The sequence below is a fragment of the Amblyraja radiata genome, chromosome 5, assembly GCF_010909765.2.
Source record: "Amblyraja radiata isolate CabotCenter1 chromosome 5, sAmbRad1.1.pri, whole genome shotgun sequence".
Classification (NCBI taxonomy): domain Eukaryota; kingdom Metazoa; phylum Chordata; class Chondrichthyes; order Rajiformes; family Rajidae; genus Amblyraja; species Amblyraja radiata.
The window spans coordinates 97,288,163-97,360,251 of NC_045960.1; the positions used below are offsets into that span (position 1 = coordinate 97,288,163).

The window sequence follows — 72,089 nt, forward strand, 5'->3', positions numbered from 1 at the left end:
TGTGACCTGGGTTCACAGTGATTACACAGTTTGAAGGCAAATTCAGCCATTGTGCATATTCATTAATAGGAAATGTGTTAACAGCTACATTTAACCATGCAGCTTGAAAGCATTCCAGTACCTTTGACTGTTCATAGAGAACCACATCATTTATTGAGTTTTACATTTTTTCAGTGTCTATCATGTAAATTGCTGATGGCTCTCAGCATAGTGACATTTGCTAACACAGTCTTAGCTCTGTGCGTTGGATGCCTAATTTCACAAATGGATTTACTGACTGTGACCACTGGTGACCCAAATCATCTTTTTGAACACTCACAATGAATGTCGACAATTGTCTTTATCTGACAAGAAGGCCACCAAGGAAGAAGAAGCTCTGGTGTTAATGATGAGAATAAGTGGGTCTGAGAAATAAGGCTATTGACCCGTCCGTGTCTGGTCAACTTTGTAGTTGTAGGACAGACAACAGGCCCTTCAGCTCATCGTGTCTACGCTAACCATGGTGTCACTCTAAGCCATCAGTCTGAAGAAGGGTCTCGGCCCGAAACGTCCCCCATTACTTCTCTCCAGAGATGCTGCCTGTCCCACTGAGTTACTCCAGCATTTTGTGTCTACCTTCAATTTAAACCAGCATCTGCAGTTCTTTCTTACACACTACACTCTAAGCTAATTTCATTTGTCTGCACATGGCCTGTATCCCTCCATTCACTGTCTCTTCGTGTGCCTGTCTTCAACATTACTGTCATAGCTGCTTCCACAGCCTCCCCTGGCAGCACATTCCAAGCATCTGCCACTCTCTGTGTAAAAAAAAACATGTCTTGTCAATTTTATTAAACATTCCCCCTTTCACCTTAAATCTGCGCTATCGAGTATGTAACATTTCCATCCTAGCAATGATGTATATAGAACATAGAACAGTACTGGACAGGAACAAGCCCTTCAGCCCACAATATCTACTCAAAACATGATGCCAGGTTAAACTAGTGCCCTCTGCCTGCACATGATCCATATCCCTCAATTCCTTGCATATCAGTGTGCCTATCCAAGTCTCTGAAATGCTACAGTCTTATCTGCCTCCACCCCTGGCAGCAAATTTCAAGCACCCATCACTTTCCATTTTTTTACATTTGCACCACAAATATCCTTTAAACTTTGCCACCCTCTACTATGCCCTCCAGTCTTTGATGTTTACCCTGGGAAAAAGGTTCTGACTATCTATCCTATCTATGCGTCGCATAATGTTATAATCATATATCCTCAGCCTCCGAAGTTCCAGATAAATCAATCCAAGTTTGTCCAACCTCTCCTTATAGTCGATACCTTCTAATCCAGGGAGCAATCTGGTAAAAATCCTCTGTACTCTTCAAAGCCTTTGAAGCTTAAAAAATCACTAATGTAGTAATGAGAAAACTTTGAGGAAATATGTCGGGAAACAGATAGATCAAGGCAACCCTTTTACTATCCTTCTCTACGATACCAGTTGGTGATTAACAAAAAAGCTATTTTATTGAACAAAATTAAACTTCCAATGAAGGACAGTATTGTTGCTCTTGTTTACTTCCAAAGCGATCAATCAGTTGCACTTAGTCCTGGACTATACATCTCTGCAAAGTCCTCCTAATTCACTGGAAGGATAAACAGAACAATGGCAGTATCCTCCCCCAGCCATTGAGGGCTTAGCATGGCTCAGTCAGTTCGACCAGTAAACCATGTGGTCCTCACGCCCAACTTCAGATTCCTCAAACAGATGGGAGGAGATTACTGGGCAGAAAGATAAAAAGACTCAGGAATCTGATTACTTTTACAGTGGCACAGTGGCACAGTTGGCTGAGCTACTGCCTCACATTGCCAGACACCCAGGCTCGATCCTGACCCCGGATGCTACATGTATGGAATCTGCATGTTCTCCCTGACATCATGCTAGTTTCCTCCAGGTGCTCCAGTTTCCCCACATATCCCAAAAAACACAGGTTTGCAGGTTAATTGGCCTCTGCAAATTTCCCCTAGTGTGTAGGGAGTGAATGAGTAAATGGCATAACATGGAACTAGTGTGTAGGAAAGAACTGCAGATGCTGGTTTAAATCAATGGTAGACACAAAATGCAGGAGTAACTCAGCAGAACAGGCAGCATCTCTGGAGAGAAGGAATGGAGAGAAGGAATGTGTCACCCATTCCCTCTCTCCATAGAACTAGTGTGTTAAATGGCGATCGATGGCCGGCATGGACTCAGTGAGTTGAAGGGCCTGTTTTCATGCTGGTCCTCTAAACCAAACTAAAATTCCCAATGATTCCAGAGAATCTCTGACCCATGACCAGTGAAAGTGAAGAAGCAGCATTCAGGATAGTCTTCAGAACCTCGCCTCCATACATTGGGAGTCTGGCACAAATGACAGAAGGCACAGCTGCCTCCCAAACTATTGGGCACCTCCGACATCATCTGTGGAAGAGCCTGCCCTTACCACATGAGCCTCAAAGTCACCTCAGAACCCTTAAAGTAAGCCGTCAGCATTAACTTCGAGAGACTGCCTAACAAATGGGGCAATGAATGTGAACTTAAACTTGAACTTGAATAACACACCATTCCTAGAGTAGTCTGCGACATGATGGTATCGTTAGAGTGACTCAGCCTTAAAATATAATTGGCGGTTAACAACCAATATTACCTATGACATTTATATGACAACAACTTTCTCTTCTGGTAAGTCCTCTTCCTATTAATAATCCATTCACCCCTACCCCTGTTACGCCCTTCTGAAGGTTTTTCCCCATTTCCCCTCTATTTCTGACCTTAAGCTTTGTCCATTTTTTCTACATTCCCAGCTCTGTAATTCCAACACCATCACTCTCTGTCTTTCTACCTCTTTCCCGCCTATAATGTGTTAATTAAATCCTTTGATCAAGTTTTATGTCATCTGCTTTGGTCTGTGGCTCAATGCCAAGCTTGTTCATGTGAAACAACTTGATGTTTTTACTGCATTAAAACACCTATATAAATGCAATGAGAGAGGGATAATTAATAATCCTGAAATTAAGGAGCCTTCAGGGAAGACTGATCATAACACGATGGAATATTGCATTAAAATTAAAAGTGATGTAATTCAATACAAAACCAGGGTCATGGATTTAAGCAAAGGAATTTCAAAATGGATTATAAATTGGCTATAAATTGGCTAAATGACTACACATTCAAAGGCATTGCTGAAAGCAAGCGATAACTAACATGTTATACCACAGATACATGGTCTTTCAATGCGCAAAGCTCCAGCTGGAATAGTGGCTAACAGGGTAAATTACAGATAGTATTAGATAAAAGGTAAAAGCTGCAATGTTACCAGAAGGTACACAAAATTGCTGGAGGAACTCAGCGGGTGCAGCAGCATCTATGGAGCGAAGGAAATAGGCGACGTTTCGGGCCGAAACCCTTCTTCAGTCTGAAGAAGGGTTTCGGCCCGAAACGTCGCCTATTTCCTTCGCTCCATAGATGCTGCTGCACCCGCTGAGTTCCTCCAGCAATTTTGTGTACCTTCGATATTCCAGCATCTGCAGTTCCCTTTTGAACATGTTGCCAGAAGGAGCAGGCAGCTTGAGGATTGGGAAAAGTTCAAAATTGAGCGGAGGAGAAGCAAGGTTTTGATAAGTAAAGGGAAAGTAGAACATGAAAGTAATCTGGCAAGACATATAAAAGCAGAGTACAAAACCTCCAATAGATCTGTAGAAGGGAAGTGATTATCTAAAGCTAATGTTTGTCACTGAGAGACTGAGGAAGGAGAAATTATACTGGGAAATAAAGAAATGGTGGGGAAATTAAATATATATTTTGTGTCTGTCTACACAGAAGAAGACGCAGAAAACCTCCTAGAAATAGTGGAGGTCTACAGGTCTAAATTGAAGGTCGGAGTAATAAAAAAAATATTTTAGAAAGTGAGAGGAATCAAAAGAGCAGGTATTAAGGATGCGGTCCACATCTGCCTGGCGGAGGAGAGTGTTAGTAAAGGCAAATTGATTGGACCTGACCAGAAATGTTACCTATTCATGCTATCCAGGGATGCTGCTTTGACCACTGAGTTACTATGGCACTTTGTGCCCTTTTAGGTCGAAAGTAAATTGAAGAAACATAGCAGTAGGAACCAATATTCAGACACAAAGTCATACACCACAGAAAGAGGCCCTTCTGCCCATTCATCCGACTAAGATGAGTCATCCAAACTAATTAAATTTCTTCACATTTGGGAGTAGTTCTCTAAATATGTCCTCCCGACGTACCTGTCCAAATGTCCATTCAATGTAACAATTATACCTGCCTCAACTACTTACTCTGGTGTAAAAAAGCTAGCCTCTCAGGTTCCAAGTAAATCTCTCCCTCACCTTAAACCTATACCCTCTAGTTCTTGATTCCCCTACCCTGGGGAAAGTCTCTGTGCATTCACCACATTTATTCTCCTTGTGATTTTACGCAGCACTATAAGATCATCGGAGAGGTGTTTATAGAGTAATTAATCTCAGAAACAAGCCCTACGGCCCACTGATTCCATGTTGATCATCAACCACCCAATCATAGCAATTTTACATTAATCCAATTTTATTCTACCAAATTCAGTAATAAAAGCATATACACATAACAATCTATCTATATATAACAAAAACTGCCATCTTGTTATCTGCAGGTTCCTTCTTACACATTTCGACTATTTTATGATGTTTAGCAATTGAATTCAATACAATTGAAGTAAATACTATAATAGTGGAAAATATCGCACTCGGCTTGTACTCGCTAGAATTTAGAAGATTGAGGGGGGATCTTATAGAAACTTACAAAATTCTTAAGGGGTTGGACAGGCTAGATGCAGGAAGATTGTTCCCGATGTTGGGGAAGTCCAGAACAAGGGGTCACAGTTTAAGGATAAGGGGGAAATCTTTTAGGACTGAGATGAGGAAAACATTTTTCACACAGAGGGTGTTGAATCTCTGGAATTCTCTGCCACAGAAGGTAGTTGAGGCCAGTTCATCGGCTATATTTAAGAGGGAGTTAGATGTGGCCCTTGTGGCTAAAGGGATCAGGGGGTATGGAGAGAAGGCAGGTACAGGATACTGAGTTGGATGATCAGCCACGATCATATTGAATGGCGGTGCAGGCTCGAAGGGCCGAATGGCCTACTCCTGCACCTAATTTCTATGTTTCTATGTTTCCATAGTGACTAATCCTCAGGAAACTAGATTTGGGAGATTAATGTCAGATTTGCTGCATTAATTTAAGGAAGCGGACAGACAACAAATGACAATCTGCTTCCCAAAGTATGGTAAGAGGTGGTAATGGAGATGGTGAATGCTATCATCTTCCAAAATGTCACAGCTTTTGGAACAGTTCCCACACATTGGTAGATAGCAAATGTAACCCTACTATTTAAAAAAGGCAGGCAAGAGAAAAAGTAGAACTAGTGTCTTATCAGTAGAACTGATCTTATAGAGGTGTATAAAATAGTAAGATTAAACGAGAATTTACCAGTTTGAAGTGTGATCAGTATTTTATGAGGAGTTACGATGAGGGATTACGTGAAGAACCCGCTCAGCACGCAGGCGCGGCATACTTCAAAGCAGCGGTGTGGAATCACAGATAGACACAGTTATTGAAGTAAACATAGTAAAGACAAAGAGATATCAGTTTATCAGTTTGACCCATATTATTGAGGGTGGGAGCGGAGGGCACATAATCCCACATCGTAACTCCTCATAAAATACAGATCAAACTTCAAACTGGTAAATTCTCGTTTAATCTTACTATTTTACATCGGAGTCACGCGAGTGACTACGTGAAGATTTTAAAGCTCTGTGATTTCAAACCGTGTAACAGTTCATACTTCACTCGCTGCCGAAGACATTCGAGGGAGGAAGTATGTTATCGTAATCAACCATGAATCTGTTTGTAAAAACAATAATGGTGTTATTAACAACAACAAGACCAAATGACGCGCATGCGTGCTGAGCGGGTTCTTCACGGAATCACTCACGTGACTCCGAAGTAAAATCATGAGCGAAATGGATCCAGTGGATGCACAGAATCTCTTGCCCAGAGTGGGGGAATCGAGAACCAGAGGGCATCGGTTTAAGGTAAAGAGTGAAAGATTTTATAGGAATCTAAGGTGGTCATTTTTTCACGCAGTGGGTGTATGGAACAAGCTGCTGAGGATGTGCGGTGGGTGTATGGAACAAGCTGCTGAGGAGGTAGTAGAGGCAGGGACTATGGCAATATTTAAGAAGCAATTAGACAGGTAAATGGATAGGACAGGTTTAGAGGGATATGGGTCAAACACAGGCAAGTGGGACTAGTGTAGATGGATTCCTTCCCCTTCTCTGCTTCGGGTTCTTATTAATTTACAACCACAGCTGGTGTGCCAGATTGATTCAGTGTTACTACAGGACCTTTTAATCCAATATCAGGAAGTCTGGTCTATCTGTTTATAATGGTAATAAACTCTGTACAGTCATCAGGCTTTACAAATTCTGCCATATATGTATTGATTTTGATTGATGTAAAATTCATCAGCAGACCTTGTTCAAAACTACATATGTGCGATACACGTGTAAGCATTCCCGATTGGGGTCGATTTTAACCCCAAGCAGATTTTTACCAAGGGCTGAGACCTTTTACAATAGATCAATAAACTGTAAATTGCATTTCTGTAACACCTTTCATGACCTCAGAACATCTAAAAGGATTTTACATTTTGAAATGTTTTTGGAAGCGTAAGTCACTGCTTGTCATATCGTCCAAGCTGTAAACAGCAAGCTCCCTCATGCTGCAGTGTGACAATGACCAAACCATAAGTGTGCCTTTAGTCTGAGGAAGGGCGTCGACCCGAAACGGCTCGAAGGGCCGAATGGCCTACTCCTGCACCTATTGTCTATTGTCTATTGCCACTGATCCACGTTCTCCAGAGATGCTGCCAGACACGCTGAGTAACTGCAGCTTTGTTTTGTCTTTCTTTGAAACTTTTTGATGTGTGAACAGTAAATATTGGTCAGGGGGATTTCTAGATTCAGATTCAGATTAGTTTATGGAGACACAAGAAACTGGAAATGCTGGAATCTTGAGCAAAGCACAAAGTGCTGGACGAATTTAGCGGGTTAGTCGGGATCCTCCATGTTTACTCTGTGTGAGTTTTCTCCGGGTGCTCCAGTTTCCTCCCACATTCCAAAAACATGCAGGTTTGGAGGCTAATTGGCTTCTGTAAATTGTCGCTAGAGTGTAGGATAGAACAGGGGCAAAGGTGACCGCTGGTCGGCGCTAGCTGAATGGGCCGAAAGCCCTGTTTCCACGTCAAGTCAAGTCAAGTTTATTCGTCACATACACATACGAGATGTGCAGTGAAATGAAAAGTGGCAATGCTCGCGGACTTTGTGCAAAAAAACAAACAAACAAACAAACTACAAACAGAATGGAACAGTCACATATTCTTTTACATATTACATATTGTGGGAGGAAGGAAAAAGAAAAAAAACAGCAATTTTTATAAAACAGTAGAATGGTACAGTGAAGTTAGTCCCTGGTGAGGTATCACTCTAAACTCTAAATAAGAAAATCTGACCTATCATCTACCACCTCCAAGTCTCTCACTATCTCCACACCTCACTTCCCCTCTAGACTCTGTCTGCCCATCAACCCTACCTACCATGATCCACCTATCATTGTCTCTGTCTTGACCCTCCACCCCCATATCTTTACACCGGCTATCTTCCCTCTACACTTTTAGTCATGATGCAGGGTCTCGCCCTGGAATATCGACTATTCCTCTGCCCCCACAGATTCTGCTTCACCTACAGAGTTCCTCCGAGAAGAGAATCGCTTCTCTTTTACTCCAGATTCCAGCGTTTGCAGTCTTGTGTGTTCATGTTGTGATGCTTGATTGAAACGTGCATCCGGGGCTTTACAAAGGTTGGCTGTAATTGGGATCATAAATGAACATTGCTGAAGTTTCAAAGCTTTGATATTAAAGTCACTGAACTTCTGTTGCCATGATTGAAATACTACAAAGTGCATAGCAACTAGGATATCTGGTGGATGAGTTGAGGATTGGTGTGATTGAATGACTATTGCAGTGTGTGAAAACACAGTGCTGGCTCTATTGAAAGTGAAATTTGAAAGCAGCAGAGTTGTCAGATATGGTTATGAAGATAGCTGGTGTGTTTGGAACGCACTGCACGTTGGTAGAGTACAAAATAAGGAAGCGTGTTACAAGCTGTTACCTCACACCAGTCTGAAGAAGGAGCTAGATCCAAAATGTCTCTTCTATCTATGTCCTCCAGGGATATTGCCTTAAATAGTCCAGCACTTTGTTTTATTTTTAATACTTGAAAAGGAACTAGTTGTCGAGCTATGGAGAAAGACTGGGTTTATGAAACATATTAAAAGAGTTGGCACAACTGGGCTCCCACTGCATTAGAAAATGCCTTGTAATGTAGGACAACATGAGGCAAAAAAACCTGGTTACTATTTGCACTGAGTCAGGTCAGCAAATCAGGTTGCCCCAATTAATGCTGGCGTGAGGGAAAATCAAGCAGTCAATATTAAAACTGAAAATGCTGGAAACACTCTGCAGGTCAGGCAGCATCTGTGGGTAATGAATAAGAGTCAACGCTTATGATCAATGGCCTTTCATCAATCTCCTCAGATGAAATATTGTCGTTTGCAGGGACTGCTACAAATTAGCCAGAAAAAGCAGCATACCGGAGGACTGGGAGAAATTCAGAGACCAGCAGAGGAGGACACAGGGCTTAATTAGGAAAGGAAAAATAGATTATGAAAGAAAACTGGCAGGGAACATAAAAACTGACTGCAAAAGTTTTTATAGATATGTGAAAAGAAAGAGATTAGTTAAAACAAATGTAGGTCCCTTGCAGTCAGAAACAGGTGAGTTGATCATGGGGAACAAGGATATGGCGGACCAATTGAATAACTACTTTGGTTCCGTCTTCACTAAGGAAGACATAAATAATCTGCCGGAAATAGCAGGGGACCGCGGGTCAAAGGAGTTGGAGGAATTGAGTGAAATCCAGGTTAGCCGGGAAGTGGTGTTGGGTAAATTGAATGGATTAAAGGCCGATAAATCCCCAGGGCCAGATAGGCTGCATCCCAGAGTACTTAAGGAAGTAGCTCCAGAAATAGTGGATGCATTAGTAATAATCTTTCAAAACTCTTTAGATTCTGGAGTAGTTCCTGAGGATTGGCGGGTAGCAAACGTAACCCCACTTTTTAAGAAGGGAGGGAGAGAGAAAACGGGGAATTACAGACCAGTTAGTCTAACATCGGTAGTGGGGAAACTGCTAGAGTCAGTTATTAAAGATGGGATAGCAGCACATTTGGAAAGTGGTGAAATCATTGGACAAAGTCAGCATGGATTTACAAAAGGTAAATCATGTCTGACGAATCTTATAGAATTTTTCGAGGATGTAACTAGTGGCGTGGATAGGGGAGAACCAGTGGATGTGGTGTATCTGGACTTCCAGAAGGCTTTCGACAAGGTCCCACATAAGAGATTAGTATACAAACTTAAAGCACACGGCATTGGGGGTTCAGTATTGACGTGGATAGAGAACTGGCTGGCAAACAGGAAGCAAAGAGTAGGAGTAAACGGGTCCTTTTCACAATGGCAGGCAGTGACTAGTGGGGTACCGCAAGGCTCAGTGCTGGGACCCCAGCTATTTACAATATATATTAATGATCTGGATGAGGGAATTGAAGGCAATATCTCCAAGTTTGCGGATGACACTAAGCTGGGGGGCAGTGTTAGCTGTGAGGAGGATGCTAGGAGACTGCAAGGTGACTTGGATAGGCTGGGTGAGTGGGCAAATGTTTGGCAGATGCAGTATAATGTGGATAAATGTGAGGTTATCCATTTTGGTGGCAAAAACAGGAAAGCAGACTATTATCTAAATGGTGGCCGACTAGGAAAAGGGGAGATGCAGCGAGACCTGGGTGTCATGGTACACCAGCCATTGAAATTGGGCATGCAGGTGCAGCAGGCAGTGAAGAAAGCGAATGGTATGTTAGCTTTCATAACAAAAGGATTTGAGTATAGGAGCAGGGAGGTTCTACTGCAGTTGTACAGGGTCTTGGTGAGACCACACCTGGAGTATTGCGTACAGTTTTGGTCTCCAAATCTGAGGAAGGACATTATTGCCATAGAGGGAGTGCAGAGAAGGTTCACCAGACTGATTCCTGGGATGTCAGGACTGTCTTATGAAGAAAGACTGGATAGACTTGGTTTATACTCTCTAAAATTTAGGAGATTGAGAGGGGATCTTATAGAAACTTACAAAATTCTTAAGGGGTTGGACAGGCTAGATGCAGGAAGATTGCTCCCGATGTTGGGGAAGTCCAGGACAAGGGGTCACAGCTTAAGGATAAGGGGGAAATCCTTTAAAATCGAGATGAGAAGAACTTTTTTCACACAGAGAGTGGGGAATCTCTGGAACTCTCTGCCACTGAGGGTTGTCGAGGCCAGTTCATTGGCTATATTTAAGAGGGAGTTAGATGTGGCCCTTGTGGCTAAGGGGATCAGAGGGTATGGAGAGAAGGCAGGTACGGGATACTGAGTTGGATGATCAGCCATGATCATATTGAATGGCGGTGCAGGCTCGAAGGGTCGAATGGCCTACTCCTGCACCTAATTTCTATGTTTCTAGACTGCCCCAGAGTTCCAGGGTCAACCTTGACCTCAAGTGAGACAAAGATGGACACAAAATGCTGCAGTGACTCAGTGGGACAGGCAGCATCTCTGGAGAAGAAATGGGTGATGTTTCGGATCGAGACCCTTCTTCAAATGCTTGACCTCAAGTGACGTCTGTATGAGGTTTGCAAATTCCCCTGGTGACCAAGTAGGCTTAGTTTAAGAAAGAACTGCAGATGCTGGAAAAATCGAAGGTGGACAAAAAAGCTGGAGAAACTCAGCACGTGAGGAGGCATCTATGGAGAGAAGGAATAGGTGACGTTTTGGGTCGAGACCCTCCTTCAGACTAAGTAGGCTTAGTTCATAAGTTTGTAACTCATAGCAGCAAAATTAGGCAATTCAGCCCATCAAGTCTACTCCGCCATTCAATCATGCCTGATTTATCTTTCCCTCTCCTGATCTATCTTTCTCCTGCCTTCTTCCCATACCCCTGACACCCGCACTAATAAAGAACCTGTCAATCTCCCTTTTAAAATACCTAATGACTTGGCCTCCACAGCCGTCTGTGGCAAAGAATTCCAAAGATTCACCACCCTCTTACTAAGGAAATGCCTCGTCATCTAATTTCTAAAGACACATCCTTTTATTGTGAGGCTGTGTTTTATTGTGAGGTCCTAGATTCTCCCGCTAGTGGAAACATTCTCACCACATCCAATCTATCCAGGCATTTCACTATTTGGTAAGTTTTAATGAGGTCCCCACCCCCCACTACTGCCCCCAGGTGCTTCAATCTCCTTCCATATATCAAAGATGGGTATAGAAGCTGGGATGTAATGTTAAAATTGCTGGCATTGGTGAGACCAAATCTGGAGTATGGTGTACAATTTTGGTCGCCCAATTATAGGAAGGATGTCAACAAAATAGAGAGAGTACAGAGGAGATTTACTAGAATGTTGCCTGGGTTTCAACAACTAAGTTACAGAGATAGGTTGAATAAGTTAGGTCTTTATTCTCTGGAGCGCAGAAGGTTAAGGGGGGACTTGATAGAGGTCTTTAAAATGATGAGAGGGATAGACAGAGTTGGTGTGATCAAGCTTTTCCCTTTGAGAACAGGGAAGATTCAAACAAGAGGAAATGACTTCAGAATTAAGGGACAGAAGTTTAGGGGTAACATGAGGGGGAACTTCTTTACTCAGAGAGTGGTAGCGGTGTGGAATGAGCTTCCAGTGGAAGTGGTGGCGGCAGGTTCGTTGGTATCATTTAAAAATAAATTGGATAGGCATATGGATGAGAAGGGAATGGAGGGTTATGGTATGAGTGCAGGCAGGTGGGACTAAGGGAAAAAAGTTGCTCGGCACGGACTTGTAGGGCCGAGATGGCCTGTTTCCGTGCTGTAATTGTTATATGGTTATATGGTTATATGGGCTACAGGTTAATTGCCCTTTCGTGTAGATGAATAGGGAAAAGAAGCAAAGGAGAGTTGATGGACATTTGTGAAAGTAACAAGGAGGGATAAGGAGAGGAGGAATGGGACTGATGGGATCATTCTGCTGGGAGCTAGCATGGACACAAAGGGCCAAGTGGCTTCCTCCTGTGTTGTGACAAATGTAAAGTAAGGTGCTGCCTGACCTGCTGAGTGTTTTGAGCATTTTCTGTTTTTCTCCCTTCTCTGAAAGGCAGCTATTCATGATACGGTTTGATACATTTATGGCAAATCCTGTAGAGATAATGCTGCATAAATCCAAATGCATTTTGTGTTGAAATCTCAGAACCAACGGAAAACATCTCATTCTATTCAACCTAGATTCGAACCCAGAGCTCAGAATTGTACTATAGTCATCTCCCTGGTCTTCTGGAACAATATGTCCATGACTTACTTTGCCATGTTTAAAGCTTCCAAGAAACTGACAGAAGGTGCTAACCCAATGAGAACTGTGCCCTCTTGGAGTTGAACTCAGTCCAAAATTATTTCTTAATACATCTCTCCTGTGTCATTAGAGTGGGCTGCATTCAAAGCTTGGTCCCAGAGGTTAACAATGCTAATATAATAATTATATTTTTTGCAAACAATTGCCAAATTTCAATCATATTATGAGCTGGCACCAGTATGATCTGGCCTCCTTTGATTCTAATTATTAGATAATTTTACACTCCTATGGTTATGTCTTTGCTCCACTCTGACCTCTTTTATTAACTTAATAATATTTGATTTGCCAGGATTCTGGAGAGAACTTCCTTGCTTTTCAAAAGGCAGAATTTTGCTTTTAAGGTTCAATTTTTGAATAGAACCCTCCAACACATACTGTGATTTGAAAGTGAGTGATGCCATTGTGTTTATTAATTTGGGGCCAGTGAGATTGCATTAAGAATTACTCCTGAATGCACACCCCAAAGTTTTCCAGCTGACTTTGTGGGGAAGGAGTGAGCAAGTGCAGCAACATGCTTGTGTTGCCTGCTTTTCAATGTTGGCCATTAGACATGCCCTCTTGCAGCCAGCACCCTACAAGTGTCGGGGATTGTGTGAGCAGTTGTGTATGCAAAGATTCTGTCCCTATTGATCCATAATCATGATGAGATCTGACTGCCTATACAATATCTGCATCAGTGTCTTTAAGCAGACTTCCTGCAAAGTTGGTCGATGTGACGGCATCCGTAGGAACTGGAAAGGTAGACAGAGAGCAGAAGGCGAGAGTCTATGAGGAAGAGGAGTGTTGGAGCTGGGACAAAGGATCATCAGTGAGGGGAGCATGGGATCTTAGTCGTTGATGCATCGTACTTGGGCAACACGGTGGTGCAGTGGTAGACCTGCTTCCTTACAGTGCCAGAGACCCGGGTTCGATCCTGACTACAGGTGCTTTCTGCATGGCTTTTTGTACGTTCTCCACGAGACCTGCATGGGTTTTCTATGGGTGTTCCTGTTTCCTCCCACACTCCAAAGACATACAGGTTTGTAAGTTAATTGGCTTGGTACAATTGTAAATTGTCCCTTGTGTGTAGGATAGTGTTGGTGTGTGGGGATCGCTGGTTTCCTGTTTCCACCCAGTATCTCTAACCAAAATTAAATATAGGCAGAGGTGACAGAAGAGCTTGACATCACGGCAGACTCGCTATTTGAATAATATTTGTGAAACAGGTTTGGAACTAGATAGTATCCAGGTTTGGTTATAACATGCGTCCAAACCTCTGTAGTAAGGTAAGGGTCTGTGCTCTGTAGTGCTCTGCACTGCACTGCAAGCTCAGTCTAAAGCATGCCATTCTCTCCCTAACACAAATTACATGCCTATCACAGCCTGACTGTAGCCCAATCACGCACAGTACAATAAATGGTTCAATGGTACGTTATTGTCACATGTATTGAGCTACAGTGAAATATATTTTTGTATTCGGGTCAGTACAAGTATTACTATACATAAGGACTTAGATACATGCTAGATAAGCATCTCAGACATTATACGGAGTCGCCAGTTTTTGGTGCCATTTTCAAGTCCCAGTTGTGAGTGCAAGGCTGACCTGACCATGAAGGCCCATGTCCTGGCGGCGTTGCAAGGTTGGCCTGGTCAAGCATGGCCGTTGGTGTCCTTCACTGCTGTAGTCCACATGTGCTCAGCCTCTTGTAGCTGCATCCAATCCAGGTGAGCCCCAGGCTGTTACAGGTCTTCCAGCGCCCCATTCCACCGTCAAGGCACTGCACTGCCTCCCGCAGCTGATCTACTACCAGCCCTCCATCTGACTCCCTCCTCTCTGGAGGGGAGAGAGCCGGGCCTGGTGTCAGACATAGCCCGGGGCACACCGGGAGCAACCTTCTGCCGTGAAGAGGTGATCGGCCTTCCTCCTCTCGACCACCGTCTCCGACTCCCTCCTCTTTGCTATTCCGACCTTCAGAGGACAAGCAGGGCAGGGCTCCGAACCCAGATGCTAAAATACGATACCATCCATCCTCACAGATGGGACACACCAGTTCATTACTCAGAGTGAAACCCTCCTTTGTGACCTGGTCAACAATTATGATAGTTGAGAATTATCATTGCTATATGTTGGGCCATGCTCTCTGAAAACTGATTGCAACTTTTTCCTCTTAGATCAGTGAATAAACTTCAAACATACAGTACCTCATAGGATGAAAACTGCTCACAGGCAGCCTCACCTTGTGAAAAGCACAACATTTCTTTTATTCTGAACATCAAATAGTCCCTTTACACTTATCCATATTATCCTTGCTGCAAACATACTCCATTCTATTCAGCTCTTTAATTATTCATTGAACTGCTCTGAAAACTTTCAGATTCTGTCACACATTATTCTGGCTTAACGAGCTATCTTAAATTTATTTAAAAAAGCAACATTTCTAAGACAATGTTACGAAAAATCCCGTGCTACCAATACACTGGTTGCACCGTGGTTCTTTCATTTCAGTGAGACTTTTGCAAATTGTTTCGAATCATATCGAGTAAAAACTTGGAAGAAACGTAAACTTTATTTTTCAATGTTACTGGAACAACAGGTATTACTCCTCCGAATGCTCATCCATGTCACTATGGAAATAACTAATTTTGGACCAGATTCTTATGAAATCCCATTTTAGTTGGAAGCTTTGGATAGTGGTCTGAGTTTAAATCAAGAGGCAACAAGGTTGAGAAGTGTTTCTTCAAAGAGGATAATCTTGGTATTTAAAAATATAATTTTCGAAAGAGGTTTGGAGGATTGGGTCTATATTGCAATGTGCAGGACTGGTGAACCATTGCTAATTCATCCTAGATACCAATCCAACTGCAAGACAAATGAGGCAGAGGCAAGAGAGGAGATAATTGAGAAAATAACAAACTGCTGCTTTAAATCAGCGGATCACACAAATGTGGAGCCAAAGGCAACGTTTTAGGTCGAGATCCTGAGAATGTTAGAGAAGATAGCTGATATTAAAGAGGTGAGGGAGAGGGGGCAGGAGCTGGCAAGTAAGTGGTGGATTCAGGTGAGGAAGGAACTGGTATGTGCTTAGTGGAGTTAACAAAGGGCTGCAGATTATGGAATCTTAACTGGATACGAAAAGGACGGTGGGCAGATGGGAACAGTGGACGGTGCCTGGAACGTGTTGCCAGAGGAGATAGTGGAAGCAGATATGATGCCAACATTTAAGCAACATTTAGACACTCACATGAACAAGCAGATGGAAGGATATAGACAATGTGCAGGCAGATGTGCTGCTTAAATTGGCCTTGTCCTCAGCTCAGACATCATGGGCTGAAGGGCCTGTTCTTTTGCTGTGCTGCTGTATTTTCCCCATATACACATCCCTGGTCACATTTTAAAGCTGGTTCATTGGCTGTAATGGACTCGAGTCTGTCAGCGGACTTGAGGGACATTGTAGTTGCAATTCCAGGTCTGTCCATACTTCACTTCCCTTCTTTAGAAAATTCCACAAACCTGCTTAATCGATCAAACTATTAAATACATTTAGTTTAGATTAAACCAAAGATAGACACAAAAAGCCAGAGTAACTCAGTTTAGTTTAGTTTAGTTTACAGTTACAGCGTGGAAACAGGCCCCTTGGCCAATGATTCCCCGTACACTAGTTCTATCCTACACACCAGGGACAATTTACAGAAGCCACTTAACCTACAAGCCTGCGTGCCTTTAGAATGTGGGAGAAACCTGGAACACTCAGAGAAAACCCACAGTCAGAGGGAGAATGTGCAAACTTTGTAAAGACGGCACCTATGGTCAGGATCGTACCTTGGTCTGTGGCAATGAACTTATATCTCAGTGCTATGGTGTCACATTTTGCCAGACCAGACTCGCATGTAGCGCACTAGGAAGCCTTACTTCAGTGAAGGGTGCTACATATATGTATGGCATTGTAGTGATATTTCCTTTCAGTGTGGGAGTTTACCTGGCCTAATTAAAGCAGTTCCATTTATTTACTTTCAAATTAAAAATCTCCTATTTCCAACACACCTTTCCCAATTGTGAAAGCAGTTCATACTGTGTTGCCAAACCACGCACAAACTGTCTACGAGACCTCATTTATAATGCAAAGCAACCAGTTCCTCTTGTCGATGTATTGGTCACCTATAGGTAAGAATTATGGAGGCAGATAAGAAGTGATTGAACTGCAGCCAGAGGAACACAAAGTCACAGAATTGATGCTTAAGCTAAGTGGATAGATAGTGAATGGAAAGCGCTGTGATATAGGAGACCCAAACACAAGCAGAAGCAATTCAATGGAGGCAAGGAGAGTGGGAGAGAGAATGACACAATGTTATATGGCACAGAAATCACTGAGTGATAAGCAAGGGATTCCAGAAAGACACATCAAAAAGATGACAACAATGAAAATATTTGAATAACTTACTTATTAACGGAAAGGGCTAATAGGCAAGATCCAGAGGTCATCGACATAAAAGATATTCAAGGGGCTGCAAAAGCTGTGGTTGAATGGCAGCATTCAATGAGAAAGCACAGGTTCTAATCCCATGCGGGTGGACTTGGTTCACGAGAGCAAGGCTGGTACTTTGCTGCAATTTCAAGAGAGTGTTGTACCACCAAAGGTTCTGTGGCCTGCGTGAAGAGCACAACCAGGAACCTATTTCTGTTGATTGCAGATGCTTTAATCAAGAGCAAAACACAAACTACTGGAGGATCTCTGCAGGTCAGGCAACATCTGAGGAAGGAAACGGATAGACCCGTCTTCAGACGTGACCTGAAACATTGTCTGTCTATTCCCTTCTGACCCGCTAAATTTAGATTTTTTAGGCTTAATTAGAGATGCAGCACTGAAACAGGCCCTTCGGCCCACCAAGGCCCTGCTGCCCAGCGATGCCCGTACACCAGCACTATAGAAACATAGAAACATAGAAATTAGGTGCAGGAGTAGGCCATTCGGCCCTTCGAGCCTGCACCGCCATTCAATATGATCATGGCTGATCATTCAACTCAGTATCCCGTACCTGCCTTCTCTCCATACCCTCTGATCCCCTTAGCCACAAGGGCCACATCTAACTCCCTCTTAAATATAGCCAATTAACTGGCCTCGACTACCCTCTGTGGCAGGGAGTTCCAGAGATTCACCACTCTGTGTGTGAAAAAAGTTCTTCTCATCTCGGTTTTAAAGGATTTCCCCCTTATCCTTAAGCTGTGACCCCTTGTCCTGGACTTCCCCAACATCGAGAGCAATCTTCCTGCATCTAGCCTGTCCAACCCCTTAAGAATCTTGTAAGTTTCTATAAGATCCCCTCTCAATCTCCTAAATTCTAGAGAGTATAAACCAAGTCTATCCAGTCTTTCTTCATAAGACAGTCCTGACATCCCAGGAATCAGTCTGGTGAACCTTCTCTGCACTCCCTCTATGGCAATAATGTCCTTCCTCAGATTTGGAGACCAAAACTGTACGCAATACTCCAGGTGTGGTCTCACCAAGACCCTGTACAACTGCAGTAGAACCTCCCTGCTCCTATACTCAAATCCTTTTGCTATGAAAGCTAACATACCATTTGCTTTCTTCACTTCCTGCTGCACCTGCATGCCCACTTTCAATGACTGGTGTACCATGACACCCAGGTCTCGCTGCATCTCCCCTTTTCCTAGTCGGCCACCATTTAGATAATATCCTACACACTAAGTACAATTTACAAATTTACTGAAGCAAATTATCCTACAAACCTGTAAACTCTCTTTGGAGTGTGGGAGGAAACCAGAGCACGCAGGGAAAACCCACGCGGTCATGGGGAAAACGTACAAACTCCTTACAGACAACACCCGTAGTCAGGATCGAACCCAGGTCTCTGGCACTTTTTTCCAGTAATTTGTTTTTTTGAACCCTTGTGTATGTTCAGGTGGGATGTGAAACATTCAATGTAACTACTTCGAAGAGCATGATATCTTGGCCAATCAACCAACATCACCATAATAAATGAGATGGACATTATTCCCTGGCAGATTGTCCTTACTTGAATGAATGAATCTCGTTATTGTCATTGCACATGGTACAACGAAATTTAAAAGTCAATCCCACGGTGCGATTCACAAGAGCAATTTTAAATATATAAGAAAAGGTGAAAATATATACATATAAAAACAAATTACAGATAAATAACAATAGCAGCTGAGGTAGAACCATTCAGTTGAATGTGAGTGTTATTTCTTATTTTGCATTGTTAAGTTCACGTATGGCTATGGGGTAGAAGCTGTCTGTGCGAGTTTTGAAAGACCTGTACCGCCTGCCAGAGGGCAGCGGGTGGAACAGGTTGTTACCAGGGTGGGAAGGGTCCTTCAGGATGTTGGCTGCCCTGCCAAGGCAGCGAGAGCTGAAGATGTCCTTCAGGGAGGGCAGTGGACAGCCAGTGATTTTTTGTGCGGTGTTGATGACCCTTTGAAGACTTCCTGCAGTATAGCAGGAATTACATTTTTTTAATAACTTCATTCGCACCTAGCCATCTTGAACTCATTGGGTGAAGTTCTGGTTACCACACTACAAGAGGGAACGGTCCAGAAGAGGTTCGCCAGAATTGGAGTGCATTAGCTCTAAGGAAAGTATTGTTGTCTCACATGTGTCAGCAATTGAGGAACAGCATGACATAAGCATATAAAATTAAGGGAGGCAATGATAGGGTAAATAGAGTATTTTTTCCCAGGTAGAATAGTCCAATATTAAAAGGAATAGGTTTAAGGTCAGAGGGGGAAGGTTTAAAGATGGGCTACGAGGCATATGTTTAAAAGACAGACAGTAGGAGCTGCCAGACAGTGGCGGACTGGGTCTAAAAATATTGGTTGCCAGGAGACAAAGGGGGCCCACCCACAACTACAATGCTATCATTTAACAGGGGCCCAGCTTACCATCACTTGCTATCACTTCATCAGGGGCCCACTTGCCATCGGGCAAGCTGACACCCTGGCCAGTCCGCCAATGCTGCCAGGAGAGGTGTTAGGAACAGATACAAAAGCAACATGTTAAGAGGCATTTGGACAGACATATGAACAAGTAGAGAATACAAACAATGTGTGGACAGATGGGATTAGTTTAGATTGGCCTCATGGTTGGCGTAAACATGGTGGGCTGAATGGCCTGTTCCGGCACAGTGCTGTTCTATGTTTGTTCTAAAGGCTTAATTTAAGGTTTTTGCAGTCTTTTTTTTAAACTTTACATTCCCACATCCTTGATATTTCATGACAAACACAAGAAATGTCTACAAACACAAGAATTCTGTATCCATCAAGAAGGGATGCCACGAGTTCACACTCTCCATAAAGGCACATCTATCTGAGATTTCAGAGTGTGGGGAAAATGAGCTCCGTGCTAATTTCCAATTTCTTTCCAATTATTTATTATTTAAGTAGCCACAGTTTGCCATTCTACATTCTCCTTAACTCTCTTTCCTTTCACAAACATTAATGCCTGACCAACTCCATCAAAGTGAGTTGCTGATGTCAGAGCAACATCAGCAACATCTAGCTTTGCTGCTTGCCCGGTTTTGCAAACAATAAGTGGAAGATGATCAACACGAGCAAGAAACAATCTGCTGGAGGAATGCAACAGGTTAAGTAGCATCCGTGGGGTTTAATTGTCAACATCTCAGGTCAAGACCCTGCCTTGGGACTGAGAGCAAAGCAGAAGAGAGGATGTGAGATATGGCATGGACCAGTAGATGATAGGTCGACTGAGAAGGGTTAATAGATGACGGGCAAATGGAGTCAGGTGAGGAGGTCAGGGGTGGAGTTGGAATACAGAGGTGGATGGTAGGTGGAGCTAGAAGGGGTCAATCGATCAGATTCTAGGAGAGATATAGTTATGAGATGAAAAGGATATAAAACCACCCTATAACATTATTTTATGGAAGTTCAAAGAATTTCTCCATCATTGCCAAATCCATTATTTATCCCGTAATCAACACAGGGCAGTGGTACACTTATGCCCCTGTCCCACTTAGGAAACCTGAACGGAAACCTCTGGAGACTTTGCGCCCCACCCAAGGTTTCCGTGCAGTTCCCGGAGGTTTTTGTCAGTCTCCCTACCTGCGTCCACTACCTGCAACCTCCGGCAACCACCTGCAACCTCCGGGAACCGCACGGAAACATTGGGTGGGGATCAAAGTCTCCAGAGGTTTCTGTTCAGGTTTCCTAAGTGGGACAGGGGCATTTCTAACAGCTCCAGTGGCCTGGGCTTGACACTGACCTCCATCAATGCCCGTGTGCAACTTGCACATTCTCCCTATGACCACATAGGTTTCCTCTGGGAGCCCTGGTTACCTCCCTCATTGCAAGGAGATGTACATTGGTCGGCTAACAGGCCAAATAAATTGCTCCCACTATTTCCATAAGTGGTAGGATGTGGGGGGTGGAGGAGATGTTGAAGGGGACGCAGATAGAATAGGTTGCAGATAAATAAGTAGCAAGTGGAATAGCTTTGTGAGTTAGCAGAAATATGATGGGCACAATGGTAATGCTTGCATGCCATAATTAAATATGGAAAACATGTAATCATGAGGTAAACACATAGTGGTTAAGCTGTTGGCAAGCAATGGTCTAGACTATTGATTCCGATGCATTAATTTGAATTGCCCCCATGCAGCTTGGGCATCAAGTAATTAAATAAAACATTTAGAATAAAAAGCTGATACCAGTATTGGCTGGTACCAGTTTGCAAAATCCTTCTGACCAGGATTCTTCTGGTCTGTGACTTGAGATCCATCAAACTCCAGAATACTCCCTTCCCATCCCTCCCACCTTCTTTGCAATTTAAACTTATTGGAGATATTAGAGGAATAGATCAGGTAGATGCACAGAGTCTCTTACCCAGAGTAGGGGAATCGAGAACCAGAGGACAAAGGCTTAAGGTGAGGGGGAAAGATTTAATAGGAACCTGAGAGGTATCTTTTTCACACAAAGGGTGATGGGTGTGTGGAACGAACTGCCGGAGGAGGTCATTGAGGCAGGTACTATCGCGACATTTAAGAAACATTTAGACAGGTTCATGGATAGGACAGATGTAGAGGGGTATGGGAGAAACATAGGCAAGTGGAACTAGTGTAGATGGGACATGCTGGTTGGCGAGGGCAAGTTGGGCCGAATGGACCGTAAGACTCTATGACTCTAGATGTCCAGTGCAAAAACAGCATTGTATAAGTGGGTATGAAATACACAAGCAGGTATATGGAAATGGAGAACTATGTTACAAAATGAAGAACTAACTGGATGTGAGCTACCATGGGAGTGACTACATTCATCCAGCAGGGCCTCTGACATTAGACTGCACCAGCTGAGATCAGGAGGATATGGAATACTGGCCATTGTTCAGGCTCAAGGACATAATGTAAACATCATGGGATGACCCAGTCAATAAGAAGGTTAAACCATCTGCTAATATTTTATTCAACTCTTGGCTGGGCATGCATGTAGTGTATGTATTCAATTGTACTATAGGTCTGGTGCCAGGCAGAGATGAACTAAAAATAAAGTGTAACAATGCATCTTTACCTTTGTTCTGCAGAGAAGCTGTCTGAAACACTTAGCTGCCTTCTCTCCAATGATATAATAATATCAAACCTTTAATATTGGTGACGAACTTGGGTCACGTGACGCTTTAATAATTCGGTCCCCCCCCCCCCCCCCCCCCCCCCCCACCACCCCCCACCACCAACAAAACTAACTTGCCTTTCTCTCTTCCTAGTTCATAAGATCTATGAGCAGAATTAGGCTATTTGGTCCATCAAGTCTACTGCGTCATTTACCACCGGCTGATCTATCTTTCCCTCTCAATCCAATTTTGTCTGAAGAAGGGTCTCGACCCGAAACCTCACCTATTCCTTCTCACCAGAGATGCTGCCTGTCACGCTGAGTTACCCCAGGTCTTTGTGTCTATCTTCAGGTTTAAACCAGCATCTGCAGATACGTTCTACACGCCTATTCTCCTGCCTTCTTCTGATGGCCTTCGACCTGAACTAGCAGCTCTGATTCCCTCACCACAGATGCCATCAGACCTGCTGAGCATTTCCAGCCTTTTTCTGATTTTTATTTCAGGTACAGAATTAGGCCAGGATGCTTGCAGCTGAATCCACAGCACTCCTCCATTGGTTAACTGCAATGAAAATGACAGCAGTTGTTCATGTAATGATAAAAATAATATACTGCAGGCCTCATTCTTAGTTTAAAAAAAAGCCTTGTAATGGAAATTCATTCCCCCACCGGGTTAAAAGGAATGCAGAGTGAAATAGCTTCAATTAAATTGGGAGAACATCAATTGCTCTGGCTCTGGAGAAAACGTAACTGTTTCCTGTCCATTATACATCATCGGAGAGAGAGAGTGTAAGGTACTCACACTGAGATCACTCAAAGATTAATGAAATCCATAATAACTGGGATTTTTGTTCCCCTCCAGGAAGTTCTGAATTGTTAGTGATACAGTGCTGAATAAATTCTGTTCCACAACGAGTGCTGACCAAGGTATGCAGATTGGGGCAGAGAAAATATTTCTTGACACTACCATTTTCCATTGCATTCTCAGATTTATTTCACAGTGTTTCTGGAGAACTTTGGACCGAAAAGCTGGAGAAAAATATAAGCAATTAATCCACTGACTTTGTACAATTTTTTGGCTGTTTACCAGGAACAGACCAAACGAAGGTCAGGAAATTATAGTTTTACGTGTGACATTGGGTGGTAATTAAAAGTAACTTGTGCGTAATGTTTTCAGTCATTTGTCATGAGAAGAACTGTCCAAGTACAAGATGAAATCAATGTTATGAAAATGAAAAATGCATGAGGAAATTATCATTTTAATTTTACCATTATTTCCCTGGTAAATTATTCAACTGTTTGACAAACACCATTTGTATATGTAACAAATGCAAAACATGGATTAGCATGTAAAGGTTGTCGTTTTCGCTTGGGAAACGCTTTGCTCTCTGTGTTTCACCTTGGAAAAGTGTTATTATTGCTTTAAGTAGGTTATTGTGTGTTTATTAGCACCTTGCATTATTATAGCACCTTTAATGAAGCTAATCTTCCCAAGGCATTACACACCAATGTCACCAAGTGTATACTGACACCGAGTTACCAAAGAAGATATTAGGACAGAGGAAAATAGACTTGTGAAAAGAGAAATGTTTTAGGGAGAAAGGTGGGGGGGGGGGGGGGGGGGGGGGGGTTCAGCTCAGAATCAGGTAGGAAATGGTTGTACACAGTCTAGTTTTAAATCAACATACTGTGATTTACGATACTGTGCACAACAGCATCTTTCTTTTAGCAAGGACATGTTTTATTTATGCCCATGTATTTCTTTATAGTCCCAATCACAGCATGAAAATCTTTCTTGTTGGCCTGGATTATGCCAAGTGCTGCCATCTCTCACTGCTCAAAGGCTGAGTTCTGACACTGACCACCTCTCTGGGCCTTTTGTAGCAGTTCTATTCAATCCAAGGCTGACTGTGAAATATACATGAGATCGGATCTATAATTTCAGCTTTGATGTAAAAGTGGGAAAATTAAAAGCCTTGCGGTGACTCTTCCTGGTTGTTATTAAGATTGGAAAGGTGGAACCTGCAATTTAACTGGATTGAAGCAAGTCTAACACTGACACCTAGTGGTCAAACCTGGAATGAAGCGACTTTACCTTAAAATTAAATTAAATCAATTTAGTAAGAGTCTGAAGAAGGGTTTCGGCCCGAAACGTCACCTATTTCTTTTGCTCCATAGATGCTGCTGCACCTGCTGAGTTTCTCCAGCATTTTTGTGCACCTTCGATCTTCCAGCATCTGCAGTTCCTTCTTTAACACATAGTAAGAAAATCTACCAGATACAAGATGTAAAACAAACTCAGCCAGGCAGTTTTGTGAGTATTTAAGAAATATATTGTCAGAATTTTTCTTTATTTCAATAGTATTATATTATTGTATGGATTTAAGAGAGAGTTAGATGGAGCTCTAGGGGCTAGTGGATTCAAGTGATTTGGGGAGAAGGCAGGCGCGGGTTATTGATAGGGGACGATCAGCCATGATCACAATGAATGGCGGTGCTGGCTCGAAGGGCCGAATGGCCTCCTTCTGCACCTATTTTCTATGTTTCTATGTATATGAGAGTCATTGAGACATACAGCATGGAAATAAGCCCTTCAACTTGCCCACATTGACCAAGATGCCTTACCTAGTCCCACCGGCCTGCGTTTGGCCCATATCCCTCTAAACTTTCCTATCCATATATCTTTTATGTGTTGCTAGAGTACTTGCCACATACGTTTGATTGAAAGATATAGCATGGAAACAGGCCCTTTAGCCAACCGAATCCATGCCGATCAATCATTCGTTCACGCCAGTTCTAAGTTATCCCACTTTTACATTCACTCGCTGCACACTAAGGGCAATTTACAGAGACAAATTAATCTACAACCCCACACGTCCTAAAGAGGCGAGAGGAAACCAGAGCACTGAGAGGAAATCCACGCAGTTCACCAAAAAAACATGCAAACTCCACATAGAGAGCACCTGAGGCCAGGATCGAACCTGGGTCTCTGGTGCTGTGAGGCAGCAGCTCTACCAGTTGCGCCGTCATACTGTTGGTTAATTGGCCTCTGTAAAATTTCCCCTAATGTGAAGGGAGTTGATATGAAAGTGGGTAACTTACAGTAGAACTCGTGTGAAAGGGTGATCGATAGCCGATGTGGACTCGGTGGATCGAAGGACTTATTTCTTGCTGTGTTGCTAAACTAAACGGTGTAGGAAGCCATGTAATATTCAAACAGCAGGTAGAACAAATCTATAAATGTTCTAATACTTTCAGAACAAGTAACCACTGGGGTTCAGTGAGCAACACTTTGCCTCTGAGATCAGCTTCTGATCCCCATCTCCTGGTCTGAGTCACCAGCTTGATTTAATTCCCACTGCAGTACTGAGGGAAAGCTGTACTGACAAGAGGTATTTAGTTCTGGATTTTTATTTTTTTTAATATTTTATTTTATTAGAAGTAAGTACAATCATATGGCACCAAAGTGCCTAATATATATTTTCATAATACATTTTATGTACAGCTTCTTATTTTTTTTTGTTATTTAAAAAAAGATTAGAATAAGAAAAAGAAATTAGATAGTAAAGGATAGAAAGACGTGAGATATATATAGTGGGTGAAGAAAAAGAAGAAAGACAAATGAGTGAAGAAAGTTGAGAAAAAGAAAATAGAAAAAAGAGAATAAGACATAAAAACATTTTTTTTTAAATTAAATAGGGTAAGGAGATCATTGTTTATAATCTTGACCAACCCTCGTCCAGTCCTGAAACAGTTAGTTTTTACAATTGTGTTGCACCATATGATTCCAAAAAGACGACAAATGGAGACCAACTCGTTATGAATTGATCTGATTTATTCATTAGGAGGAATCGCATTTCCTCAAAATGTGCGGTGTCCAACATACTTGCAATCCACATTTTAAGCGTTGGTATTGATGTATTTTTCCAAAATTTATGTATTAATTTTTTTGCTATCATTAAACCATAGTTAAAAAATAAATTTTGAGATGTGTTCAATTTATTCCCATCTTCCATTACTCCAAATATAATCATTTCAGTATTAGGTTCCATTCTTATCTTGAATAATTTTGTAAATATTTCGAAAATATCACTCCAAAATCTATAAGGTTTTATGCAGGAAACTAACGAGTGTGTTATAGTTGCGTTTTGGGATAGACATTTATCACAAATGGGGGATATATTTGGATAAAATTTGTTCAATCTTGTTTTTGAATAATATAATCTATGTAAAATTTTAAATTGAATTAGATTATGTCTTACATTAATCGAACATTTGTGAATATATATCAAATACTTTTCCCATGTAACCTTCGTAATTTTTATCATTAGTTCCCGTTCCCACTCTTCTCTAAGTACCTCTGTCGATGGCAGGTCTATATTTAGAATATTATTATATAAATATGATATTAATTTTTGTGAGTCAGCTTCAATATTCATTACTTCTTCCAATAATTCAGGAGTTATTTTTTGATATCCTTGTATATATTTTTTCATGAAATCGCAAATCTGAAGATATTTAAAATATTGGTTGTTTTTCAGTTTAAATTTTAATTGTAATTGTTGGAATGATAGTAGGTTTCCCATTTCGTACATATCCCCGATCCTTCTAATTCCGAGACTGTCCCATTGGTTATATGTTTTATCAATAAGAGATGGTTTAAATAAAGGGTTATTCGCTATTGGCATTAACAATGATACATTTCTTAATTTTAAAGATAATTTTATTTGTTTCCAAATTCTTATTGTTCTGGATTTTTAAACTTTGTTTCCCCTCTGAGTTTGATATAAGAAATCCCAAGGCACTGTTACTAATAAATGTAAGGGAGTTCTTCCAGATAACCCCTTGATAACTCCACTTATTGACCGACATGCAGTAGGTGGAGATCTGGCCATTATAACTCTGCCGTACGCAAGATATTCCTGTGCGAATGCTGACTGGTGCATTTCCTACACTAAATCATTCAGTGTGCTTCAAGGAAGTACTTAATTAGTTATAAAATGATTCATTACATCCTGAGAATGTGAAAGATCAGTTCTTTTTCTGCAATGGTTCAATTGCAAACTGATCGGCACCCAGTTGTAAGTTCACAAGCTAGGCAAAACTCTTCTGCTGCCACAACCAAAGGCTTGCCTTATTACTGCTAGCAGAACAGGCAGGGCGAGGAATCCGGAATACTAAGCTGACTTAATGCACTTACAAGTTAACATGCTCATCACAATATGTTCATTTGAAAGAAAATGATGTCTCCCTCCATGCTAACATTTTTTCACGTCAGGTTGAGTTTATTACCATATGCACATGTACGGTAAGGTACAGGTACAATGAAAATCTTGCTTGCAGCATCATTACAGGCATACAGACCCAGACACAAAATGCTTCCTTTTCAGACAATCCCTTGGGATCAAGGATGCTTTGCATCCTTTCTGGTTTTGCAGGTTCTGAGGTCACTAAAGTGGAACTCACTAAATCTTCCATACACTGCCCTCCATAATGTTTGGGACAAAAACCCATTGTTTTTTTATTTGCCTCAGTATTCAACAATTTCAGTTTTGGGATAGAAAAGATCACATGTGGTTAAAGTGCACATTGTCAGATTTTAATAAAGGTCATTTTTATACATTTTGGTTTCACCATGTAGGAATTACAGCAGTATTTATACATAGTCCCCCCATTTCGTGGCACCATAATGTTTGGGACACAGCAATGTAATGTAAATGAAAGTAGTCACGTTTAGTATTTTGTTGCATATCCTTTGCATGCAATTACTGCTTGAAGTCTGCGATTGATGGACATCAGCAGTTGCTGGGTGTCTTCTATGGCGATGCTCTGCCAGGCCTGTATTGCAGCCATCTTTAGCTTATGCTTGTTTTGGGGGCCGGTCCCCATTCAGTTTTCTCTTCAGCACATAAAAGGCATGCTCAATTGGGTTCAGATCGGGTGATTGACTTGGCCACTCACGAGTTGACCATTTTTTAGCTTTGAAAAACTCCTTTGTTGCTTTCGCAGTATGTTTAGGATCATTGTCTTGCTGTAGAATAAACTCCCGGCCAATGAGTTTTGAAGCATTTATTTGAACTTGAGCAGATAGGATGTGTCTATACACTTCAAAATTCACTATGCTACTACCATCAGCAGTTGTATCATCAATGAAGATAAGTGAGCCAGTAACTTCAGCAGCCATACATGCCCAGGCTATAACACCCCCACCACTGTGTTTCACAGATGAGGTGGTATGCTTTGGATCTTGGGCAGTTCCTTCTCTCCTCCATACTTTGCTCTTGCCATCACTCTGATATAAGTTAATCTTCATCTCATCTGTCCACAAGACCTTTTCCCAGAACTGTGGTTGCTCTTTTATGTACTTCTTGGCAAACTGTAACTGTAACTGATACAAATAATGTCATACACAAGTAAGGGTAGATGCTGGTTGACAAAAAGTGAACACACAGTGCTGGAGTAACACAAAGACGCAACAGAATTTTGGAAACGTCATCCCGTCACCCATTCCTTCTCTCCAGAGATGTTGCCTGTCCCGCTGAGTTAAAGAGTGCCCACGGTAGACTCACGTCACTCCGCCAAACTCACGGGCTACTATGTTCTTACAACGAGTTTAAAAGTTAAAACATTTTACTTCAAGAGTAAATTTGACTCGTGGAAATCTTTCATCATGTTGAAAGATTTTCACGAGTTAACAAGTTTCCCGAGTATCTGCCGTTAGCGTTACGAGTTCAGACGTTCCCGCTACATTAATTCTACGTGATTACCACTAGTTTGATTTGTTTTAAACTCGGGATCACTCGTGGGTGGACTCGCACCGTGAGACAGGGCCATTACAGTTTTATTCTTGTACAGGATTTAGTTACTATGCAACAAATAGCTGGAATAAACTTCCTGAAGATTTAAGACTTGCCTCAACTTTGACCACTTTTAAAACAAGACTGAAAACTTTTATGTTTACTTTAGCTTTCAGCTAAATCTTAACTACATTGCACTTTTAACTTTTGCACTTTTTATAATGCATTTTTAATTTTGTTTTTCTTTTCTTTTAGTTCTTCTATTTTATTTCATTTTATTATTTCATTTATTGTATGACATGTTTTTATGTGAAGCACTTTGAGTCTGCCTCGTGTATGAAATGTGCTATATAAATAAAGTTGCCTTGCCTTGCCTTGCCTTGTTTCTCAGTCTCATAATGGCTTCTTTGACTTTCATTGGCACAACTTTGGTCCTCGTGTTGATAAACAGCAATAAAAGTTTCCAAAGGTGATGGAAAGACTGGAGGAAAGCCTAGATGCTGAGAGCTTTCTTATACCTGCATTAAGGCGGCAATTAAACACAATTGAGCAATTACAAACGCCTGTGAAGTCATATGTCCCAAACAATGCCCTGAAATTGGGGGACTATGTATAAACACAGCTGTAATTTCTACATAGTGAAACCAAAATGTATAAAAATGGCCTTTAGTAAAATTTGACAATGTGCACTTCAACCACATGTGATTTTCTCTATTACAAATCTCTAATTGTGGAGTACAGAGGCAAATAAATAAATGATGGGTCTTTATCCCAAACATTATGGAGGGCATTGTAGATGGAGGCAAGAGGTAGCTGATGGGGTGTGGATGTGAGTTGGCAGTTTGTGCAATGGCCCATGACTATCGCTTACACGGGACTTTGATACATGTCCTCAAAAATTATCAATACCATTCCAAATGGTCCTTTCACACATGTAGCAGCAATGAACCAGGCATTCTCAGTAATCCATACATGGATGCATTTCTTCATGAGGACTTTGTGCACATCCATGAATGTCTGAAGAAAGGTCCTAACCCGAAACGTCACCAAGCCTTTTACTCCAGAGATACTGAGTTACTCCAGCAGTTTGTGTCTATCTCCCATTCTGTGAGTCTTACATTCAAAGGTACCGTGCAAACAGCAGAGTTTTTTTTTTAAATCTCTGCTTATTGACGAAAGATAATTAAAAAATGATCTTACAACGTATAAGGAAGATAAGATTATGGGTGTCATTGGCAGAATTATTGGATGACATTGATAAATTCAAGTTTTAGAGTTTAATTCTGTCCAGGCCTTTTCCTGTGAGGCAGAGTCAGCTGGAGATCAAGATTTAATCAAATCCAGGTCAAGTACAAACAGGGAGAGGAAAGCTTCAAAGAACACAAATTCTCCTTAATTTGGCCTGAGCCTGATCCCAAGTCAGAGGCTATTTCAAATGATGGTCTGGTTGAAAGGCATTGCAGGATCTTAATTACCATTGAGGGAGTGCTAAAGCTGTTTCTTTCAACTTGTTGCAAACACTGAATCTTTTGCACTCTTCAAAGGCTGTATCAATGCAAATACTATAATTCCTGCTCCTTTTAGTGTTCGTGTTCTTTTTCCACTGCAAGACAATAATTCTGGACCGTCTGAAGAAGGATCCCGACCCGAAGCGTCACCTGTCCATGTTCTCCAGAAAGACATTGCTTGGCCAGCTGAGTTATTCCAGCACTTTGTGTCTTTTGTAAACCAGCATCTGCAGTTCCTTGTTTCTACTCCCTAACAATTCTGGACATTTTTGCAATACAGGAAGCCCCCAGCTTAGGAGAGGGTTCCATTTCTGAGAACTATTCGTAACCCGAACTGTTAGTAAGTCGTACATATGTAAAAACAGTGCGTGGGTCGGGATTAGAACATCAGATAGGAGAGCGAGTAGGTGCAGGTGGTGTGGTAGCCAGCCAGCCTCACTGACTTATTGAGTGAGCAAGTCTGTGCAGCACTCCAGCTCTGCTCAACTAGACCCAGCCCCTGGATGTTGCAGCTCAGTGGGGCAGGAGGAGGAGTAGGTGCGTAGAAATGCCCCATTCACACGTGGCAGAGGATGCCTGCAGCAACCACCAAATCCATCTCGATCCATCCCGCTGGTCTGCTAAGCACTTATTCTGTATGTACTGTCTATCGTAAAGGACTTGCAACTGATTTTGGACTTTCCAATGTCATAGTAAAAGCAATGTTCAGGTTGATGAGTGTATGAGGGGTTGCAATGTAGATTAGAAAAAAATCTCTTCTTTCTCTTTTCTTTTTTTCTATTATAGGTTAAAGTTTTTAAAAGAAAAAAAAAGATAAGTTGTACACAAAATGTATTATGTTGCATATCATGATTAAGATGTATGTTCAATGCTTCTAATAATTTTTTTTTAAAGTAAATAAATAAGTAAATTTTTAAAAAATGATTTAAAAAAGTGGTGACCTAGTGGTGTTCAATTAAGAGGCGTTAAAGTAGGCCCATGGATATGCAGAGAATGGAGGAAAATTGATCATGTGAAGGCAGATGAGATTAGTTCAATTTGGCATCAAGTTTGGCACAGACATTGTGGATCAAAGGGGTTGTTACTGTCCTACACTTTTCCATGTTCTATGTTGAAGTGGTATGAGTTAGGCTGTTAGAATCAAGGTTATCAGGGAATCTGAGGAGAGGATTTAGCTTCATCCATGATCCTGTCACTGGTCAGCGGATATCCATGGAGCTCTGCCTTCCCAGCCACATTAGTCCCACATAAGCCCCGGATAATGATGTGTTACAGTTGATCAATGCCTAATTCTCCAGGAGAATCTAGCTCAAGATTCCCTTGATTGGCAACAATGCATACAGCAAACAGTCAATAATCCAAAGAATAGTTAAAGGAGGCATTGGGATCCAGTAGGTTAACACTTTATTTACTTGTTGAGTTAGAATCCACTTCAACCATTGACCACACTTGCAAGATTCAATCCCACAAAGCAATGAGGAGGCAAGGGGATAGGCCACCTAAAAATCATTTGGTTTCTCATTTCACCAATTCTGATGAAGGATCATCGATTTGTAATATAGACTCTGCTCCTCTTTCCACAGGTGCTATCTGACCTGCTGATTCCAACATTTTCTGTTTTCAGTATAATTTAACTGGGCAGTTGGTTGTCTAGTTTAGATGCAAGGTCTCAGCCTACCTGTTGCAAACATGAAATCCACATCTCCACTAACTACATGTGAGATCTTGATACGTCAACTTCCAAGAGGACCTATTTGACTGAGCTTGTTAATTTGTGTCATTTGGGGCTGACAACTAGTCTTTATCTGGGTTACATCAAATAAATGCAGAGTTGACACTAGTTATGCGAATTTCACTTAGACCTCCCGTGGAAAGGATTTTTTAATCTGAAGATTAATTGTCAACAGTCTTCACCTAAAACTCTCAGCATAGATCTCTCTTCCCTTCTCCATCATTTGTTTGTCCAATATAGTCATAGAGTGAGTGACACGTTTGGAAACAAACCGTTCGGACCAACTTCAAACAAGAGGACATGACTTCAGAATTAAGGGACAGAAGTTTAGGGGTAACATGAGGGGGAACTTCTTTACTCAGAGAGTGGTAGCGGTGTGGAATGAGCTTCCAGTGGAAGTGGTGGAGGCAGGTTCGTTGGTATCATTTAAAAATAAATTGGATAGGCATATGGATGAGAAGGGAATGGAGGGTTATGGTATAAGTGCAGGCAGGTGGGACTAAGGGAAAATAATTGTTCAGCACGGACTTGTAGGGCCGAGATGGCCTGTTTCCATGCTGTAATTGTTATATGGTTATATGGTTAACTTGCCCCCACCGGCCAACATGCCCCAGCTACACTAGTCCCACCTGCCTGCGTTTTGTCCATATCCCTCCATTATTAACACACCCTTATAATTTAGTTTAGTTTTTAGTTTAGTTTAGATAGTTTAGAGATATAGCATGAAACCAGGGCTTCGGCCCACCGAGACCGCACTGACCAACGATCTAGTTCTATCCTACGCACTAGGAACAATTTACAGAAGCCAATTAAACTACAAAGCTGCAAGTCTTTGGAATGTGGGAGGAACCTGGAGCACCCAGAGAAAATCCATGTAGTCATAGTGAAAACGTACAAACTCCGTATTGACAGCACCCAAATTCAGGATCGGACACTGGTCTCTGGCGATGTAGGACACCATCTCTACCACTGTGCCGCACTGTTGCAATCCTTTCAGCATTGGATATTTCACCAACCCATCACAGAGTTTGGGTTCATCACACTCTCAGCACTCGCCTCCATTGAACACAATAGTCCACATTTCATGGCAAAGATTTACTCTTTACTGGGTTCCATGTGGTTGCATTCTCTCTGTCCAGATTCCCATTTGTTATTCAGGGTGCCTCAAACAAAGAGAGTCCATGAATATCAGCCACACCAGGTGGCTGTGAATTTAACCCAGATTTGAGATCTGCACCCAAACTCTAGCCTTTCAGGCAGGAAGCCATATGCTAACTTTGTCTGAAGGTAGGTATGTTACAATACTTACCTTCAGCGGCGCTGCAGTTCTGCCACTGGCCGTGTGCGTGACTTTGGCGCCTTTGAGGGTGGGGGGAGGGGGGTGCGGGATTAAAATGCCGTTTTCTCCTGCCTGACCGAGATATATTTTCTTGGGCTGCAGGCTGATGCTGAAAAATTGTTCCGACTTGCGTTCTCTGAAGTTTTTTTTTTTAATCGCGTGACAATTTAATCGCTGGAGTAAAATAAAAAAGCTACTTCTAACGCCGTCAATGCCGACAACGGGACGGATCTCACGTAGGGGACAAACATAAGGTAAGTCGTTTATTTTACATATAAACTTGCTTCTTAGGATGACTTTAATCAAAATTTCATTGGCGAAAATGTGATTATGTAAATATACGAACCAGCAGTATTTTTCCTGCCAATATGGAGTTCAAATTCACCGCAAACCACAACGTTCCAATTGATCACGTTCCACAAAATCCCACTTGAAAGATGATTAAAATGGTCATTAATTTACGGGAGTTAAACATTAAACTCCTTCCATTTGGCCTATAAATTCATGACAATGAGATTTAAAAATTATGTTATATTGTGAATTCTTGTGTGAATGTTATTTGGACACAGGCTTTTTACAAATGTTAATATTTTCTTAAGAAATGGATAGATGTTTAGATCTAGTAATTGAATTTTGTAATTAGCTACAATTAGGTAACTAACTAATGATATGCTTTAATTTCAGGTCATCCAAGTAAGATTGTTTCATATTTGTTTCAGAATGATTCAATCTATAATAACTGAAAATTTCTTTCAGTTCTCTTAATTTTTAAGAAAGTTATGGGCTTTTGACTGTCCTCGATCACAGCTTTTGTGTTGTCAATGGAAAAACAATAGGGAACAAGATGCTAATTTCCGAGTATGAAAATGGCCATAACTTTTTTAATACTGAAGATATGAAAGTGAATTAGGTGTCAAATTAAACTTCTTTTTATCTGATGGGATAAATTAAAGACTTGATTTTTTAAATATCAAAATTTTGTGACATTGCTACTGAAGGCACCCACATAAGGGCAGCAAATAAATAAGTGTGTTCTTGGATGTTGCAGAGTTAGCTCATTGGAAATGTTCCCAAGTATGAATGAATCGAGAGACAATAACAAAAATTAACCAAAAGACCACGCCAGCCTGCGTTTTGAAATAAATCATAGTGAGAATATCCTAGTTAATAATGAAATATTTAATGTATTTTATTAAGTAAAGATTAATTTGACTTCTTTGGGTTTTGAGTAAACTGGGTTTTGTGATTCTGTGCTGTAGATGGGCTGGGTAATCAGGAAATTGGAGGCCAGCATTCAAACTGCATTCAAGCTGCTTCCTGTTATGTGCCAAGTAGAATACCATCCACAATGGTGAGAGGGAATGCATTTCCTGAGAAGATGCTACCTTCTGTAAACAGAAGCCTTGAGAGAGGACGTGCTTTCTGAGTTGGAAGTTACTGTAAACAGAAGCCTTCTGGTTGATAGCTGACAATCAAAGTTTACATTGTTAAGACGGAATTATAAATGTTGTGCTTCTTGACTAAGTTCCTGTTTTCAATATTTGTGATCAACAGTTTATGATTGATAGAACCACAGGATGGCAATAGTATTGTATCAGTGATAAGAATACTTTGAATGGGTAGAGCCTGTGATTTATTTGTGTTAGATGTCATTGTTGTATAAACATGTGACTATGTTTCCAAAACACTATAAAAGATGCTGTATGTCTTCATTCACTAGAGTGATGGCTCAGAAGGGGGTTAAGTATGTGTTGCATACTTGACTTTGTATCCCCTGCCACTTTCGCCGGCTAAATGATCAGCTTGTGTTGGTTTATCTAACCTATTGTGAGTTGTCTGTTTTAAGAAATGAACCTTAACAATAGCTGATGGAAATTAACTTAATTTTGATATTCTTCAAAATTCCATAAGATTCCACAAGATTTACTAATCATAGATTAAATAAAGTCATTGGCAGATAACCTTCTACAGACGTGATGTCAAAGATTCACAACTCTCGGACTGAAGGAAATCCTCTCCAGTCCTCGTGACCGAGCTCTTATCCTTGACCATCACCCCGACTTGTAAATTCCCATTTAATAGAAACAACCTCTCCGTGTCTAACTTGTCTTCTCCTCCGAGATGTTGAGGCATTTCATCAATGAATGCAATGGGAAATACAGGAGAAAATCCTCTTTGGTTCGAGAATGGTGAGAATGTGAAAATCACAAAACACAAAGAGCGACTGAGGCAAATAGCATGGATGCAAAGAAGGATAAAGTAGATGAACATCAGGGGAAGAAGAATGGATGGGTTACAGGGATGAGGGAGAGATAGGGGAAGGAAGGCAATTTAATGAGGAAATGGCGGGTTCCGATGCAAAACGTCATCTATTATTTTTCTCCAGAGATGCTGCCTGACCTGCTGAGTTACTCCAGCATTTTGTGTCTATCCTCGGTATAAAGCAGCATCTGCAGTTCCTTCCAACACAAAGAGTAAAATCATTGTGTGGAGATCAGGCTCCATAAAAATAAAAATCATAATTTGAAAGATTATTATTTATAAACTAGGAAAGCCTGAACATTTTATATGCCTCTCTGGAGCTGTTGGCTGTAGATTTAATCTGTCACCTTGTGTGTTATAGTTGACCTATCGGAACATTAAATTACAGCTTTCTGAAGTTTTTAGTGAGTACTGAATAATGGTTTTCTTCTTCAGAAACAGGAGTCAGCTCCAACCCAGCAATAGTTGTCCCAACAGTGCAGTCTTCCATTTCAAAGATCAACAGATTCCAGGTATTCCCTTACCACAACTGAACGATGGCCCAATTTATTACCCGTTGTGCAAAATTCCTTAAAAGCGAGGCCGAGATCTGCATTTGCAATATTCTAACAGTAGGAACGGAACATGTTGTCTGACACATATGCTACTCAAGAGGACAATTATACCATCTCTAAACCTACAACATCTGCCTGGAAAGTGCAATGTTTCCCCAACACCTGCCAGTTCCCTTCCAAGTCACATGCCATTCCATTGTGGACATATTGTAGTTCATTTTATATGGCTTAAAAGATGGCGGATGTGCGGGAGTGGGCGCCGTCTGTGTATGGCAGCCTGCCCGCAGCCTGTCTCTTCACCTTTTTTTAATTTTAAGTCCTGTCCTGTCCTGTTAGTAAAATGTTAGTTGGAGGTCTTTTATGTGGTGGGTGGGGGTGGGGAAGGGGGAAACGTTATTTCTTAGTCCCCTACCTGGTCGAAGAGGCAGCATCCCTCCGAGCTGCTTCTTCGCCTCGTCCTTGCGGCCTACCATCGAGATGCTGCCTGAGAATGGAGCGGTGTTTTCCTGTCGGGGCCGGGACCGGCTGGGACTACAGCTACAGGTGGTGGCACATCGCTGGGATACCAACACGGAGCGGGCGATGCCTTACCGGGTCGCCGTGCGGTAAGCTCCGGAGCGCTGTGGCTGCCGACTCCCAACATCGCGGAGCTGTGGCTGCGGGCGTCCGGCCGCGGGCGCCACTGGATTTGGAGCGCCGCGGAGCCTGGGATCGAGTTCGCGGGGGTTGGAGTTCCAACCGGCGCGGCCTGAGGACTACGAGTGCCCCGGTCTCCGGGGAGGAGGCAGCCGCTCCAGACTTTCCAAGCCGCTGAGGAATGTTTTACCCGACGCCGAAGTTCCATCTTCACGGCAAGAGGACCCTGAAAATTATCGGACTGGCTGCACGGCCACAAATGGGCCCCGACCTCGGGTGTTTCACAGAGGAAGAGGACTTAACTTTCTGGTGCCTTTCCCCACAGTGGAAATTTTTGATTCTGCTGTGGGGGGACGTTTGTGTTGAACTCTATAATGTGTCGTGTCCATTTTCTTTTTTTTTTAACCCTTTTCTATGGTTTGTATGGAAACTTATTATCTATTTTATGTAAAGCACTTTGGTATCAACGCGAGTTGACTTAAAACGTGCTATATAAATAAAACTTACTTACTTACTTACTTTTAGGAGTGGTTTGTGTTAGACAAGATTGCATATGTGCACCTATCAAATAAATATGATTATATTCAGAATCTGTGCACCTATTTGTAATTTGTTCCATTTTTTTATTGCTGACTTCAACCTGCTCCATCTGGTAATCAAATGGTCACAGGTTTCTTCAATGGCTGCCCTTTATCTGTGTGATGTACATAAGCGTTAGAAGATATAAAGTAGGAAGAAAACAGTTATAGGAGAAAAGAAGAAAAGACTCTACTGTGACTCTGGATACATTTTACAGATTATCACAGCCGCACTGAAAAGGAAATTGTTTGAAAGACTAGAAATTAAATAAAGCCTTTCACAGACACATGAAGTCTTGATGTACTTCACAGCCAATGTCACTACTGGGGAAAGGAAACCAATCAGTTAATCGGCACACTGCAAGTATGCTCTGGTTTGATGAGAAAATTAGCAGATTAACTGTACTGGAGGAGTCGACATTTGCAAGAATTAAATATTATTTTTCAGATGCGATGGGACAGCAGCTATGTCTTGATTTAATGTTTCATCTTCAAGGCTATTCACTCGATGACTCCTATTTAGTCGGATTGGTAAATTGGATCTGTTTAAGGTTCTCCTTAAAGTCAGTTCCCACTGGCTTACCTTAGGACAGGGGTCGGCAACCTACGGCCCCCGGTCCGAATGCGGCCCGTAACCCGAAATCATCCAGCCCGCAGGCGTATTTTTTTTCCCGTAATTATCCAGCCCGCAGACTTCCGTCATCTCCGGTACCTCCCGGATCCGAGACCGCGGCGCCCAGGCACGATGATGTAAGGACACAAGGAAGCCTGCGCTGGCGGCCGCAATGGCGGAGTTGTTGGGCGCCGAGCAGCACCGAGTGCCAAGTGCCGAGCGGCACCAAGCAGCGCCGAGCTCTGGCTGTACCGCACCCTGCACAAAGCCGCCGGCACGGCCGCGCACCTTCTGTGTCTGGGCTTCTCTGTTGGGATCGGGGTTAACAATAGGCCGGGGACGAGTGAGTGTGAGTATTTGAGCCACTGCCTTCAGGACAGAGCCAAGACAATGGTCCGTAGATACGCCATGTTCGTGAGCGCCCGTAGCTAGAGACCAGTGCTCTGGGTGGCGTCCTCGAAAGGGCGGGACCCATGTGAACACGTGATTTGATGCCTGCCATCCGGGGCGGGATCCATGTGTACACGTGATAGATGTGGCCCGCCATCCGCTCACAGACATGGGTCCTGGCCCCGATGCAGAACAAGGTTGCCGACCCCTGCCCTAGGATATAAAACTTTTAAACATAGTTTCTAGTAGAATTTAATCAAAAAGGTGAGATGTTACTTTAAACTTGCTTCAAAGCTTCTGTCAAACCTATAATCCACCCACTAGAACTACAAACATAAGAAAACAAAGATACGAGAAATAGGAGCATGAGGAGGCATATGGCCCTTTGTGCTTGTCCCACTATTCAATAGTTGATCTTTTAGTTTAGTCGCATTAATCCTTTGATCTCTGTACTCTGCAGCAGAGTCTCCACAGCTCTCTGTGCAGTTCCAAAGTTTCACTGACTTCCAAGTGAAGACATTTCTTCTCATTTCAGTCCTGAGTGACCACTCCCTTATTTTGTTACTGTGATCCTTGGTTCCGGACAACCCAGCCAGGGAAAACATTATCCTCGCCTTAACTCTGTCTAGCTCCATATGTATGTTATACATTTCAATGAGATCACCTCTCATAGAGTCATACTGCACAAAAACTGGCCCTTCGGCCCAACTCGTCCTTGCCAACCATGATGCCTCAAATAAGCTAGTTCCATTTTGCGTATAAAATGATGAGCATTAAAGACGGAGTGAATGCACTGAATCTTTTACCCAGGTCAGGAAAATCAAGAACCAAAGGACATGAGATTCAATAGGAACCTGTGGGGCAACTTTGTCACTCAGAGAGTGATGGGTATATAGAATGAGCAGCCAGAAGAGGTATTTGTGGCAGGTACAGTAAAAGCATATAAAGACACCTTGACAGGTACTTGGATAGGAAAGGTTTAGAGGGGTATGGGCCAAACATGGGCAAATGGGACTAGCTTAGATGGGGCATCTTGGTCAGCTTGGACAAGATGGGCTGAAGTGTGTGTTTTCTGTTGTATGACTCTATGACTCTAATCCTTGGAGGGAAAGGAGAAATAAATCCTTGGATCCATCACAGCATGGTTTGGGAACAGCTCTATCCAAGATCTCAAGAAATTGCAGAGTTGTGACCATAGCCCAGACCATCACGGAAACTAACCTCCCTTTCTAGATATGTTACAATACTTACCTTCAGCGGCGCTGTAATTCTGCCACTGGCCGTGTGCGCGATTTTGGCGCGTTTGAGGGGGGGGGGCGGGGTTAAAACGGGGTTTTTTCAAGACCTGGTCCTGAATTATATTTGTTGGAGTGCAAGATGTTGCTAAAGAATCATTCCTACGGCCGTTCTGTGTGTTTTAAAAAAAAATTCATCCGGCAAGTTAATCGCTGGAATGATTTTAAAACCAGCTTCTGAAGCCGTCAATGCCGACAACAGGGGACGGATTTTATGGAGGACCAGGTAAAAGAAAGTAGTTTATTTTTATGTATAAAAGTGTTTCTTATGATGTATTAAGATTAAGATTCACATTTTAAGTTGCAAAACGGTGATTTTCCCCCCCAAAGAACCGGCACTGTTTTTGCTGCAGATATGGGGGTATAAATTCACCGCAACCTCAACGTTCTAAATGGTCCCGTTCCAGTAAAACCCACTCGCAAGCTGATTTAATTTACAGTATTAAACATTAAATTCCTTCCATTTGGCCTATAACCCCATGACAATAAGATTTAAAAATTATGTTATATTCTGAATTCTTGTGTGAATGTTATCTGGACACTTAGGCTATTTAAAAATGTTAATCTATTCTTAAGAAATGGATAGATGTCTAGATCTAGTAATTGAATTTTGTAATTAGTTACAATTAGGTAACTAACTAATTATATGCTTTAATTTCAAGTCATCTAAGTAAGATTGTTTCATATTTGTTTCAGAATGCTTCAATCTATAATAACTGAAAATTTCTTTCAGTTCTCTTAAATTTTAAGAAAGTTATCGGCTTTTAAATGTTCTCGATCACAGCTTTTGTGTTAAGTCAATGAAAAAGCAATAGGGAACAAGATGCCAATTTCCGAGTATGAAAATGGCCATAATCTTTATAATACTGAAGATATGAAAGTGAATTAGGTGTCAAATTAAACCTCTTTTTATGCTTTATCTGATGGGATAAATTAAAGACTTGATTTTTAAAATCTCAAAATGTTGTAACATTGCTACCCTTTCATGGACTCCATAAACACTTCACGTTGCCTCGGGAAGGCCACCAGCATAATAAAGGGCCAGTTTCACTCTGGTCACTCCTTCTTCTCCCCTCTCCCCTTAGGCATGAGGTATAGAAGTTTAAAAATGCATACCTCCAGATTTGGGAAGTTACTTCCCAGCTGTTATCAGGCAACTGAACCACCCTCTCACCATCTAGACAACAGTCCTGACCTCACATCTTCCTTATTGGAGACACTCAAACTATCTTTTACCGCACGTTACTATGCATTATCTTGCACTAAACGTTATACCTTATCTGCATACTGTGGACGGCTTGATTGTAATCATGTGTAGCATTTTCACTGACTGGATAGCATGCAACAAAAAAGCTTTTCACTGTAACTCGGTACACATGACATTAATAAACTAAACCACTCCATTTGTTCCACATTCCTCCAACACCTTCCCTCCCACTGAAAACCTACTTGTATCTACCTCTTTCCTAGTTCAGACGCAGGTTCACAGAACCGGATAGTTGACTGTTTCACTTTCCACTGATGCTCCTTGACCAGTTGAGTTCTTCCAACATTTCGTTTTGAGACTGCAACCAGTCTGGTTCAGCCCGAGGCAATGGGCAGGGATGGTGGCGCGGGTATAGAGCTTGCAGTAACATCAATCCCATTGTCTGACTAATCAGATTTGCACACATGACTTCCTATTGTACAAGGAGTCTGACAGCCCAGGGGCAATATTTCAGGGGTGACATGGACAGTCAGGCTGTCATTAACATACACTTTTGTGCAGAATGTAAAGTAGGATGGGAACCAACATCATTCAAGAAATTGTATAGGAAGTATTGGATGTGTGAAAAACAATTATATTTTACTTCGGAGTCACGTGAGTGACTACGTGAAGAAGGCCGTCAGAACGCATGCGCGTCATTACGCAGATGCATTGCGCAACGACTGACTGGCAGGCGCGTTGCTCCTGCCAACGGTAAGTTTAACCCTAGGTACACAAAAAAGCTGGAGAAACTCAGCGGGTGCAGCAGCATCTATGGAGCGAAGGAAATAGGCAACGTTTCAGGCCGAAACCCTTCTTCAGACTGATGGGGGGTGGGGGGGCGGGGAAAAGAAAGGAAAAAGGAGGAGGAGCCCGAAGGCTGGGGGATGGGAGGAGACAGCAGGAGGGCTGAGGAAGAGGAGGAGACAGCAAGGACTAACACAATTGGGAGAATTCAATGTTCATTTTTATGGAGGCGCAGGTTTTTACAGAAGAGCAGAGCAAGATTAACCCTGCAGGTAAAATTTGTATTTCTTACCAGGTTCTGTTTTTTCTTGCAGGAACCTCTTTTTACAGAGGTTTCCTGCTGGATATTTTCACGGGGAAAGTCCGGACAGGACGCGGGGAAACCGGTTATGGGCCGTGGGGAGACCTCAGTCCGGACTGCGGAAGCGCGTGTAGCCGGCGGCCGTCGAGTTCGCTAGCCCAGTCGCTGACATACGGTCTGCAGCTCCCAGACCGCTGTGGTTCCCATGGAGGGGATAAATCCAGGAGACGTCAGTATCGCCACCAGAGTCGCTGACAGTGCGGTTACCGGCACCCAGACCGTTGTGGTGCCCATGAAAAGGGGTGAAACCAACAATAAGTCAGTCAGGCCTTTGGACTCGGGCGAGTCAGGCCAGGAGGATTCCCCTCCTTTAATGGGTAGTGTCTTCGGACGTCTAACCCACATGGAGCACCTGATGGAGAGGTTGCTCCACAATGATATGCTCCAAAGGAGGGAGCTATCAGCCTGGGTCTCCTCGGGAGCCCGCGGCAGCGGCACCTGTTACAGGGCTGCACAATGTCTCCCTCTCTGAGGAGGGGAGCATTCGGGGTCAGTTTTCTGACTCATGAGCAACGGAAAAAATGAAGTATGGATAGCGCCCTCGGGCGTTTATCCCACAAATGTGATGTTCCATCCTGGCATAGGTCCGTAGGAGGGGCCATATCAGCGCAGGTATCCTCAGGGGCCTGCGGCAGCACCTGTTTCAGAATCTCCCTCTCTGTGGAGGGGAGTGCGAGTGGTCAGTGTGTAACTGACTTCAAATTGTAAAGTATGTCCGTGGAACATACTGGAGCACATGCGTATGGCTTCAAGGGAATCCTCGCAACTAAGGTGTTGCTGCCAGAAGAGTTGGTTACCAGCCGTTGGCAGAATACCCGGAAGGGGCCAGAGTTCCCCTCACGCTACAAGTGCCGGCAGTGAACAGTGCTATCAGGCATGACATTAAAGGAGCCGCCGAATCTTCTCTTCGGGTAAGACCTACTCAACAGGTAAGACCTGGATGAGGAAGCAAAAGCTGTCGGACCAATCGACGAGCAAAGCTTCATCGTTTCGGCGACAACACACCCCACGCCTCCATCGGCAGTAAGCGGTTCACTGAAGCTGGTGGCAGCGTGAAAGCTGGGCAGAGGCCTTTCAAGCCAAGGCCCAAGTCGGTCTCAGGAAAAATATGGAATCCGCTCACCCTACCAGTCCTACTCTTCAACCAAGGTAACCATGCAGGTAGGTGGGTCTGGCACTCACGAAACATGGGGTATGTGGACCACTCACAATATTCACACTTGTTTTTTGTACAAATAATAATGATAACATGTGATTAGTTTATGTGTTGTATGAAAGGAGAGAAGGTTAGCACTCCCCTTGATAAGGATGGAAGGGTCCCTAGTGGCCTTACAACACACAAATGTGGCATTAGTGGCATCTACTTAGTGGCATCTAACCATGTTAAACTGCACAATACTTGGGTTCCAAGCTGGCTTGGAATTGGGGCCAGAGTTGTCTTTCGAGGCCGGCTCAGTATTATGGCCAGGATTGCCTTTCGAGACAGGCTCGGAAATATGGCCAGAGTTGTCTTTCGAGGCAGGCTCAGAATTATGGCCAGAGTTGTCTTTTGAGGCAGGCTCAGTATTATGGCCAGGATTGCCTTTCAAGACAGGCTCCGAAATCGGGCCAGAGTTGTCGTTCAAGGCAGGCAAGTAATTATGGCAGGTGTGGACTGTTAATTGTGAAAGATGGAGAATGTTGTTTAACTCGCATGTGCAGTATAAACTTTTCAGAATAGGAAACTTCGTTACTGACTAACAACTGATTTCCATAGGATCTTTATGGCATGCTTCGATCTCAAAGATACATTCTATTCAGTTCCCATTCACAGGGATCACCGGAGACATTTGACATTTATCTGGATGGGGCAATGATAACAGTTAAAGCATTGCAAAATGGGCTAACTTCAGCTCCCAAGTTATTTACCAAATTACTAAAATCGGTGCTTGGACTGCTCAGAGCTCAAAACACTTGTTATGTCTTGTCTGGATGATATTTTAACGCTGTATTTTGCTAAAATTAACTGTTTCAGCCTCAAACTATATTTGAGAAATTGTGGTTCCTCATCCATCCAGTTAAATTTAAGTTGATACCAACTAGACTTATTGATTATTGGGATTTACGATTAACTATTAATTTGCCTGTGACTCCACCCTGGGGCAAGAGATAGGAATTAATAGAAGCCTGTAACAACCTTGTTGTTATAAAGCAGCTTTCTATTCATCAAGTGTAATTGGCATTATAGTGGCTGTGATTCAGCTGTGCAAGTGGGGCTTTTGCATGATCAGAACTTACATCGTGCAAACTAGAAACCTCTCAAGTGCCATGTAGGTCATTGTTAACAGACATATGCTATTACCAGCTGAAGCTACCAAAGTCACAATGGTGGACGAACAGTACTCAGCATTGCTCCAGTAGTTTTGGTTAGTAAATTTTCAGTCATATCACAAACTGATATTAGTGCTTAAAGATGGAAAATTACGAATGCCATCTCTAGTTCGGAGGTGAATGAGATTTGCATGAGTTACCAATTCTTCAGTTATTGGTATCAACTACCTATAGACACTAGGTGCATGCTATGGGTTAAAGGGTTATTGTGCGATTATGCATAATCTGCATGCTCAACTCCAAGTTGATGCACTATGGTGGTGGCATATGCTAGTCACATGGGTGCAATCAAGTCATAGTATCCTGTAATAATTTACCTTATCTCATTTGGCGCTGGTGTATCATCACATAAAATCAATGACAACACAGAATGGGTGTTGGATCACAAAGTATTTTATGAAATTATGGCTCGATGGAACACCAAATATCGATATGTTTGCATCCAGGCTCATTCACCGGTTGCAAAAATATGGGGCATACAGTGGCGAGAGATTCATTCTCGCTACACGGAGGAGGAATGTTCTTTTATGTTTTTCCTCCATTTTTGCCTCATCAGTCGGGTCTTGCAATAAAGTCAGCAAAATCCTGCTTCAGGTTTTCGAACTGTCTGACTGGCCTATGCAGCCATGGTTCCCACTTTTGTCGGGAATAATAATACAACCTAATATGGTTATTCTAAACATAAAACTTTGCTGGTTCAGCCTGTGGCTCGGAAAACCTGCCTCTGCATGATAAAATCAAATTATTGACTTGCAGATTCTGAGTAGACTGCTCCTGCGGCTCGGGTTGTCAGACCGATCCATGTATGTGCTCACTGCAGAGTGCAGGGATAGCACCAGAAAAGCAGTACATTTCCTTTTCAGGAGATGTGAAGATTTTTGTTTAAATGCTAATATTACATATAATACGGCACAGACAACTGACGTCTTGGAGTTCATTTTCAAATGGGTCTTTGACAATAAATTAAGTTATAGTGGCATTTACTGTGCCAAATGTGCCTTCTCATCATATTTGCTGCAGCGAGCGGGACCCACTCTGTCGGGTCTCACCCACTGATATCCAGTTTATAAAGGATATCTTTAACACAAGTTCTCCCAGGCCCAAGTACATGGAAGTATGGGATATTGACTTTGTGTTAACACTACTTTACCAGGGGGCTCCAGCTACATCCTCATCTTTGGCCCGGCTCTCTAAAGGTAGCTATCCTCATGGCGCTGGTCTTAGCGCAACAGGTCCAGTCACAACATAAATTGCAACTGGACAGGATGGTTACATCTGCAAATAATATAATATTTTATGTTTATGATTTAGTTAGGCAGACCAGCTCAGGGGCGTCAGGTCTCAAACTAATTCTCACGGCATACCCCATGGACCTACGGTCACCTAGAGCATTAGAGGCTCTGATACTAGCAATGTTTGTTAGTTACAAAAATCCTCATAAGAAGGTATCAGTTCAGACCATCTCCAGGTGATTAAAATGGGATTTTGGCTCAGGCAGGAGTAGATTCTAATATTTTCTAATCTCACTCCACCAAGGCTGCCACAACATCAGTTGCAAGGGTTATGTACGTTCTGCTGGACCACATCCTAGTGGCTGCAGGATGGTCTAACAAACAAACTTCCAAACATTTTATAAGTAACCCATTGCCAGACCGGGGGTATTTGCCAACTCTATCTTAGGTTCTATTTTATAGTTTCCTCCCGGATGAGAGGGGTTACTATCATTATTATTTGTTCATTTTAAAAGCATCAGCATGTTTTAAATCTATGTCATGTCTGTATGCCTTGTGAATGTTTCTCTTATCTGTGGTCAACTGATGCAGTTGTGCTTTTGTAGACTCGTTTCCACGGCTTGAAATCACAGAGCTTTAAAATCCTCACGTAGTCACATGTGACTCCAAAGTAAAATAGTAAGATTAAACGAGAACTTACCAGTTTGAAGTTTGATCTTTATTTTATGAGGAGTTACGATGAGCGATTACGTGCACACCGTTCCCACCCTCATATTATAAAGGTCATCTGGTAGGTTGTAGTTCTCTCCAATCTTACTATGTTCAGTTCAACTACTGTTATCTGTGATTTCACACCGCTGCTTTGAAAGTTGATGTGGCATGGTTAGGAAAGGGCATAGAATTTGCCATCTTTAATCTTTCTGATGGAGAAATGTGTGATACATTGGACGCCAGAGGAGCAATGGAGGGCTCACATCATTTGGTAGAGCTGGACATTTTTTGTGCATTCATAGAAAAGAATCAAGTTTGTCCAATCTATATAACTAATACTCTCCAATCTAGGCATCATCCTGGTAAACCTCTTTTCTGCACCTTCTCCAAAACTTCGACATCCTTCCTGTAATGAGGCGACCAGAATTCAATATAGTAGCCTAACCAAATTTATAACCAAATTTTATAAAGCTGCAACATGACTTCTTGACTTATACTCAGTGCTCCAATTGATGCTGGCAAGCAGATCAAATACCTTCTTTACCATTTTATCTACAACCAGAAAGGGTTTGCACTTTTAAGAACTAATGACTTGGGCCCATATCCCTCTGTACTACAATGTTATTAAGGGTATTGACACCAACTGTATACTTTCCCCTTACATTAGGCCCTGGGGATTTATCCACCTTAGTGTTCTTCAGTGGACCCAGCATCACCTCTTTCTTGACATTAAACTGCCCTAATATATATCACTTTGATCTCACTATCCTCCATTCATTTAGTACTTTGCCTACATCCTCTGAATCCAAGCATAAATGCCCTCCTTTATCTTCTCCCCAGTTATGTACCTCTTGTTTTTAATATGGGTATAAAAAACCTTAGGATTTTTTGCAATACAACTTGCCAAATTTCATTTCATGGTCTCTTCTGATTTCTTGCTTGCTTGCTTTATATTCCTCAAAGACCCTGTCTGATTTCTTCCTAACCTTTTGAGATGCTTCCTTTTTCTTTTTAACTAAATGTAAGCTCTCTGATTATTCAAGGTTCCCTTACTTTGCCATCCTTATCTCCCCCCCCCCCCCTCCCCCCTCCCCTCCCCCCACCCCTCTTTACTGGAGCATGTTGCTCCTGAATTCTGAACAGTTTACCTTAACCAATATCAGATGTATACTTCCCCAATAACAGCCACTCCCAATGTATTTTCCCTAGCTCTTGCCTAATAACGTTGTGATTTCCTTTCCATCCCATCTGCTAATCCAACCTACAATGATATCCTCAACCCGAAACGTCACCCATTCCTTCTTTCCAGAGATGCTGCCTGCCCCGCTGAGTTACTCCAGTATTTTGTGTCTATCCTTATGACAATGCCAGCGGGACCTATATATGAAACTTGAGAGCCCTCTGCACAGATCATTTATTTCAATAATATGCTAACACTAGGGTTCAGATCATTTGCCCTTCACTGGCCTAATGCTGTCTCAAGGACTCACTTTTTGAGTCCTTGAGACATAATCCATCTTCCTAAGCAAGTTTATAGGCGTGCCTGAGGAGGTGCTCTGGACAGACCACAACATCACTTAACTGGCTTACAGATGAGATGACTCCAAGTCTATGTCATATGAGAAACACATCACTGCTTTGTGTGTTTTTATTCACACTCAAAAACTATCGTTTTCAGAATTAAGTGTGACCCAGTATCTATTGAAGTAAAAGCACAAGAATAAATCTTTACTTATTTCAAACAGAAATAAATATCAGATAGTGCATATTTCTAAAGAAAACTAGACCAAGGGTAACCCGTTGGGTCCCGTCCCCTGCGGGGGTAGGGGGGGCGGCCTGCGGTGTCACATACACACTAACCACCCCCCACATACACGGGGGGGGGAGAGGGAGGGGGAGGGAGGTGGAAAGGGAGAGGGGGAGGGTGGAGGGGGGGGGGGGGGGTAGGGGAGGAGAGGGGGGAGGGGGAGAGAGGAGGGGGGAGAGAGGGGGAAGGGCAATTAGGGGGGAAGGGGGGAGAGAGGAGGGGGAAGGGGAACGAGGGGGGAGAGAGGAGGGGGAGAAAGGGGGAGGGGAGGGGAAAGGGGAATGAGGGGGGGAAGGGGGGAGTGAGGAGGGGGAGAAAGGGGGGGAGGGGAGGGTGGAGAGAGGAGGGGGAGAGAGGAGGGAGGAGAGAGAGGAGGGGGGAGAGAGGAAGGGGGAGAAAGGGGCAGGGAGAAGAGAGGAGGGGGTAGAGCGGGAGGAGAGGGGAGAGGGAAGGGGGAGAGGAGGAGGGGGGACATGAGGAGGGGGGAGAGGAGGAGGGGGGGAGAGGAGGAGGGGGGAGAGGAAGACGGGGGGAGAGGAGGAGGGGGGGAGAGGAGGAGGGGAGCCGGGCTGGCGAGCGAGCGGGCGGGGGAGATCTGAGGGAGGCCACGGGCGGGCGCGATCTGAGGACGGTCAAAAGCAGCGTAGGGCTGGCCGCTCGGGGGAAGCCGACCCACCCGCGTGACAGCCGGCCGAGTGCGAGGAGCAGGGTGCTGGGCCCACGGCAAGCGTGCTGCTGGACCCAAGGGGAGCGGGCTGCTGGATTCATGGCGAGCGGGCTGCGGGGCCCACGGCGAGCGGGCGGCAGAGACTCGAGGGATCAATCTGAGGACGGTCTACTGCGAGTTGGGGGGGGGGGGTTACGTAACGCGCAGCTCGTGGATAATAATGGCCAGCAGGCTGTGCATTGAAAACTCTGCGCTGGTGGCTGCGAGGAGCAGAGCCATTGTGACGTCATCAGCTCGCTTCAGCTCATTAACTGCAAAAAAGGTCTCAGATTGGTGAACAATTTTAGTAAAAAGCTCGGGAAATAATGAATCAGTTTTTCAGATGAGATGATTTACGAGATCATGAGGTAAATCTCTACCGGAATATGTAAAATATTCACCGTTTACGCGTCTGGTTTTCGAGGAGATGTGAATCAAAGAAAAAGAGACAAGCAAACTAACAAACAAATAAATAAATACGGAAACATCCAAGATCAGAGTTTTATATTATAATAGATAATGTTCCCCTCCCAATTTCTTTAACATGTCAATTTTCATTAAAAGATTGCATCATGTCAAATTACCCATACACAGAATCAGAAGAAAGATTTATTTCTCAAGTAAGCCAAGTTCTCAGATATCGCATTAAATTATTTGTACATCACATTTACTTCATCTGTATGCCAACTGAGAATACGAGGACTTAACTTCTGATAGAAGAGTTGGGTCGAGACCTTTCTTCAGACTTTCCGCCTGGAACTGGGCCTGGAATCCAGATGAGTTGCCAACCCCAACCTTCTGGCAACTTGGGGAGAGACGCGGATCAGCAGAGTCATCGGTCACGGCCAGAGTTCAGGCAAGGGATGCATGTGGCAGGTGCAACCTGAGTGGCGGTGGCAGCAGACGTGGCCAGGGAGACGGAAACGGCACGATGGCAGTTGCGGGTGGATAGGTGACACGGGCCCAGGGTGGCGTCGGCAGCCCGGCCTGGCATTGAAGGTAGATCAGTCCACTATAACCAAGATCTGTTTTAAAGATGTATTCAAGGGAGAGTTAGATATAGCACTTAGGGGTAACAGAATCAAGGGATATGGGGAGAAAGCAGGAACAGGGAAATGATTTTGAATGATCAGCCATGATCATATTAAATAGGGGTGCTATATGGGGAGAAAGTAGGAACAGGGTACTGATTTTGGATGATCCATAATCATATTGAATGTCGGTGCTGGCCCGAAGGGCCGAATAGCCTACCCCTGCACCTATTTTCTATGTTTCTATAGAGATCCGTGAAAAATGAGGGCTTACTGACCTTTGAAATATTTATATGCAGCCTGCAATCTGGATGTGATACAATGTGTTTCACATTATATGACACATCCTGTAAATGGTCTGTTGCACATGGAATGAATAATCTCTGCCATTTGTAAATGTTTTGCTAGATGAAATACTCCAAGTACTTGTCGGCCTCACCATCTGGTGCCTGTGTCGCCAGTTCGTAGCGTTTGACAGCTATGAAGTGTTGGGTGAAGGCTTCCCCCAGTGCCCTCTGGATGCAGCTGTCGCTCTCCAGTGCATCGAGGGCATCCTCCAGCCGCTCTGGGATGGTGCAGACCTTCGCCGCCTGTGCTCCGTCCTCGGTCAACCCGCCCCTCAGCCCGCCCAACCCGGCCGCCACGGTGGCGGCGAGCACAAGGTAGGGGTTGGCGGCCGCCGAGCCCAGCCGGTTCTCCAGGCAGGCTCCTCTTCTTCCATCTCCGTTGAAGGCCCAGCTGGTGTGGTCGGAGCCGCGGGTGGTCCCTTGGCCTTTCCCCGTGCTGTACCGCCGGCGGCAGGCGTCGCCCGGCGCCGCCAGGCAGCTGAGGGCGGCGGCGTGGAGCAGCAGGCCGGCCCGCCATGCCCTGGCCTCGCCCGACAGCCCCTCGCCATCGCCATCTTCCCCGGCCCGGCCGAAGAGGTTACACCTGCCGCCCGCCTCCCACAGGCTGTGGGAGAGAGTGCCCAGGTTGCCGTAGCTCAGGGGTGAGAAGAAGCTGGCGTTGTGCTGGTGTTTCCTTGCCAGCTCCTTCAGCCCCGTCCTGAAGGCGAAGGCGTTGTCCGCCGCGCCCAGCCCCGACTCGGCTCGCAGCGCCACCTCCATTTGCCCAGGCCGCCGCGATGAGGAGAAGCTCTCCACGTCCACCCCAGCGCCGTACATCCCCTCCATCAACTCCTGCGCGAAACTCTGGTGGTGGTTGTTGAGGAGGGTGGCGGCCGGGAGAGCTGCCGGAGTATTCAACGCCTGGGCGAAGGTGTCGAGGCAGAACTGGTAGGTGAAGGAGGAACGCAAGGCGAGGCCAAGGGCGCTAAGATGGCGCAGCTGCACCTTGGCCACCTGCCTGGGGGAAGTGGGCAGGGGACAACCTGTGGCCGAGCACCAATCGCAAATCACACTCGCCGTCTTCTCCACCCACGGGAGCACCCTGAAGGTCGAAATGTCGGGCATCAAGAGGATGTCTTCACCATTGCAACCGGGATGACCTGCTGCATTTTCCTTTGGGCTCAAAATCAGCTCCAGGTAACTTCTGGGCATGGGTACCCCATGGAGCACTTTCTCCTGCGGACGAAGCACAGAGTTTGACTATGTTAATCTTCATGATTCTCATTCATAATTCCAAAACATTTAACGTTTGTAATCAGTCTGTGTCTTTATGTTGCCAGTTTAGCACAAAGTAAAATTGTTAATTGTGTTGATCCAACACAAAGTTAAACCACCGTTTACATTTGTCACTTAAATAGGAGCATTCCATCAGTGTAATATGAAAATGACAGAACAGTTTTAGCTCATATTTGACAGAGTTGATTTCTTCATTCAGTATTTCAATAAGTCTTTAGATAGATAGATAGATAGATAGATAGATAGATAGATAGATAGATAGATAGATAGATAGATAGATAGATAGATAGATAGATAGATAGAATCTTTATTAAACTAGAATCTTTAGATTTTACTTTAGAGATACAGCGTGGAAACAGGCCCTTCATCCCACCGAGTCTGTGCCAACCAGTGATCAACACTTACACGAGCACTATCCCAGTTCAGTTTAGTTTATTGTCACATGTACACTAGGGACAATTTACAGAAGCCAATTAACTGTTGTACCAATATGTCTTTGGACTGGGAGTAAACCAGAGCACCCGGAGAAAACCCACGAGGTCACAGGGAGAATGTACAAACTCTACTTATAGGTCATGTGATAGAAAGCATAGAAAATAGGTGCAGGAGTAGGCCATTCGGCCCTTCGAACCTGCACTGCCATTTTTATTGTACTTCTTGGTCCCATATTCCAGCCATCAGTTGCCCACGTGATCAGCGGAAAACCCATTAAAGCCCTCAGAAGCCCTTCTGAACAAATGTTTCAAACGCCATGTGAAATGAATCTTTGATTTTTCCATTGCATTTACAACACCGAACAAACCCATTGTTGAATCAATTAATTGTAACTTTTTCACAGCTTTCTTGTCTCTGTGATGGGAGCAGAATTAGGCCATTCGGCCCATCAAGTCTGCTCTGCCATTCAATCATCTCCCTCCTAACCCCATGCTCCTGCCTTCTCCCCATAACCCCTGACACCCGTACTAATCAAGAATCTATCTATCTCAACTTTAAAAATATCCATTGACTAGGTCTCCACAACCTTCTGTGGCAAAGAATTCCACAGATTCACCGCCCTGCGACTAAAGAAATTCCTCCTCATCTCCTTCCTAAAGGATCATCCTTTAATTCTGAGGCTATAACTAGACTCTCCCACTAGTGGGAACATCCTCTCCACATCCACTCTGACCAAGCCTTTCACTATTCAGTACGTTTCAATGAGGTCCTCCCTGGGGTGGAAGATTGCAACCTTCACGTGGTCCGCCCTGTTTCGACTAATGCAATCAACTCGACGTGCACAAGCAGAAGATCAAATAGAACAAGTTGTCCTACAACTTTAGGCTGTGCACGCCACACGGAAGAAGAAGAAGGTCCCCCCTCATTCATCTAAACTCCACCAAGTACAGGCCTAGTGTCATCAAAAGCTCATCATATGTTAACTCACTCATTCCTGGGATCCTTCTTGTAAACCTCTCTCCAGAGCCAACTCATCCTTCCTCAGATCTGGTGCCCAAAATTGCTCACAATGATAGCACCCATAGTCAGGACCGAACCTGGGTTTCTTGCGCTGTAATGCAGCAATTCTCCAACTGCACCACCGTGCTGCCCTAAAATCCATTCAATGGCAAATAAAACATCGTACCTGAAAAAATCGAGCTGGTATTGTCTTTGATCTTGAAATTCCATTAAGATCACTTGCTTCAAAGCGAATGAACCGTATATCTTCTCTTGTGATCTGCTGTTTCACTTGCTCAATCGTAAAGCCTATCTGTGAAGGAGTTGAACTGGTGGTCAGAACACTTTCTTCGATGCTTCCTGTAAAAGGATAAAAATCCAAATGATATCCATACTTGGGTAATGTGAAGACCCTTTGGGCATTCTTGATGCATTGCAGTACTTAAGGGGACATCACTCTTTACAGGCCCTGACTTTTCAATATGAAATAATAGACATTTAAAGAACTTTGTGTAATGCTTCTAATAGCCTCAGCATAACACAGTCCACTTTCAGCATAACATAATTTGCTTTACAGCCCATGCTGGCACGAGAAGCAAAACTGAAACAGGTATCTGTGTAAGAAGGAACTGCAGATGCTGGTTTAAACCGAAGATGGACACAAAAAGCTGGAGTAACTCAGTGGGACAGAAGGAATGGAGGAGAGAAGGAATGGGCGATTCCTTCTCTCCAGAGATGCTGCCTGTCCTGCTGAGTTACTCCAGCTTTTTGTGTCTATCTAGAAGTAGGTATCTAAATAGTAAGGGATTGCAGATCACTAGGAGACAAAAGGATCTGAGGGTCTCATTGTGTGATTCACAAAAGGCTAGCATGCAGGCACAGTCAGTGATTAGGAAAGCTAACAAAGCTACTGCTCATTGAATGGAAGACATGGAAAGATATTCTCTTGTTATATAACACTAGACTAAGTGGAACCCGTTGCGTCTCAGTCACACGGGAGGCCTGGTCCCCCAACGCAACCCATATTCCACCACTCGCCCGTTGTTGGGACGAGGGGTGTGTGTAGGCGGTGGGGTGTGTGTGGGCGGTGGGTGTGAGAGCGGGGGGGTTGTGGGGGCAGGGGGCTGTGGGCGGCGGGGTGTGTGGGGGAGGTGTGTGTGGGAGGTTGGGCTTGTGGAGGGAGGGTGTGTGGGCGGGGGGTTGTGGGGGGAGACGAGGAGTTGTGGGGGAGAGTGAGCTTGGAGAAAAGATGGGGAAGAGGAGCCAACGAGGTGGGCCATAGGGGTAGTGGCTGGAATTGGCGGTGCGATGGTGACTCACAGCGGGCGACATCTCGTCTGCTTTCCGCTTGGCGACATCTCCGACTCCAGGCTGGGCTGGGTCTCCGTCTCTGAGCTGGGCTGGGTCTCCCACACTGGGCTGGGCAACGTCTCCGACATTGGGCTGCTTGACGCTGGGCTGCTGCTTGGGGCTGGGCTGCTTCGGGTCCTTCCGAAAGTCCGGATGGAAACCTCCGCCGGCCATCCTCAGCTCCACTAAAGACGCGATGGCACAGGAAAGGGCGGACCGTGTCAAGGAGTGACAGGGGAAGAGACTAATCCGCGCGCCGCTGACTGGCAGGAGAAGAGATCGATCTGTGCAAGCACGTTATTTAAGATTTTTAAAACTCGCTAACTTTTACGACATTCATCTGATCAGAACGAAACTTGGTAGACTTGCAGCACAGGAGAACGGTGAGTGAACTGGCCAAAAATCATAGTGCTATCGCATACTGTTTTTGTGGAAATAGAAAGACCGCCAAACCGGAAGATAACAAGATCAAAGTTTTAGTTATGTATAGATATTGGTAAGACCACATATGAGGACAGAAATTGTCTCCTTGTTTAAGTAAGGATATCAGTGCAATTGAAGCAGTTCAGCGGTGATGGACAGTTTGTCTCTTGAGAAAATGTCTAACAGGCTCCTTGTCTGGAGGTTAGAAGGGTGAGACATGGCTTAGTTGAAACGTGGAAGGGTCTTGTCAGGGTGGATATGGAGAGTATCTTTTGTGGGAAAATCTAAAACAAGAGGTCATAATTAAAAAATAGAAGATCACCTATTTAAGGTTGGGGGTCCTATTTGTTGATTAATCACTTTCGCTACAGAACAGGAGGTCCTCAGAGCAATGTCTCAAGCCCAACTATCTTCAGCTGTTCATCAATAACCTACTTTCCATCATCAGCTAATGACTGCTCATTATTCAATTTCATTTGGAACTCCCCGACATATGAAACATTCTTCATTTGTATGTAGCGAGAATTAGACAACATTCAAGTATGGGCTCAAAATGACTAAACATTAAGAAGCCTAAGTAGGTCATTTCCTCGTTACTTGTCTTTTTTTTTTAAAGAAGTTAAGTAACCCTGCTTCAGGTGCATTTCCCAAGATTGAATACTTTAGCTCAAAGTAATTTGTCATCACCTGTAAATGCAGACTAGGGCCAATGATTTTTTGCACCTATGGACTCTCTCTTTCCAACCTCTATGACATTCCCTCTCCAACTCTGAGATCTCTAATTCTAATGAATTACATAAATCCAACAATATTTCATAGCGCTTCAGTTGCCAAGGTCCTGCCTGAAATCCCTAACCATCTCTCTTCCTCCCTTAAGATGCTTCTGTAAAACCTGTCACGTTTGGTCACCACTCCCAAAGAACAGTCTCTGATATCTAAATCTTTGCCACAATCCAGGATTCCACATGTAACTATTACTAATGATCAGCCATGATCATATTGAATGGCGGTGCTGGCTCGAAGGGCCGAATGGCCTACTCCTGCACCTATTTTCTATGTTTCTATGTTAAGTGTATGGTTTACTCCAGTTACTCCAGTGCTTTGAGTCTATCTTTGGTATAAACCTGCATCTGCAGTTCTTTGTTTCTATTGTTTGATGATACTCCAGTGAAGGGCCCTTGGACCATTTCACTCTGTTAATGATCCCATTCAAATGAATTGTTCAAACAATTGCCCCTCCATCTACAATGTGCATTGTACTCGTACATGGTTAGCAAGTGAAGTACTAACCAATTGTCAGCAAGTGAAGTACTAACCAAAAACATTTGAACTCGAGGCTGGGTCATGTCTTGATGCCGGTCCGCTATCAGTGCGACCATGTAAAGCTGATGATATCAAGGCTGAGGGTTTGATGTTGGCTTTCTCTTGTGTCTGGATCTGTGGAGTTTCCACAGCATGATTTGATGGCTTGTCTTTGATGGACAGCTCACTTGTTCTCGGTGCACTCGGCGCTTCAGGGATGCCAGGATATGCTTTTGAGTTAGTGGGTAGTTTACCAGCTGCCTCTCTGGATTTCCCATCCCAGTCCTTCGTTGCTAACCTCTGGGGCGAATTCAATTTATCGTTTGCTTTCTGCCGACTGGTAACTAAAGGACTCTCCTTCAGAAGGGCTTTCAGTTCTTCTATTGTGTCTTTTGAAATTCCTGTCTTTGAAACAATAATGCGGTGACCCGTTGCCTCCTCGTTTGCACTGCCTGTTTCCCATTCTTCTTCGGACTTTTCTTCTTCCTTTTGACAGCTTCCTTCCTGCTTTCTATCTCCCACTTGCTCCTGAGCCAGCATGGGCTGGGCTGGTGTGGCAGGGGGCGCCGCTGTGACAATTGAGAGGCCTGGTCTGTGAAGGTAGGAATGTCCTGACGAGCTTGCGGTATGTTTTGTTACTACTCTCTCCCAGTCAAGTGGCGGCATATATTTCCCACTGACCCTAACGCCCCTCCTCCGCCCAGTGTAGGATATCCCACTGCCATCAACTTCATCTGTAACATCAGTTGCTTCCTATCAGTAAGACAATACAGTTGGTTATCAATAGCTGAACTGAAACGGACTGCAATTTAAATGTTTTTACTGAGCAGAGAGGTGCAACAATTCAAAGCATAAATTGAATGATTTGTTTATCTGAAATAATTTTGAAACCAATCTGTGATAAGTCAGAATACCAAGACTTTTCCCGCTTTTACAATATAACATACCAATACGTTATGCTTTGTCTGAAAAATATATTTCAATGGCAATTGTGAAAAGGTCTGTTGGGAAGAGGCAGAGAATTGAGACTAATTTGACAGGATGTTTACAGATATCCGATGGATGAAAAGTCTGATTCTGCATTGTGTTCTGTAGAGCTTTATCACTTTTACTTGCTTATAAATTCATGAACTGCAATCTCAATCAATCTATGTCAAGATGCTTGAGCTGGTCGGAGAAGTTACTTGAGCTGGTAGCAAGGGTTACTTGAAGTTAGAGAAGTCAATGTTCATACTCTGGGGTGTAAGCTACCAAAGCGAAATATGAGGTGCTGTTCCTCCAATTTGGGCTGGGCCTCACTCTGACAATGGAGGAGGCCCAGGACAGAAAGGTCAGTGTGGGAATGGAAGGGGGAATTAAAAGTGTTGAGCAATCGGAAGATCAGGTAAGTTTAGGTGGACTGAGCATAGGTGTTCAGCGAAACGATCGCCGAGCCTGCGCTTGGTCCATACCTGGAACAGCGGATAAAGTGGATGAGGTGGTTTGTGGGGTTTATTTTGCGATGTTTGTGTTTGTGTTTTTGGCTATGGGAGTCAGTTGGTTTCTAATAGATGTCTAGTGTTTACAGGTCTGATATGCTTCTGTAAGTAAGAAATTAATTGTTCCGTTGTCCATTGCTTCACTGATAATTCCCCACTCTTGACTCCTGACATGCTGCCTGACCTGCTGAGTTTGTACAGCACTTTGTGTTTTGAATTACCCAGACTTGCTCTCTGTCCATCACTGACATTCCCTTTGTTCCCTCCACCATCTCATTCTGGCAGACCTCATTGTCCTGGTTTCCCCCCTCTGCAACTTAAAACAATAGTTTTCTAATTTTTCCAGTTGCGATGAAGTGCCCTTGATTTGAAATGTTGATTCTGTTTCTCTCTCCACAGATGTTGCCTGACATGTTGAGTGTTTTCAGCATCTTGAAGTTTTGACAAGACTCTGGGATTTATCTTTGACTGAATGTTTTTTCTTTGCAATATTTCTCTGTAGTTGTAATTTTACAATCCCAGTAGAACAGTCACAAATAAGATTCTAAAGTGATTACTGGAAAGTACAGTTCCATTTTTGAGTATGCTGGAGGTTTGTTATAAATAATCCAATAAATAATGACATCTTTAACAACATAATGGGCCACAGCCTGTCATGTGCAAACAGTAGGTTGTGTAAAGGTATCGTTGGATAATATTTATTTCTCATTTAGCCTGAGGCTCAGGAGTCAGTTTATATCTAAATCGTTGCCACGATCCAGGATTCCACATGTAACTATTACTTAAGTGTATGGTTTAAAGGCAAACCAACAGTCCTGCATGTTACTTATTCCTCAACTGACACCATCTGGGCGTTATCAGTGTTGCTTTCTGGAGTTAGGTGCGTGCAATTCACTGCTACATCTCGTGCTTCACTGATTCATTGATTTTTAAAGCTTCATTGTTTTTAAAGCTAGTTGACACAACCTGAGGTCATGAAAGGGATTATATGAGTAACGTGTCGGAGGGGACTGCAGATGCTGGTTTAAATCAAAGATAGACCCAAAAATCTGGAGCAACTCGAGGGGTCAAGCGACATTTCTGGAGAGAAGGAATGGGTGCCGTTTAGGGTCGAGACCCTTCTTCAGACTGAGAGTCAGGGGAAAGGGAAACAAGAGATATAGACGATGATATAGGGTCACAAAAGGCTGGAATGAGCAGGTCAGGTAGCATCTCTGGAGAAAAGGAATATAAATTAATCCTTCTTTCCTCCTTGCAAATAGATCACAGAGTTGCAGGCATTATGATTCAAAACAAGGTGGAATAATTCAAGTGATAATACAAGTGGAAACAACGCGCCCACTTCGGCCAACATATCCCAGCTCCACTAGTCTGCCCCAGCTACACTAGCCGAATATAGACAGCAATTATTTGGATAACATCCAGTTTATATAGGGTACAAGGCTGTCGTGAGTGCTATGGAAAAGTAGAGGCTAGAGGTAGTATTTGTACGGAGATGGGTTTCAGCAACAGGTTGGATAACATCTACAAAAAAGCCAACCAGAGACTCTTCTTCCTCCGCCAGCTCAAGAAGTTTAGAGTAAGGAAACACCTCCTAATCAAATTCTACACAGCCATCATCCAAAGCATGCTCACTTCATCAATTACCGTCTGGTTCAGCAGTTTAGACACTCACTCCCGTAATAAATTACAACGCATAGTTAACAAAGCATCCAAAATCATCAGCACTCCCCTTCCATCAATAGAATCACTCCATCACAAACGGTCTGTGTCAAGGGTGAAGAAAATCATCTCTGATCCCTCCCACCCAGCTCACCACATCTTCCACCTGCTGCCATCAGGAAGGCGCTACAGCTCACTGTCCGCCAAGACATCTCGATTTAAAAACAGTTTTTACCCACACGCAATCCGAATTCTGAACACACTATGATAACAGCACATATCCTCCCCATGCATGTACTGTATATTGTATGATGTTGTGTTTTATGTTATGTTTGACGGGAATCAGCCTACCTTGTAACATCCTGTACTGAACCTGAATTCCACCAGCTTGACTGTGTGGTCATTAAATAATCTAATCTAATCTAATAAGGCAGGGGTTCTGACAGGTATGGTCATGATTGTGGAGGTAGAAGAGTTAGTTGTGGAGATGTGGGATGAGAAGCTTAAACTCCAGATGCCAAATGGCAAAAACATTGCAGTGCAGTTCCATTCATTACACACAAAGAAAGGGTGCAGGTTACCAATGGTTACCAACAAGGCTATCAATTTGAAAACAATTTAGATTTATTTTCTCACTCGCAGTCTTGAGGAGTCACAAAGCTGGAGAATAAAAATAGCTCTATGATTGATTATTAAAAAGTACTCTGTTTGTTACTGCACTCTCCAGGACTTCAATTTTCATTCCAGAGAATTCCTATTAAGTCTGTCAATAAGAAGTGCCTGGATTTTGGAATGTGAATGCTTCATGTTCTTCTTGACCTGAAACACAATCTCAGTAAGCAGAAGGAAAATTGAGCTGATCCAAAACAAAATTCAAATTCTCAACTGGAACAAAAGATCAACATTAAATCAATTACATTCAAGCGATCAGCGGACAAATTGCTTTTTGGTCCAACTGATTGATGCAGGTTTTTATGCTCCATCTGACCCACTCCCAATAACATCGTCACATTCTATCAGTCTTCCCTTCTAACTCTTCTTCTTTATCGAGCTTTCTCTCAAGAGTGGCACAGTGCCACAGCTGGTATAGCTGTTGTCTCAGCAACAGAGACCCAGGTTCGATTCTGGCCTTGTGTGGAGTTTGTTCTTTCTCCTTGAGACCACGTGAGTTTCTTCCCACATCTCAAAATCATGTGGGTTTGTAAGTTAATTGGCCTCTGTAAATTGCACCCGGTGTGTTGGGTAATGAATGAGAAAGTGGGATAACATAGGAATAGTGCGAACGGACTCTTAGACAATTATCACTTTAAATAAAGGGAGGGTAAGATCTAGAGGCAGATTCCAACCTCCCCAACTCAGTTTAAACCCAATGAATACAACATACATCACAGACGTCAAAACCTTAGAAAACTACTCCCTCATCCCCTCCAACCCTTTGCTTCAACTAGGATAGCATTGATGCAATAAGGCTAATCGCTCTTGGGCTTACTGTCACAGTGAGAGCCTCTTCATATGTATCTTGCAGCTTCTCCATTCAAGTGACCATGCAACATAATGTTAATTGAGCAAAATATTGAACAAATGGCTGTCATCTGGTGCATATTTATAGTCAGCTGGACAATGGTGAGCAGAGAGAAAATTCTGCGATTTGTTTTATCAGTGACTTTTTGTTTGTCTGGTTGGCAGTGTGATGATTGGTTCCTCCCAAAGCATCTGCTGCCTTTACAACAAATGCAGCAGCTAATCCAGCTGACTAGTCCTGGAAGCCAGAGTGGAAACTGCCTGAATCCCTGTCCCTTTCACCACAGCCCCACAATACAAGCTCACATGTTGGTTCAATTGTGAGCACGGAAAATATAACTGGTTGAAGAGTCAGGTTGCATTGTGTTTATTTCAAACTGAATGTTCCCTCAACAACAAATCAGTTAAGGTTTAATCTTAAAAAAAAAACGCTTACATAGTTTCCCACATCGGACTCTGCCCCCATTTTAATATGTTTTCCACGGTTGAGACCCACCCCTTTTTTTCATTGCTTGCTCTCCTTCTTCTTTCTGAAGAAGGGTTTCGGCCCGAAACGTTGTCTATTTCCTTCGCTCCATAGATGCTGCCTCACCCGCTGAGTTTCTCCAGCACTTTTGTCTACCATCCTTCTCCTTTAATGAGTGGCTCACAACCTAGTCCAGCAGTACCGAAGTTTGTTTTGCCTATCTGTGTATTTCTAAGAGCTAATTTCCAATTAGTCTTGTTCTTTTATGGTTTCCTCCATATACCCACCATTGGCAGCTTTAAAATGGACATGGTTTATCAGGAAATAAAGTAGTCAAGGATTTTTTTTAATGAGGTAGAAAGTGTAGTGTAATCAATGTTAGAGATTCCTTTGCCTGTGTGTGAATGTGTGTGATTGTGTGTGAGTGATTGGTGGTGGTCGGAGGGGCCGTAGGCGCAGATTGGCAGCCACGCTTCCGTCAGTCTGCCCCAGGGCAGCTGTGGCTACAGAAGCAGCTTACCACCACCGAGTGTGACTGAGGAGTGAATGAATAATGCGATGTAAAGCACCTTGAGTATTAGAAAGGCGCTATATAAATCCCATCCATTATTATTATTATTCCTGAATAAACGAAGAGATAGAGAGTAACATAATGAAAAAAAAAGTGGATGTATGATTCACGTCAGGCTAATGATACGTGAGAACATGGCTGAATATAAAAGTTCAGAGAGAAAATAAGAAGGTATCAAAATAAGTTAATAGTTAACATAAAAAGTTAACTCATCGCCCCAATGAAAGAAGGACTTCAGGGGCTGATGGCTAGACTGCCTTATGCTTGCGACAAGTACCAACTAACAATTAGCATTAAGAAGATTGTTGTCATGGGTCAGAGCACTCCACTCCCCCCTGAAATCACCCTAAATGTCACTCTGCTGGAAACTGTCAACAAATTCACCTACCTAGGATCTACAGTGACTCTCTGAATGAGGAAATCAACTCGCATATTTAGGAAAGGCAGTAACCAGCTTTGGGAGGCTAATCAAGCGGACATGGAAGAACAGGAAACTCACAATCAAGAACAAGATAACTGTCTACAAAGTGCGCATCTTGAGCACATTGCTGTACAGTAGGGAAGCTTGGATGACTTGCCTACATAAAGAACGGAAACCAAATTTTTATTTCGGCTGTCTTCGTCACATCCTGGGAGTTTCTTGGCAGGACAAAATCACCAATTAATCTGTCCTCTCCCTGACCAACATGCCTATGATCCCTGTGATCCTCAAGCAGAAGCATCTCCACTGGCTTGCAGATGCACACAGCATGGAAAGTGGAAGCATCCCCAAAAATGTGCTAAAGGGGGGGGGTCACCAATGCACGGAGGCCAAGAAGAAAATCTGAAGCTTCGCGGCAAGGATATGATTAAAAGAGATATGACAAACATTAACATTGAGACTGACAAATGCGAAGCGGCTGATGAAGATCAGGGGAGGTGAAGAAAGGACCTCCAGGTGGGTATGAAGCAATATGGCAGCATATGGTTCAGGAACCTGGAGGCCAGGTGCCAACGCCACATACAGATCAGCGGCAACACCAACAACACAGTCCCCAATCCAACGAACAGAGACTTCACCTGTGGAAGCTGGGTCTGTCTGTCAAGCTTAGGCCTTGTCAGCCACAGCAGGAAATGTAACCACAGATGAAATGTTCCCCTCTCTAAATAGGCCAACATCAAAGCTGCATTATCATCTCTCATTGATAACTAACATAGCAAGGAATCCCAAAGGTTTTTTATGATCATATTGAATGGCGGTCCAGGCTTGAAGGGCCGAATGGCCTACTCCTGCACTTAATTTCTATGTTTCTATGTTTATGGCATATAAATCTTAAGCAGGTAGTAAAAGGAGGGATGGGCTTCACGAGGAATCAAAAAGATCATGTAACATTAAGCTGGAAACATATCTTAAATATTTGGTAGGTAGACAAAAATGCTGTAGAAACTCAGCGGGTGGGGCAGCATCTATGGAGCGAAGGAATAGGTGACATTTCGGGTCGAGACCCTTCTTCAGACTGATGTGGGGGTGGGGGCGGGGGGAAGAACAAAGGAAGAGGCGGAGACAGTGGGCTGTCGGAGAGCTGGGAAGGGGAGGGGAAGGAAGGAGAAAACAAGGACTACCTGAAATTGGAGAAGTCAATGTTCATACCGCTGGGGTGTAAACTACCCAAGCGAAATATGAGGTGCTGCTCCTCCAATTTGCAGTGGGACTCACTCTGGCCATGGAGGAGGCCCAGGACAGAAAGGTCGGATACGGAGTGGGAGGGGGAGTTGAAGTGCTGAGCCACCGGGAGATTGGGTTGGTTAAGGCGGACTGAGCGGAGGTGTTGGGCAAAGAGATGGCCGAGCCTGCGCTTGGTCTCACCGATGTAGAGCAGTTGACACCTAGAGCAGCGGATGCAATAGATGAGGTTGGACGAGGTGCAGGTGAACCTCTGCCTCACCTGGAAAGACTGCTTGGGTCCTTGGATGGAGTTGAGGGGGGAGGACAAGTGTAGCAATTCCTGCGGTTGCAAGGGAAAGTACCAGGGGAGGGGATGGTTTGGGTGGGAAGGGACGAATTGACCAGGGAGTTACGGAGGGAGTGGTCTCTGCGGAAAGCCGAAAGGGGAGGAGATGGGAAGATGTGGCCAGTGGTGGGATCCCGTTGGAGATGTTGGAGGATTATGTGTTGTATGCGACGTCTGGTAAGGTGGAAGGTGAGGACAAGGGGGACTCTGTCCTTGTTACGAGTGGGCGGATGGGGAGTGAGAGCGGAGCTACGGGACATAGAAGTGACCTTGGTGAGAGCCTCATCTATAGTAGAAGAGGGGAACCCCTGTTCCCTAAAGAATGAGGACATCTCCGATGCCCTGGTTTGGAACACCTCATCCTGGGTGTAGATGCGGCGTAGACAGAGGAATTGGTAGTAGGGGAGTCCTTACAGGAAGCAGGGTGGGAAGAAGTGTAGTCCAGATAGCCATGGGAGTCAGTGGGTTTGTAGTAGATGTCGATCAGTAGTCTGTTACCTCCGATGGAGATAGTGAGGTCAAGAAACGGTAGTGAGATGTCGGAAATGGTCCAGGTAAATTTGAGTGCCGGATGGAAGTTAGTGGTGAAATGGATGAAGTCAGTGAGTTCTGCATGGGTGCAGGAGGTAGCACCAATACAGTCGCCAATGTAGCGGAGGTAGAGTTCGGGGATAGGGTCACGGTACGTCTCGAACAAGGATTGTTCGACGTACCCTACAAAGAGGTAGGCATACAAAATTGCTGGAGGAAATAGGCAAAGTTTTGGGCCAAAACCCTTCTTCAGACCCGTTTTGGGTTTTGGCCTGAAACGTTACCTATTTCCTTCGCTCCATAGATGCTGCCGCACCCGCTGAGTTTCTCCAGCAATTTTGTCTACCTTCGATTCTCCAGCATCTGCAGTTCCTTCTTGAACAAAGAGCTAGGCATAGCTGGGGCCCATGCACGTGCCCATAGCTACGCCTTGGATTTGGAGGAAATGGGAGGAGTCAAAGGAAAAGTTGTTGAGGGTAAGGACCAGCTCCGATATGTGGAGGAGAGTATCGGTAGACAGGGATTGGTTGGTTCTGCGGTCGAGGAAGAAATGGAGGATTTTAAGACCCTTGTGGTGGGGGATGGAGGTGTAGAGTGACTGGGTACCCATGGTGAAGATGAGGGAATGGGGGCCTAGAAAACGGAAGTCATGGAGGAGACGAAGAGCATGTGAGGTGTCTTGGACATAGGTAGGGAGGGATTTGACCAGGGGGGGATAGGATAAATATTTGGTAAAATAATTTCCGTCATTACGAGCGAAGAAGATGTCACTACTCAGTAAAAGGAGAGGTAGCAGAGATGGGCTGAGAAAGGAGAACCTGCCCACGCGATGGGGAGGGGCTGCCAGCAAGGCAAGGGGGGGGGGGGGGGGGGGGTGGTTCAGGGTGCTGGCAAGAGGGAGGGGAAGTGGTGCTGATGAAGGTGAGGAGAGAGCAGCTAATGAGGGGGAGGGGAGAACATGCTAGCAAAGGAGAAGGGGTGTCCTGCTGGAGAAGGGAAGGGGAGGAGCAGTAGCTTCTTCGTCCCAATACCCCCATGCCGATCAAGCTGTCTAACAAGTAGTTCCATGAAAGTGGTGACACTGATGGACAGGATTGACACGCTTGTCTTCATCAATCAGTGTATTGAGTACAGCAGTTGGGATGTCATGTTATAGTTGTATAAGGTGTTGTTGGTAGGACCACATCTGGTGCACTGTGTACAATTCTGGTCACATGGCCATGGGAAGGATGTCATTAAAATGGTAAGGCTACAAAAAAGATTTACAAGGGTCTAGTGCAAGGTTTGAGTTACAAGGAGAGGTTGGATAGGCTGTTTTTTTCCCCCCAGGAGCATTGGACACTGGTTTTATAGTGGTTTATAACAGTATGAGGGACATAGATAAGTTAGGGGAGGGGAGACTAAACGTAGAGGCTATAGATTTAAACTTTTTCACAGCGAGGTGGGTTTTTTACATGGACCGAGCTGGCAGAGTAAGTGGTAGAAGCCGGTACAATTAGAACATTTAAATAACTCTTGGACAGGTACATACCTAGGGAAAGTTTGGAGGGATACGGGTCAAGCGCAGGCAAGTGGAAATAACTTGGTTAGGCATTCTGGGCGGCATGGACGAGTTGGGCCAAAGGGGCAGTTTCTGTGCAGAGTAGCTCTGTAACTGTGTGACCTAACATAATAAATAGACATAGGAGAAAATCACTTTGACCCTCTGGCATTATTAAAATTATGATATTTTAGTACTGTTCATTTTCCAGATCTAACCTAATTTCCCTTGATTCATCTCATACCCTGAATATGCTCAGAGAATGAACCTCCACTAAACAGGTGCAAAGGGCTGTTCCTTAATTGTCTGGGCTTTCTGATCTGGGATCTTCATGGGATCTTCTATACAATTGCACCAATTTGAATTGTCTATATTTACAGTAGGTCTTATGATATGTGCTCTACTTCCCTAAGTTATGCTATGACCTATGGTACACTGCTATTTGGGATTTTATAGACAACTTCCACCAATATTAACTGCCCCTCATTGTTTCTTAGCTCCAGCCAAACAGATTTTCAATCAATCAATCAATCAATCAACCTTTATTGTCATCTTGCAAGCAACAGTTGTACAGTGCAAAATGAAAAGACGTTTCCCAGGGAATAGCGGAGCATCGCACATGCAATTTAAAACATTTCACACATAATACTAAAAACAATCCAGTCCCTGATGGAACAGTATAAATAGTTAAAAGCAGGTAAAACACAACGTTAAAATACAATAAACCAATCATAAAATGTCCGGGGCAGCTGATTTGAGTGGCCAGTGCCAGTTATTAAAGTGTCCGCAGAATCAAGTGACTGTGAGTACAGTGAGCTTTCCAAACTGAGATCCTTTATCTTGCCCTTTATAACTACAGCTAACTTTCCTCCTTTTTTCCTTTCACAGATCTCTTCTAAAAGTAAATATTCTGGAACATTTCATCCATTTTGTTATACATGCTGCATGTGTTCAGATAAAGAGCTTTCAGTTTTGCTTATTACCATCTTTCCCTTCTCTGAATCTCGATCAGTCAATTGTGTGGTGCCAGCAATGGCTGCCTCGGCATCATTGTTACTGTCCTTTCCTTCTTTGTGTCTGTTTTGTATATGTTAAATGAATGTTTTTTTAGTATTCTTTAGCTTATTTTATGTGGGGGGGGGGGGGTGGAGTTGGGGGAAACTTTTTCTAATCTCTTACCTCGACGGAGATGCGATATTTTCCGTATCGTATCTCCGTCCCCACTGCGGCCTAACATCATGGAGTTGGCGGCCTTTGCTGGAGATCGACCGGGAGCTCCATCACGAGAGCATGCGGACTTACCATCACGGAGTTCGCAATCCCTGTCGGGGGGTCATCTTTGGGGCTCCAACCGTGGGAGCCTGCGGACGTCGATCGCCCCAACGCGGGAGTTTCGACCACCCCTACATGGGAGCTTCAACCGCCCCGACGAGGGTGCTTCGACCACCGGCTGCGGGAGCTTTGATCGCCCCGACTGCGGATGGTTCAACTGCCCCAACCGCGGGAGAATAAAGAGGTAGGAGATTGGACCTTATTGCCTTCCATCACAGTGAGGAACGTGGGGAATCCGCTGTGGTGGATGTTTATGTTAACTTTTATGTAGTTGTGTGGCTTGTTGCTTTTTTTTAGTATAGCTCTATGGTAATTCGAATTTCACTGTACCTGAATTGGTACATGTGACAATAAACTGACCTTGAAACCTTGTCTCTTCCTGGCAGATCTTGCATTTCATTACTCTGCATTAAGAGTCTCGTTCCTTCACCTTAACCTAAGTGTTGCCTTACCAGATCTCAGCCTTTGCCCGCTTTGCCCCTCCTACCCACCTCCAAAAGAAATATTTTGTTTATGGCCATATTGACCACACCCATTATTTGTTTCAGACCAATCCCAGGCTGATTCAGGCTGATAAAAGAACAACTCTCTTTATTATCACTGGTTCTAGTGCCCATGAATTCAAACCTTTTTCTCTGACACTGACCTTCGAGGCACACCTTCAAAGAATTGAATATGTCCCTCAAAGTTCAATGTGGGAGAAATAGGTTTCAAGTGAAATACCTCTACAGCAGCGTTTTTCAACCTTGTTACCCTTGCGGAACCCTTGAAATAATTTTCATGCCTCAGGGAACCCCTACATAAAAATGATTATATTAATCTCTTTCTTTCTCTTTCATAAACTTAAAGTTCATAAGGCAAACATAATATATTTTTCTGACAACTGGTTTAAGCAAAAAACAACTTACGCTTTCAAGTTTATTGACAATGCAAAAAAAAAAAGCAGAAATCAAACTGCTTGTTCAAAATAAAGGCAAACAGAAGAACTAACCTAGGAGGAAAGAGAGAGAGAAAACAACACACAAACTTTTCATAAATTAACAAAAACATACATAAACATTTCATAAACTAACAGAAATAAACATAAACATACTTAAATTTTTTAAATTCATATAACATCCCTATATGATGGGTAAAAATTACTAAATAACGTGGGTGAATGAAGGACTGTACCTGCATGCCAGGAAGCACAGACAGGATTGATGGAGACCATGCATGCGTCTGTACTCGAGTGAGTCACTTGATGATACACCAATCCATCACGTACATGTCCTGTCCACAGACCACTAAAGGCTGTTTCACACTGGCGCCATAGAGACGTTGCTAAATATGACATTGCTAAATATGCTAAATGGACGTCATTAAATATGCCGTACGTGTATAATAAAATTACGAATATGAAATTAAACACAACAATGACACAAAAATGCATTTACATATGATTAGCCTATTTATCACTATTTCTCTCGCAACCCCTAGCGACCTCTCGAGGAACCCTAGCGTCCCGGGGAACCCCGGTTGAGAAACGCTGCTGTACAGAGTTGGGAATATTCAACAATTCCTTTCCAAAAAGTGCACATTAATTATTGTGAGAAGGGAACTCAAAGTATCTTAGTACTCGTAATGGGTCAAACTAAATCAAGGTAAAACAGGTTGGGTCCTGTTATTCAACTGTAATCCATTTTCTTGTTTTGACATGCCAGTAAAACTAGTCTTGGAACGTGTTCTTCAGTTTCATTAATTTCCATTTGAACAATGTATCAAACCAAATTGGACATACTACACACTAATTTTGCATTATTCAGCATCAAATGATGTGGAATAAAGGTTGGTGAGATTTTTCAAGGAAGCACTGAAAATACAAGTGTAACAAAGGTCGTTGAGTGCAGAAGCAAGGCATCTGTTATTAAACTGCTTGCTTTACCGCCAAATAATGTCACCTTCTGCAACATGGAGACATAGAGTTATACAGTGTGGAAACAGGCCCTTCGGCCCAACTTGCCCACACCAGCCAACTTGTCCCAGCTTTACTAGTCCCACCTCCCCGCGTTTTGTCCATATCCCTCCAGACCTGTCCTATCCTTGTACCTGTCTAACTGTTTCTTAAAGGTTGGGGTAGTCCCTAACTCAACTACCTCTTCTGGTAGCTTGTTCCATACACCCACCACACTTTCTTTCAAAAAGTTACCCCTTAGATTTCTATTAAATCATTTCCCCTTCACAAGTAAGAGAAACAGATGAAACAACATAACAGAGTGCTGGTTTACACTAAAGATAGACACAAAATGTTGGAGTAACTCAGCGGGACAGGCAGCATCTCTGCAGAGAAGGAATAGCTGATGTTTCGGGTCGAGAGCCTTCTTCAGACTAAGAGTCAGGACTAGGGATATGGTTGGATAAGGTGTGAAAATGACAGATCAAAGCAGACGATGATCAAGGAAATGTAGAATGATACACTGGTCCAAAGGAGAGTGTGGAAGATTAATGTTCAGTAGAACCTTCTGTCTTTTCAAGTCAAGAAATAGGTACACAAACACAAGCTATTCTGATAAGATCAATGATGCTTAGAAAACCTGTGAAAAGGTCAAATCTGTAAATACTCTCAATATGTATTGTACTTTAGGAGAATACTGTGGAAAGGGAAAGTTGTGTGGTGTTTCACCTATAACTATGATATACATGCCCAGAGTACTTAGCAAGTTACTGAGGTGAAGTCTCACAGCGGCGGTGATGCCTGGCGGGTCGACCCGCGTCGACGGACAATGAGAGCGTGGAGAACCACCGTGAGGGGGCAGGGGGAGAACAATGGAGGACCCGGGGTGGGGGGGAGGTGGGGAAACAATGGACAATTAGGGAAGGGGGGAGAACAAAGGACAATGGGAACCTGGCATGGGGGAACCTCTGTGGGGGGTAGAACAAAACGAGGAGCCGGTGTACTTTGTAACTTTGTCAGCGCCGTAGGTGGCGGCTTTTTTTATACATTGGGTATGCAGCAAAGAATCTCACTGTGCCTAGTCACATGTGACAATATAGTATTCCATTCCAAGTTGAATTAATTAGTTGCACATATTCCACCAGTTGTGTGTGTGTGTGTGTGTGTGTGTTTCTCCATATTCAGTGTTTGCTCACAGTTAAGGTAATGATAGGCACAAGAAATCAGTGTATCAAAACCTAGAAAAACCTAGAATCAGACCTGATTTGATCAAGGTTTTATAAGATAATAACAAAGAGACTGCAATGCTTGTGTTTGTGCAGACCAATTGTTTTCGACATTCAGTCAAAATTAGGAGCAAAGATCACTCTGATATGTTACCCAAAGCAAAAAAAAACAGGTTAAATGTGATGAGTTAGTTAATTCGGAGAACAGTGGGCTGTGAGAACAGGGTGCTGTCTGATGCACTGGATGCTGATTTACGGCATTCCTACAAGTAAGAGTCACATCTTGTTCCAGTTGGAATGGACACATCTTTAACTGGTAACATTAATCAAAGCCAGCATTGTCTCCTTCATTAATTCCAACACTTATTTTGTTTTTTTGTCTAATCTGCTTGTTTTTTTACCTGGTATTTTCACAAGTCACTTGAATAGGTGGTGTGGCAGTAATGTCTATTGTGCCGTAAAGTTATTACTACTCCATAGGACAGGCTAAGTGAGATGGTCACTTGAGTTAATTAGAACATGGCTGATGAATTTTTCCTTCTCAATCCCATTTTCTTGCCCTCCTCATTACCCTTGATGCCCTTCCTAATTAAGAACTTATCAATCTCCCTTTAAAAAAATACCCAATGACGGCCTCTACTGCTGTTTGTGGCAATGAACTTCACAGATTCATCACCCACTGGCTAAAGAAATTCTACTTTAGCAGTGGTTCACTGGTTCAACACTACCCAAAATATGGAAAAAAAAAATGTTCTTTCCACTTGTGATGCATCTTGAGCGCAATTAATTCTGCCTTGTGTGTGAGAGGGACTCGCTCTGCTGTGGCTGAGCACAGTATCCAGCAGAGGGTGCTGTTCTGCAGCTCTCCGAGCAAGGACGGCTTTCAGCTTTGCTTCCCCAGCAGCCACTGAAAGGTTGCTCTGAATGCATTTGATCGACAGGCGAGTTGACTGGGACCCCATGGCAACTGCTTACAATAGTTTTGCAATGTTAGGCATCTGGATCAATCTGCTGATGTCATTGCAATCCTCACAATGAAAGAAAGAAAAATGCATTCATGCCATGCCTTTCACAAACTTTGGGTGTCCAAGTTGGTTTATTTAGTTAATTAATTTTGATGTGAAGTCACTATTGTGGTGGAAGGAATGTGGGAGGAATAAAATGGAATTAGTGTAAATAGATGCTTGATGGTCAGTGTCGACTTGGTAGGCCAAAGAGCCAGTTTCTGTTGTGCAAACCTCTATGAAATGCACCAATAACGCAAACATAGGAAGATCCCACAGTAAACAGTGTGATAATGAGTGGATGACCTGTTTAAGTGGCATTAGCTCAGGGATAAATAATAGCAAAGAGAAGGAGGGGACACCTGTAATCTTCTTCAAATCTGCAGTACATGATCTGCAACAGCAGGCAGCGCAAGTAGACAGGCCTTCGGTTTAATCACAGTCATATAGCATGGAGACAGGCTCTTCAGCCCAACTTGCCCTGACTGACCAACATGCCCCATCTACACTAGTCCCACCTGCCTGCGTTTGGCTCATATTTCTTTAAACCTTTCCTAACCACGTACCTGTCTAAATATTTCTTAAATGTTGCATTAGTACCAGCCTCAGCTACCTCCTCTGG

The 72,089-nt window shown here is 43.4% G+C and overlaps 1 protein-coding gene, 1 long non-coding RNA gene and 1 other non-coding gene across 3 annotated transcripts; 2 read left to right on the forward strand and 1 right to left on the reverse strand.

The window, feature by feature from the left end:
• Nucleotides 1–21,575: 21,575 nt before the first annotated feature.
• LOC116972867 lies at nucleotides 21,576–38,362 on the forward strand. Its single transcript, XR_004411935.1, has 3 exons — nucleotides 21,576–21,586; nucleotides 32,576–32,579; nucleotides 38,328–38,362. It is a non-coding gene; the product is annotated as an uncharacterized LOC116972867 (long non-coding RNA).
• A 5,126-nt stretch (nucleotides 38,363–43,488) lies between these two features.
• LOC116973896 lies at nucleotides 43,489–43,616 on the forward strand. The gene has a single exon (XR_004412178.1). It is a non-coding gene; the product is annotated as a U6atac minor spliceosomal RNA (small nuclear RNA).
• Nucleotides 43,617–50,318: 6,702 nt separating this feature from the next.
• On the reverse strand, nucleotides 50,319–56,948 carry lgsn (lengsin, lens protein with glutamine synthetase domain). Its single transcript, XM_033021868.1, has 3 exons — nucleotides 56,227–56,948; nucleotides 53,325–53,497; nucleotides 50,319–51,643 (listed from the first exon to the last, which is right to left on the reverse strand). The coding sequence occupies exons 1-3, from the start codon at nucleotides 56,876–56,878 to the stop codon at nucleotides 50,486–50,488; spliced, it is 1,983 nt and encodes a 660-aa protein (XP_032877759.1). The 5' UTR covers nucleotides 56,879–56,948; the 3' UTR covers nucleotides 50,319–50,485.
• Nucleotides 56,949–72,089: the final 15,141 nt, after the last annotated feature.

Coding starts and splice junctions, on each gene's coding strand:
- lgsn (XM_033021868.1), bottom strand. CDS start 56,878: ATGCCGCCACTTGACTGGGAGAGAGTAGTAACAAAACATACCGCAAGC. Junction 53,498..56,226: donor CTCGAGTTCAAATGTTTTTG/GTTAGTACTTCA, acceptor ATCCTTTTACAG/GAAGCATCGAAGAAAGTGTT. Junction 51,644..53,324: donor TACCAGCTCGATTTTTTCAG/GTACGATGTTTT, acceptor CTTCGTCCGCAG/GAGAAAGTGCTCCATGGGGT.